At 45.2% G+C, this 70,011-nt stretch overlaps 5 protein-coding genes, 1 long non-coding RNA gene and 1 pseudogene across 6 annotated transcripts; all 7 read left to right on the top strand.

Moving 5' to 3' along the window:
* Window positions 1-1,095: 1,095 nt before the first annotated feature.
* LOC139831156 (disease resistance protein Pik-2-like) lies at window positions 1,096-3,051 on the top strand (annotated as a pseudogene).
* A 529-nt stretch (window positions 3,052-3,580) lies between these two features.
* LOC139835971 (uncharacterized) lies at window positions 3,581-11,520 on the top strand. Its single transcript, XR_011751436.1, has 3 exons — window positions 3,581-4,297; window positions 4,407-4,566; window positions 11,299-11,520. It is a non-coding gene; the product is annotated as an uncharacterized lncRNA (long non-coding RNA).
* Window positions 11,521-14,912: 3,392 nt separating this feature from the next.
* On the top strand, window positions 14,913-22,342 carry LOC127341836 (disease resistance protein Pik-2-like). Its single transcript, XM_051367775.2, has 6 exons — window positions 14,913-15,081; window positions 15,189-15,274; window positions 15,351-16,448; window positions 19,187-19,804; window positions 20,148-22,129; window positions 22,215-22,342. Exons 3-5 carry the CDS (start codon window positions 15,378-15,380, stop codon window positions 22,089-22,091), a joined length of 3,633 nt encoding a protein of 1,210 aa, XP_051223735.1. The 5' UTR covers window positions 14,913-15,081; window positions 15,189-15,274; window positions 15,351-15,377; the 3' UTR covers window positions 22,092-22,129; window positions 22,215-22,342.
* Window positions 22,343-28,376: 6,034 nt separating this feature from the next.
* LOC127341870 (uncharacterized) lies at window positions 28,377-31,963 on the top strand. The gene is made up of 4 exons (XM_051367815.2): window positions 28,377-30,475; window positions 30,568-30,885; window positions 30,956-31,055; window positions 31,140-31,963. Exons 1-4 carry the CDS (start codon window positions 28,437-28,439, stop codon window positions 31,959-31,961), a joined length of 3,279 nt encoding a protein of 1,092 aa, XP_051223775.2. The 5' UTR covers window positions 28,377-28,436; the 3' UTR covers window positions 31,962-31,963.
* A 34-nt stretch (window positions 31,964-31,997) lies between these two features.
* Window positions 31,998-34,057, top strand: LOC127341886 (autonomous transposable element EN-1 mosaic protein). Its single transcript, XM_051367832.2, has 7 exons — window positions 31,998-32,374; window positions 32,454-32,643; window positions 32,755-33,123; window positions 33,245-33,358; window positions 33,442-33,726; window positions 33,798-33,860; window positions 33,941-34,057. Exons 2-7 carry the CDS (start codon window positions 32,521-32,523, stop codon window positions 34,016-34,018), a joined length of 1,032 nt encoding a protein of 343 aa, XP_051223792.1. The 5' UTR covers window positions 31,998-32,374; window positions 32,454-32,520; the 3' UTR covers window positions 34,019-34,057.
* A 4,007-nt stretch (window positions 34,058-38,064) lies between these two features.
* LOC127341841 (disease resistance protein Pik-2-like) lies at window positions 38,065-46,502 on the top strand. The gene is made up of 5 exons (XM_071825917.1): window positions 38,065-39,167; window positions 39,275-39,360; window positions 39,437-40,534; window positions 43,279-43,896; window positions 44,240-46,502. The coding sequence occupies exons 3-5, from the start codon at window positions 39,464-39,466 to the stop codon at window positions 46,181-46,183; spliced, it is 3,633 nt and encodes a 1,210-aa protein (XP_071682018.1). The 5' UTR covers window positions 38,065-39,167; window positions 39,275-39,360; window positions 39,437-39,463; the 3' UTR covers window positions 46,184-46,502.
* Window positions 46,503-48,087: 1,585 nt separating this feature from the next.
* On the top strand, window positions 48,088-53,429 carry LOC127341851 (disease resistance protein PIK6-NP). Its single transcript, XM_051367798.2, has 4 exons — window positions 48,088-49,770; window positions 50,060-50,677; window positions 51,064-53,060; window positions 53,146-53,429. The coding sequence occupies exons 1-3, from the start codon at window positions 48,718-48,720 to the stop codon at window positions 53,020-53,022; spliced, it is 3,630 nt and encodes a 1,209-aa protein (XP_051223758.1). The 5' UTR covers window positions 48,088-48,717; the 3' UTR covers window positions 53,023-53,060; window positions 53,146-53,429.
* The last annotated feature ends 16,582 nt before the right edge of the window (window positions 53,430-70,011 follow it).

Here is a 70,011-nt window from a genome sequence, read left to right as displayed (position 1 = left end):
TGAATATTGTGTCATTTGCTAACTGTCCAAACTGAATTTCTAACACTTAGTACCCTGGCTAGCACTTGTAATTTGTTTTGCAGGTTTTGAAGTTGAATATGACCAGAAGATGTTCTTCAAACATTTAGTTTAGGTTTTAGTTTTAGGAGTAAATTGTAATCTTTATTTTCATTTCTGTTTATTATTATTTATCAATTCTTGTATCAAGAATATTGTAAAGACTTTGTAATCTGTGTTATTATCAATAAAGCCCAAGTTTTTGTTTATGAGCTTTTGATTATGTGATATTTATATTCTGGAATAAATATTGTATTTGTGATTCACTTTGAAATTCAAAGTTGTTTGAATTCATAAGTTGTTTGGAATTATGAATTCCATTTATGTTGTTCAATGTTTATTGCTTAATGTATTGACACTTGTCAAATGAAATCAATTCCCCAAATCAAGCCAGATACAAAAGAGATCATGTCGAAATTTCCCCAACTCACATTGCCTATCCCTAAGTGCAAAATGAGAGAGAACCTCGATCCCTCTTAGGTTTAGTTGCAATAAGGCGCGAAAATTTCCCCCGTTTTGCGATGAAATGCACATCCCATTTCTAAATCTACCCTTCGTTGTTCCTATGTTCTGGGTTATTACAGTGTGTTATCCCGTATTCTATTGGTTTGAGGAAAGAGTGGATATTTTTAGATTCTAACAACATACACATCTGACATAGTATATCTTTTTTTACTAAGTAATGTCATGTGGGCTACCTCTAGTTTTTCTGGTTGGTTGTGATTGCTTATTGAGCCTGTTTTTATTTTAAATGGCCATGTACATATCTATCTCAGTTCAACTATAGAGATCTGTTCGAGCAACCCAGAAAGTTAATTGAATAGGATTATTTACATCTTAATGCAGAAAATTGCATTTCATCATATTCTCACAAGTATCAAGACTAACGTGTACTCCCTCCGTTCCTTTTTAATTGACTCGGATTTAGTACAACTTTGTACTAAATCCGAGTCAATTAAAAGAGAACGGAGGGAGTACCATTTTCATTTTCGAAGTACTAAATGAGGTGTGCTTTCGTACTAACAACCTGAACGTGTATTACTTTCAGATATTTGGCAAGGCTGCCAATATGGAAGAGGAGTATCCTGAGTTGGTTGAAGATGCAAATCTGATCCTAAAGAAATGCAATGGACTCCCACTTGCAATAGTCACCATTGGGGGCTTTTTGGCAAACCAACCGAAAACCGTTATGCAATGGAGGAAATTGAATGACCATATCCGTGCCGAATTGCTTATGAATCCAAAAATTGAGACCATAAGAACCATTCTTATGAGAAGCTACGATGGTTTACCCTATTACCTCAAGACTTGTTTCCTGTATATTCCCATCTTTCCCGAGGACTACGTGGTTGGACGGAAACGCTTGGTGCGTCGCTGGTCTGCAGAGGGCTATTCAAGAGAGGTGCATGGTAAGTCTGCGGAGGAAATCTTGGATAGCTACTTCATGGAACTTATAAGCAGGAGCATGCTTTTACCATATCAACAATCAATGCATGGTAGAGAAGGAATTGGTTCATGTCAAGTCCATGATCTCATCCGTGAAATCGGCATCTCAAAGTCGATGGAAGAAAATCTTGTTTTTACACTGGAGGAAGGTTGCAGTTCAAACAGCAAAGGCACCATGCGCCACCTTGCTATAAATGGCAATTGGAAAGGAGATCAGAGTGAATTCGAGAGCATAGTAGACATGACCCGTGTAAGATCAGTAACAGTGTTTGGCGAGTGGAAGTCATTTTTCATTTCTGACAAGATGAGTCTACTGCGGGTGCTGGACTTAGAAGACACAACAGGTCTACGTGATCATCACGTCAAGCATATTGGGAAGCTCCTTCACTTAAGGTACCTTTCTCTAAGAGGATGTGATGCTATTTATCACCTACCAGATTCATTGGGTAACTTGAGAGAACTCGTGACGCTAGATGTCCGAGGTACGAGAATAATCAAGCTTCCGAGGAGTATCGTCAATCTCCAGAAGCTAAGCTATCTTCGTTCTGGTAGCAAACCGTATGATGAGGAAGGCTCATATGAAGACAGATTTCGTGGCTTTCCAAAGTTTCTTGGCAACCGACCATGCATTATATTTCTCATGACGAGGATTGTTTGTTGTTGGAGGAGCGATGCAGCTGAAATTCTTGATGAAGACAATGAAGACAATGACCTTAATTGCCATGATGCATGCACTGCTCTTTGCTGCCATTTGGTCCCTTTTATTGCGATGCGCCTGGACTTGCATGGTGTTCTAGTGCAGAGTGGGATGAGGAAGCTGAAAGGCTTACACACATTGGGTGTTGTGAACATCGCAATGTGGGGTAAAGATGTTCTAAAGGACATAGAAGGGCTCATTCAGTTGCGCAAGTTAGGAGTGACTGGCATCAATAAGGAAAACGGCCAAGAGCTATGTTCAGCGATTGTTGGTCTCATCCGTCTAGAGTCATTGTCAATCCGGTCAGAGGGTGAGCCTGGTTTATCTGGCTGCTTGGATGGAACGTTCTCGTTTCCGGAAAAGCTGCAGAGCCTCAAGCTGTATGGTAACCTGGTCAAACTACCGAAATGGATAAAGAGGCTGAGGAATCTGGTGAAGCTGAAGCTACGGAGTTCAAGGATACCAGAGCATGATGAAGCATACAGGTCCTTGGGGATCTACCAAACCTGGCATCCCTGCATCTGCTGAAGAAGTCGTTCGAGCAGAGTAATGCTTGTCTCACATTCCGTCCACACATGTTCCTGAACCTGGTGATGCTGGAACTTGATCACCTCTTGATCGAGGACAGAAATAAGCAGCTATTTTTGAAGTTTGAACAAGGAGCAACCCCTAAGCTAGAGCTTCTCAAGTTCGTCTGGGAACCAATCAATAGTCGGACACTCTCGGGGCTACCATCTCTGGCAAGCCTGAAGGAGGTTCTGCTCAAAGGTGACTATGTTAAACATGAATTAACATACTTGAGGGCTGAGCTCGCAGAAAATCCAAATCGACCGGTCATAAAGAGGGTCTGATCGAGATCATGGAGGTCCACTTCACCCAACAATCCAAGGTAAGCTAGGAGTACATCATACTCTTGTGTTTCCATTTGCATGCGGTTATTTGTCACCATTTAAGCGTTGATCTTTAAATTCGTGCAGCTGGTGGATCACTTATCCTGACGCCGCATGTTACACCTGATTATGTATAGTAGTTCGATCGGTGTCCTGATAATTAGCAGGACACACCATGTCCTTGACCAATGTAACATACTTATTTACTCAGTTGCTGTCTCTTTTTGTGCACGTCCTCCATCTGAATCGCTAATTAGTATTCCCGTCATGATGAAAAGTTGAAAACACATCGAGTATGTATCGGTGCATTTGTTGTATGTTCTCTCAAACTGATAATAATCTAGACTCATTGAGTACCGTTCTGCAACTGTTGGTCTCAGCTGTCTAGATTGTGCCCCGCAAAAAAAAAAAGGAATATCTAGATTTGTGGCTATAAAGAAAAAAAATAATGTTGGTCTCAGCTTCATCCTTTTCCCATCCCGCTGCAACACCTCTCCGCTCGTCCCGTCCCGTCCCGATCGCCAGCGCCAGGATGCGGCGGACGCGCCCCCCCGCCATCGACGCCGCCCGGCCCCATCCTAGCGGGACGGTGGAATCGGCCGGATTCTTCCGCAGACCCGGTGGATCACCTCTTCACCCCATTCCCAGCGCACGGCGAACACCACATGACGTATTGACATGGAGGCTGGAGTTGCTGTGAAGCAGCATGCCGTCGTGGGAAACCGAATGGCGCCGAGCTCACGGTTTGCGCAGATGGTGTTCATCCGAGCCAAGCCCAATTAATTTTGTCCGGACAGCTTGACCTGTCGCCTTCACAAGTTCAGATGGATCACACACTCACAGTATTAAGCCTGCAGTGGCTTGCATCGAAGATTCAGATGTCCTTTCCTGGAGTTCATTCAGCAAATGACTTCAGCAGGCCAAGACGCTGTAGTTTGTACTCAAGATAGATGCCTCGTGCTCGGTGCTTCAGGCTCTTGAACCTGTCCGCGTTGGGCTTGAAACTGGGTGCTCACAGGTTCCGTGTCCTAAAACATGGTACTGTGAAAACAGCCCGGCTTATTTTGTCTACGTTCCTTCCTCAGCTTGATCACATAACCTTGGAATCTCATGCCCTGTCTTGGAAGGCACGCTTTGTGCAGAGCGAGTGCCTTGCCTTGGTGACAGAAGCGTCTCCATCCTGCGACGAGATTTCCGCACCCAAATCGTAAGTTTGTACTACAATCCCCTGTACATCTACTTCATACTACTAATCTATTTTGATATATACTGGTTGCTTCATGTTATACACTTCATGCTTTATTCTTTTGCTGTAGATTTGGATTGCACCTGATGGTCCACAACAGCCCACTCCTATATTCGGCGACCTGAGATATGTCCATCTTCACAATATATTTGCTGACTGCGATCTGAGTTAGACATGTTTCTAGACAATATATTTGTCCTTGGAGCTGCACCTTCCCACAGAATTTTTGTGTAAGTCTGTTACTTTGGATCTCTTAATCCTCATCTTGTTATGCATATAAATTTTGTTAGATCACAGGCCTGACTACACACAACACGATCACGGTGGAAGATTTGGTGGATGAATTCGCGACGCCGTCAGAGCACCAACCTGACGAAACTGAAAGACAGAACGCAGAGACAGTTTTTTTGGCGACGCGCTCAACTTGCGTCTTTTCTGGTTTACTTCCTTTTATTCCCTTTGATCCTACAATGTCGGCCTCGATCCGGTAATTCTGTGCCATCCCACAGACGGAATCGTGGCCAACGTTTACACACACGATCGTTAAGAAAGAGTAAACGCTAATCCTATCTTGCCGCAGCACGAACACAGCGAGCCTCTGGCAATTACATTATTATTGGAAATGCTAAAGTAAACGTGACCAGGCACATCAAGGTTAGCACAACACTTCACCCCCTTAAGCTTGATGTCCTGAGCTTACCACACACATGCCGATTTTCTTCTTTAGCTCCTGGAAGCGAAACCTCGCCAGCGGCTTGGTGAGAATATCTGCATGTTGTTCATCAGTTCTAACATGCTCCACCTCCAGCTTGCCTTCCTCTACACAGCTTCTAACAAAGTGGTAACGCACATCAATGTGTTTGGTCCTATCATGGAACACTGGATTCTTACACAGGGAGATGGTTGACAGGTTGTCGATATTGATTGAGAATCTGAAACCTCCATTCCCTAGCAGTTCCCCCAGAAGTCGGGACAGCCACACTCCCTGACATGCTGCGCAAGCTGCAGCCACATATTCAGCTTCACACGATGATTGCGCTACGATCTTCTGTTTCCGAGAAACCCACGTTATGGGGCAATGTCCAAAGTAGTACAACACCCCTGTTGTGCTCTTCCGATCATCGACATCGCCCGCATGATCACTGTCAGAGTAGCCCACCAGGTTTGGCTTGCTTGTGAGTTTCTTGTAGCTGCATCCTACATTGACAGTTCCCTTCACATACCTCAGGATGTGTTTGACTGCCATCATATGGTCTTTGGTAGGCTTTTCCATGAACCTACTGACGTATCCCACTGAAAAACTCAGATCCGGCCTGGTATGCAGCAGGTATCTCAAGCTTCCTACCACACTTCTGTACTCAGTTTGATCAACCGCGTCTGATTGACTCTCCTTGCTGAGTTTTAGCTTCGGCTCCATGGGGATCTGGGCTGGATTGCAGTTTGACATGCCCATCTTCTCCAGAATTCTTGTAGCATAACCTGACTGACAGAGAGTAATTCCTCCCTCTGTCTGCTTCACTTCTATGCCCAAGTAAAAACTCAACAGGCCAAGATCAGTCATGCTGAATTTGGACTTCATTTGTCTCTTGAAGTTTTCAATTTCTTTGTTGTCACCTCCGGTGATAACTAGATCGTCCACATATACACCAATGATGAGGACAGATTCATTCACCTTCTTACGGTACAGGCCGGACTCAGATGGACATCTGTCAAAGCCAAGTGCAGATAGTGTCTTGTCCAGCTTGTAGTTCCATGCTCTTGGAGCCTGACGGAGGCCATACAATGCCTTTTTCAGCCTGTAGACTTTACTACTTTTCCCTTCGACCTCAAATCCTGGTGGCTGGCTGACATACACTTCTTCGGCCAGGTCACCATTTAAAAACGCTGATTTCACATCCATCTGGTGGATCTTCCAAGTAAATTGTGCAGCCAATGCAATCAGCAAACGCACAGATTCGAGGCGAGCAACTGGGGCGAATACTTCCTCGAAGTCAATGCCGCGTCGTTGCACATATCCTTTTGCAACTAATCTCGCCTTGTGCTTGACTATTTGTCCACTAGGATTTCTTTTCAGCTTGTATACCCATTTTAATCCAATGGGCCGATGACCCTTGGGCAGCTCAACCAAGTCCCAGGTTTTGTTTTCTTCAATGGCTGTCAATTCTTCCTGCATCGCATGCTTCCAACAGGATTCCCTCAGTGCCTCGACATGATTTGAGGGCTCTTCGAGGCCGAACAAGCACAGCCCACTATACTCCATATTGACAGGCTCAGTTTCTGCATAAACCTCCGCGAGTGATCGTTTGCCTTGTGGCCCCTGAGATGGCTCGGACCACGGAGTGTTGTGTGTAACTGAGTTGATAGGAGTTGAAGGAGGGGAAACTCCATAGTCGTGCAGCTGCGAAGTCAGATCAGTATCCACTGCTTTCTCTGCCGCGACTGGGGTTCTTGCTGATTCGTCTGCGACGGCAGGATTTTCTGCCGTGACTACTCCCACACCTTCCCTTGTCTGATCTGGGTAATTAACGATGAGTGGTGTATGGTCGCCTTCCTGCATTGATCTGGGAGAGCTCCAATCCCAGGGTCTGTCCTCCTCGAAGACGGCATCACGGGAGACAACCAATTTCCTGCTCTCGGGGTCAAACAATCGGTATGCCTTGGAACCAGTCTCGTAACCAAGGAAAACCATTTGCCTGCTCCTATCTGCCAGCTTGGTCTGTCCTGGCCCCGTACTCTTCACATGTACCGTGCATCCAAAGGTTCTCAAGTGCTCTACCAAGGGCTTTCTTCCATGCCAAGCTTCATAGGGCGTCACACCTTTCACACTCTTGGTTGGTGCACGGTTCAGTAGGTACACAGCTGTGGTTACTGCCTCGCCCCAAAACCTCGCTGGCATACCCATGCTTTTCAAGAGGCTCCTAGCCATTCCAACCACAGTCTGGTTCCTTCGCTCAACCACCCCATTCTGCTGGGGCGAATACGGAGCGGTGCGGAAGTGTTTGATCCCATTACGCTCACAGAATGCAATGAATTCATCTGAATTGAACTCACCTCCTCGATCAGTTCGCAAGGCTTTCAACTTCAGATTCATTTCCAGTTCAGCTGCAGCTCTTATCCGCTTGATGGCTTCAAGGGCTTGATCCTTGCTCTGTAGTAGAGCTATCCACATGTACCTTGAGAAGTCATCCACTAGTAGCAGAAAATATCTCTTGCCACCGGGTGTTTCCGGTGAGATAGGCCCGCACAGATCTCCATGCCACAGCTCCAGTTGTTGTTGTGCGCGGTAAGCAGCCTGAGCAGGGAACGGTAGACGTCGCTGCTTGCCGACCATGCACCCATCACATATCTGGTTCACTTGCTCCAGTCGTGGCATTCCCTCAACCATATTCTCAGTTGACAACGAATTCAGTGACCTGAAATTGATGTGTCCGTACCGCATATGCCAGAGCCAGGCAGCCTCAGCTGCGTGTGTTAGAAGACACACTGGTTCAGCTGGCTGGATCTTCAGAATGTACATGCGGTTCCGCGTCCTGGGCACCCGAGCGAGCACCTTTCTCTGCCTGTCCCAGATTGTCATTACACCGTCAACTCCAGTGTATTTGCAGCCGTTTTCTTCTAGCTGTCCCAGACTTATAATGTTGTTCTTCAATCTTGGGATGAAGTACACATCAGACAGGACTCGGTGCTCCCCTGTCAAACATTGCATCAGCACAGCTCCACGTCCACAGATTTCAACTGCTGATCCATCACCAAACCTCACTTTTCCATGGATGGAGCGATCCAGTTCTGCAAACTTCTCTGGACTCCCAGTCATGTGGTTACTGGCACCGGAATCAAGGTACCAAGAGGTTTCTTGACAGCCGAAAAGTTTGGGTATGACCTTTTCTTCATTCAGAAACACTTGCTCGGAGAGGCTGTCGCTCTGTTCAGTCAGCACACATGCTTCTAACATCAACAGTGCCGGATCATCATCCTCCCTCTCTGCCAAATTCACGTTTTCTTTCTTTGGCTCTGGACAGTCTGACTGAAAGTGCCCCTTTTCATTGCAGTTGAAGCACCTGACTTTGGCAATGTCAAAATTGCCCTTCTTCTTCTGCTTGCCTCGGTCACCATCCGAGTTCTTGACAGTTTTGGTACGATCAGTTTTTCCCCCGGGTTTCCGGCCACTAGAGCCTGAACTGCCCGTGCCTCCACTGTCCTTCTTGCCTTGGATTAACTGCTCCAGTGCCCGTGTGACGAGCAACAACTGCTCGTCTTTCCCGCCGCCGCTCCGACGACGACCACGTTGACCGCTCTCGAACGCAGCCAGCCTAGCAATGGCTTCTGACACCGGCATCGTGGTGAGATCACCCCATTGCTCAATCGTATTGACAACATCTGAAAACCTTTCTGGCACCGCACTAAACAACACCTCTATGATTTTTTCATCATCAATTTTCTCACCTAGGGTTCGGATCTCGGCGGCGAGTGTAGTCAGCCTCTCCCCGAATGTTGTGACGGACTCGCCGTCGTTCATCTGCATCCGGTCAAGGTCACGCTTCAGCTGCTTCACTCGTGCCTTCTTGACGCGGTCGTCGCCGACCCGCATCTGCTTGATCGCCTCCCACGCTTCCGCTGCGGTGTCGAACTCCGCGATAGCCATGACCATCGCATCTGGGAGTGACTGCGAGAGTGCGGCGAAAGCGTCCTCATCCTTGCTCTGGTCATGCGCGCCCTTGCCGTCGATTGCCGACCAGCACCCGAGGGTGCGCATGATGATCTTCATCTTCACGGCCCACACGCCGTAATTTGTGCCGGTGAGCTGTGGGTAGTGCACAGGCACTCCACCTCGCGGCGCAGCTCGAACGACGACCGCACCGGCGTCGGCATCCTGCCTCCTGGCGGGCGTCTGGTACCTCCCACCACCGCTGCCACCAGTGCCGCCGCCAAGTGGTGTCTTGTCCCCCATCTCTGGTCACCGTCTCCTCTCGCCACCGATCCACAACTCCGCCACCACGAACGCCTCCACAGACCTAAGGCTCTGATGCCAAGTGTTAGATCACAGGCCTGACTACACACAACACGATCACGGTGGAAGATTTGGTGCACTAGTAGAAATATGGCCTTTTGCACCGGTTGGTAATGGCCATATGCACCGGATGGCCAACCGGTGCAAACCATCCGGTGCAAAAGGCCCCCCCCTTTTGCACCGGTTCGCTTACGAACCGGTGCTAAAGGGGTCTCCACGTGGCCGGCTGTGGGGCGCCGGGGCGGGGAGTTTGCACCGGTTCGTAATACGAACCGGTGCTAAAGGGTCTGCCGCGGCAGAAAAATGTCCCAAAACGCTGCCGCGGCAGAAAAACACATTTTTTTGAATTATTTTCTACTCCCTTTTTTTTTTCTTTTTTCGGAATTTCTAATATTTTAGTTATTTCACAAGGTTAGTCTCTAACTACCCTTATCTCTAATCCAATTACTTACTCATGCTCAAACTTCCCGCTCGGTCACCCATCCTCCCACTACTCTAGCACTAGCACGCTTAACTTCCAAGTTCCTTTCCATCCCGCATCCAAGTGCTTCGCGCGCATGTATGTGATAGTAGTATCATATCAATCCTATTAACATGTCGATCGATGTCATATTTCTTTATTGTTCGAATTTCAAATAATTATTTTAATAAACCAAAGTAATGTTGTAATAATAATCTTGAATAAATAAATAAACATTAACTTTATAATTTGTATTATTTTTAATTATTTTCAATTTTTTAATTTTTTTTTGCCAAACCTAAAACCTAAAAATTTGAAAATCTTATAATTTGCTAAAAGTAATAGCAATCTTTATGCAGGATGCAATTATTAATTTTAATTTTAAAAAATAAAAAAATATGAAATCCTAAATTTCTGGAAAAAAACTAAAATCTTCCTGCTTTCATATTTTCATTTGGAATTTTTTCCCACGATGATTTTGATATATTATACGTTTTTTTTCGACGTCGTATGCAAAAGTTAATGCGGTTTTACCATTTTTCAAACATTTTTTGCAATAAATGTGAAAATTCAAATTTGTTAATTTTCCCTAATAGTAGTTTGCATAACATACATGAATCTCAAAAGATTTTATTTTTTGAATAATCTATCATTTTCTTTTCTATTTTACAGTGTTAAAAAAGGCGATCCACGGGGGGGGGGGGGGGGGGGGGGGTGCGTGGGGAGCAGAAAAACCTTTTGCACCGGTTCGTAACACGAACCGGTGCAAAAGAGTTTGTGGCTGACGCCAACCCTTTTGCACCGGTTCGTGTTACGAACCGGTGCAAAAGATCCCGCACGAACCGGTGCTAATGCCCCCTGGACGTGCAGACCGCACGAACCGGTGCTAATGACCCCTTTAGCACCGGTTCGTGCCAAATCCGGTGCAAAAGCACTTTCGAGGACAGGATAAAAGCCCTTGTTTCTACTAGTGGTGGATGAATTCGCGACGCCATCAGAGCACCAACCTGACGAAACTGAAAGACAGAACGCAGAGACAGTTTTTTTGGCGACGCGCTCAACTTGCGTCTTTTCTGGTTTACTTCCTTTTATTCCCTTTGATCCTACAATGTCGGCCTCGATCCGGTAATTCTGTGCCATCCCACAGACGGAATCGTGGCCAACGTTTACACACACGATCGTTAAGAAAGAGTAAACGCTAATCCTATCTTGCCGCAGCACGAACACAGCGAGCCTCTGGCAATTACATTATTATTGGAAATGCTAAAGTAAACGTGACCAGGCACATCAAGGTTAGCACAACAAATTTCTGTATGACACGTTTCTAGTATTCACCGTTAGCAAATAATCAGCATGCTCGTATTACATTATACCACTCAATACTCAATGTTGCCAAAAATAGTAAAAGCAGTACACTTATATATTTATGTATTACAGTGTATACTGCTTGCTTTATGATACATTCTTGCCGCTTCATTCTTCTTTCTGGTGCAGATTTGGACTGAATCTGAAGGTCCACAACAGCTCGCTCCTCAATTTAGCAAACTGAGAGATGTGCATCTTTGCAATATATTTGCTGACTGCAATCTGATTTGGACGCTGTTTATTCTGACGCTGCACCTTCCCTGCAGAATTTTTATATAAGTTTGTTACTTTGCCTTTTTTAATCCACCTCTTGGTCTGGATATAAATTTCTGTACGAATTTTTTTATAGATCCCCAGTCTTAATAAATAACTAGCATATCTGTAATAATATTAAACCAATGAGTTACTCGATGCTTTCAAAAATGGTAATAGCAGTACATTTAGTCTCTTTCTGTATGAAACATGTTGTTATTCTACTGGATTGCAAAACCGAGGAATTGTTCTTAAAAGCTATTTGGGTTCACCTTGTAAACTGCAGTATTCATGAAAATCGCAAAGGAAAATTTCCCATTATAGGTCTTTTACTGATTTTTTCCTCTAAATACATATGGATTGCACCGAGTCTGTTAGTCTTAATATATATATGTACAACATGTTTCTGTATTTTCAGTGTTAACACTTAAACAATCATTTTTGTATAATATTGAACCGAGAGTGGATTTGGTGATCAGGGGGTACGTGAGCACCCCCTAGACACCGTTAGATTAGCTTTTAGATTGGATCTCCACGAGTAGATACTCACGACCATCAAACGACCATGAAATTCCCCATGGAACCCCAAACACCAAATCTCATCTCCTACCTCAGCCTCCCACCGCCAGAGGCGCGCCGCATGTCGTCCCTGGGCGCTAAATGTCGTCGCCCCGCCCGGACCTCTGCTGCAGTTGGTCAACATCCTGGGCACCGGTGGAGAGCTTGGCGTCAAGGAAGGGGTCGCCCGTGGAGCCGACGCGGCTGGGGTCGCGGTCGTCGCCGCCGGCGGCGGCGTCGGTGCTGTAGGTGCGCCACTCGGAGCCCTCGTCGATGAAGTGCGCGTCGAGGACGAGCGCGCGCTCGGTGCAGATGGTGTCGCCGGTGGCGTGGTCGAGCACCACCTCCGTCGCGCGGTGGCAGTCCGGGCAGAACACCCGCTCGTCCATGGCCAAGCTCTTCATGGTTGCTACTGCTGCCGCGTGCGCGAGCTCGTCTCGATTTGGGCCACGGAATCATGTCAACGAAGCGCTCGACCCCATCCCGCCTCCATGGGCCACGCCCACGCCTCCATTGACCCCCTCCCAAGCTAATCGAGCAGCTCCAACAGCACAGCGATGTCCCACGACCTGGAATCGAGCAGCTCCAACAGCACAGCGAATTTGATGGGGTCCGGATGCGGATGTGCTGCTTGCTGCTGATTTAGACTCCTCCCACATCCGATTTGGAGAAACAAGAAGCAGAGGAAGATGTGGTCCCCCTCGAGCTCGTCCGCCATGGCCTCCCCCTCGAGCTCCCGCAGATTCGATTTGGGCCGCCATGGTCTGGTTCTTGGAGCCTGTAGACTTGATTTGGAACTCCGCTTCTCCTGTAGCCAGGACTTGGGAGATTGGGGATTTCTTTCTCTCCAATTTTGTTCTCACGGACAGTAAACGGTGTTAGACACGTGGCAACCAGTTAGAGGGTGCTCACGTACCCCCTGATCACCGAGCTTCATCCGATATTGAACCACTCGATAACTCTATTCTGTAACAAGGAGAACTCGTGAATTGTATAGGAACATGGTGGAATCTTACTGGAATGCAAAACAGAAGAATTGTTTTGTGTTCCTCTGAATTCGGCCAGGACTCTGTACTGAAGATAGATGCCCCATGCTTGGAGCTCCAGGCGCTTGAACCTGTCTGCTTTGAGTGCTTGCACTAATCTGTATCCCAAAAACTGGGTTAAATTATATTGGATACTTGGAAACTAACAAGAAAAACGAAAAAGCTCCCTCCCGGGTCGCTCGCGCGGGCGACTCCGGAGGGCACCCTAACCCAAAAAAGCGCCCAGATCCCGAGCTCCACCGGCCGCTGCCGGCGCCGGCGCCGGCGCCGGTGGCGGCGCCCCGACGCCGAAGGCTCTGGGCTTGGTAGGCGGGCTCCTTTTCGTCTCCTTTTCGCGCAGAGGCGGCGGCACTCTGAGTCACGCGGAGAGGCGGCGGTGGGCGCGGCGGTGCAGAGGCACGGCCGGGCGCGGTGAGGCGGGCCGGTGGTGCTATGCGCGGTGTGGGTCGGGCAGCGCGGCCTGCCGGCGGCGTGGTCCGTGCTCGCCGAGCCAAATACCGCGTGGCCGTCGCGCGATCCGGGCCTCGCCGGCTTTGGAGGTCGCAGCCTTTCGAGCGGCGTCCGTGTGGCTCGTGCTTCGCATGGAGCCCGTGCGGCTCGGTGGTGGCCTGGCCTTGGCGTGGCTGCCTCCGTCGCCGGTCGCCCTCATGGCCGTGGCTAGAGGTCGCTGCAGGGCTCCGCGCCGCTTGCCTACCGGTGAGGGGATGTAGAAAAGGCCGGCGACAATCTAGGGCTTGCCGGGGTGAAGCCGAGGCGGTTGTCGACCTCGCCGGCGTTAAGTGCGGCTTCTCGTGGGTGGCGCGTCCGGCCGTTGTTTTCCCGGTACCATTTTGGCGGACCGTGGAGCCGATGGAAGGGCCGGGAGAAATCCCTATGTCGTTGCAGGACGACGACGGCGCTCGCGAGCGTCGTCACCTTCTTGAAGGCGTCGTCTTGCCCGTTCATCTTACTTCCTCCCCGAGCAACGGGGAAACCCTAGATCCGGCTGCTTCCGGCGAGAGTGGTGCTACGGCGTCGTCCCCTCCGTGGAGGTGCTGTTCGGGTTGCTCGTGGAGTCCCATGTCAGTACTCGAAAACAAGGTTGGCCGCCACTCGGAGCGTGGGTGTTGAGGGCGCAATGTACACTGGTGCCAACATCTCTTTGGCGATGCTTCCTCAGGTCCGGTCAGGTCCTGCCATCCACCCGCCGACTCTTCTAGGCTTTTTGGGTGGGTTGTACGTCGATGTGTGCCTTCCTTGGGTTTTGGTCTCCTTCGAGATGTTCTGCTTTGGTTGTGACGCGGTCTCGTCGCTCTGTGTCCTGATCATGGGCATTCTTGGCCGGTGGTTGGGCTAGGCGTGTGTGCCTGTCGCATTTTAGGTGTGGGTTGTTCGTCGGAAGGCTTCATGTGTAAGGGTTTTGGGTCCGGTTTACCTTATAAACTGGATCGGGTTTTTCTCTTTTAAGCTTAATACAATGACGCGCAGCTCTCCTGCGGGTTCTCAAAAAAATATTGGATACTTGGTACTGTGAAAATCCCCAGTATATATTGGCCATGTCCCTGAGCTTGATCGCTTATGCTTGGCTTCTCATGACTTGTCTTCACAGGTGCAGTTTGCTTTGACCAATGCTTTCTTGAATTTCAGTGCCCCAAAGAGTAATGTTGTATTTTTTCCTGACAAAGAGTAATGTTGCATAGGAACAAGTGAAGAATCATACATGATACAACAAACCAATTCTAAGAAACAGAATTAACGTGTGGGAGAAACAGAATGCAATAGGAAGAATCGAATACTTGTTTCCCAAAAGAAAGTAAAGTAAAGCAAAGAAAAGTGTAAAGGCACCAGGCATACATATGCCACAGCAACAAGCAACAAGCTCCTTCTCCTGTTCTTCCAAATGATCTAATCCTTCTTTCCCAAAAGAAGGCAAAGTAAAATAAAGTTTTGAGGATGGAACTGGAATAATAGCAACAACCGGAAGCAAAGAATCTCAGTACCGTTTTCTCTTCTTCAATGAGCCTTTGGTAGGTCAGAGTGCGATGCACCAACAGATATCGCTTGCCCTTCGTTGCTGGTAATTCTTGTTTTTCTTTTCTGCTCTAGCCAGCGAATTGTCAATCTTAATCGGGGCATTCCTTTGCTAATTAGGAACTTCTTATTTTTGTGTGTTTTGCACTGCAGATTGCATATGCTTTGTTGCTTCCGTAAGCAGTAATCTTGAGGTTGAGGGTATTTTGATAACTGTCTAGGTTGTTGCCGCCGCCAAGGTTTGCTTCCCTCCCCTCTTGTTTGTTGTTTGTTCCTTGTCCCTAAGATCTGCTCTAGCTCTAACACTATCAGCAGCATTAACAGTGCAGCCTCTGTCTGCCCATGCTAATGGAGGCCACGGCGCTAAGCATTGGGAAGTCCGTACTGAATGGGGCCCTTAGCTATGCCAAATCCGCCTTGGCAGAGGAGGTGGCTTTGCAGCTCGGAGTCCGGCGTGACCAGCTCTTCATCACCAATGAGCTTGAGATGATGCAGGCTTTTCTCATGGTCGCCCATGATGAGGGTGTTGATAGCATGGTGGTCAAGGTCTGGGTGAAGCAAGTCCGTGACGTGGCCTATGACGTCGAGGACTCCCTCCAGGAGTTCGCTGTACGCCTACAGAAGCAGTCTTGGTGGCGTATCCATCAAACGCTACTGGATAGGCGCCGTGTGGCCAAGCAGATGAAGGAGCTTAGAGCCAATGTGGAGGATGTCAGCCAGAGGAACATGCGTTACCATCTCATCAAGGGATCTAGCTCCAAGCCTGCAACCATTGGCGGACAGTCTGCAGTTGCTGAGGGTACAACTATGTCTGGCACAGCCGAAGTAATGCGTTTGCGGGAGAAAGCAAAAGTGGATCTCGTTCGATTGATCAATAGGAAGGACAACGACCTTATAGTGATCGCGGTGTCAGGAACAAGTGCTGGTCACCTCGGGAAGATGTCCATCATAAAAGATGCCTATGAAGATCCAATGATTCAGAAGAAGTTTGAGTGCCGAGCCTGGATTGGCAAGCTGATGTGCCCTTTCAATTTAACTGAATTCTTGCAAAGCATCATCGAACAGTTCCATGTTAATTTTCTTCAAGAGTCTGGAGAAAAAGAAAAAGAAAAAGAAAAAGCTTTGGATTTGCAAGTTCTAAGGAAGATGCGGAGGATGAAGGAAAATAGGTTGGTTCGTGAATTCAAGAGATACGTGAATGAGAAGAGTTACCTGATCATACTTAATGAAATACACACCATTGAAGAGTGGGGTCAAATTAAACCATGCTTCCTGATTAATAAACATGGAAGCCGAATTGTGGTGTGTGCAGAGCAAGTTGGAGTTGCAAGCTTGTGTGTAGGTCCCGAGGATACAGCACCAGAGTATAAGCAATTGTTAGCTTATCACAATCTGTATGCTTTCTACGAGAAGGTAATATTCAAAATCCTGAATAGGGTTCACTAATGCTCACGCATGTTGTTCTTGTGGATCATCTTCACTTCTAATTAAATTATCTAGTTATTATCTAGTTATAATTGTACAAGACAAGGAATGTATCTACCAATGATCAGAAACATCATGTTGTATCTACATTCAACTTACCGAAATGGCCATTAAAAATCTGGGTTCCATTTAAGTTAGATAAAAACTGATAAAATGTTACATTTCTTATTTTTATAATAATATTTATTTTTAACATTTTTGTTTATAATTTTGCAATAACAATGAAATCAAAGCTTTTTTTCCCAAGCAAGTTTACGTAGGCTAGATATGAAACCCAACCGATCATAAGGAAACCAAAAGAACAAGAGAGAGAAAAATCCAAGTAAAGTAACATTTCGGCACATTGATCACTAATTTCCATGCAGTCCTATCAAAAACCAAAATTTTAGGGACATTCCAATCCTCAAGTCTCTTTTTACTGTTACCGTCTATGCCAATTTTGTTCGTCCTCTACCCCTTGTTGTATTGGATATGACCAAACCACCTTAGAGAAACTCTAGCAGATCCTGCAAAAAGGTCAAATCTGTAAAATTGGTGACTTTTACAGTTTTGGTTCAAAAACGTGCGTAGACCAGATCCAGTAAACTATACCGGCACGTCAATATTTTTACAGGGGATCACAAGCCTGTGAACCATGTATATACAGTTTTGGAGGCAAACCCGACTTGAATTTGATGGGCCACCGTAAACTGGTCAAACCTCGTTGGAGTGGATGCGCCACCGCACTTCCGCCACAAGACTTGCCCGAATTTGCTCGAAACTCACCAGAATCCGCCGCTACACACCGGAATCGGCCACCAAGGCCAACCATGAGCAGGGCATGGTCGGAGAAGGGTGGGGCGGTGGTGCTAGGGAGCTTACGCGGCAGCGCCAACGACGGGCGGGCAGGCGTGCCTGAGCGAGCGGTGCGGCTGCCACGCGCGGCCAGTGCGCCATGCACAGTCAGGCGCGGCCATGGCAGGAGGCTGCTGCAGGGCAACCAGGGTGGGAGGCTAGCGCGGGGTGGTGTGGTGGGCGGCTGGGGCGCAGGGAGGTGGGTGGGCCGCCGACGGTTTGTTGGGCTAGGATGAAGTAGGTGTGGGGAAAAAAGCAGAAGGAAAGGAAAAAAAACTATGACTGGAGGTCCTCTTGTTGGCATATTCCTTAATATGCCGTTTTACAGTTCCCATTTACGGGATCTGATCTTCGCTTCCTTGATTTGAGACTGTATTCGTGTTTTCAGTGCCTTGTACTATCAATTTTACGGTTTACGATTTACGGTGCTAGAGTTACTCTTAGTCGGTGTTGGACTAGCTTCTCATCGACCGGTGACACCACCTAACCCGTATAACCTCGTTCCTAATTCGGTCATTTCTTGTATGGCCATGCATTTACCGTAGCATTTGCATCTCTACAACACTCATCTGTTGGATGTGTTGTCTTTTAGGGGCCAACATTCTGCTCCGTATAGCATCATAAGTCTGGTCACCGTCCTATAGAACTTACCGTTTAGTTTTAGTGAGACCTTCTTGTCACATAGAATGCCAGATGTTTGTCATCAATTTTAAATAGAAATATTTTTATATAATCTAATCATAATTCACACCTTTTAAAAGGAACAATGGAAAGAATCATTACATCAACATATACAAAATTACAAATAATTTATTTGAAAATTATGTTGTTGATTTTGAAGTGATGCCTACAACAAGTCTACCGGGTTTTTTTTCGAAAATGGGAAGCTCAACCTCTGTATCAATTGATGCATACAACTTTTATTGCATTATTCGAAAAGGGCAAGTCTACAAGTATCTAAGATTTTGGTCTGTTGCATATCCCACCTCAAAATTATATACTATTAACATTTTGATTAGGTAAGTTATGGGATGAAGTAGGAAGTCTTTTCTTTCACCAATAAAAAATCTCTCATGTTACTAGTTAGTCAATGAATTCATGTTATTCTGATTAAATCATGAAGGCTATGTTATCAAATGAGTACATACAGACGAAATGAAGTCTTTTTTCTTTCACCAATAAGAATTATGTTATCTTACTAGTTAGTCTATAAAGTTTCTATGAAAGCATGTCATATTACAAAGGAATTAACATTAAAATGTAAGCCACGAAAGATGGAAGGTCGGGATAATACCGATCTAGCATTCAAAATATTACTATATACATGTGTCGTATAAGTTAATTATTTTGAGAGGTATTAGTTAATATTTTTTTCTTATCATATTTATCTTTGTTGTAGTGTAAAGCTAAACACAATACCTTCATTAATAAATAATGTTCCACTTGGTCGTTCGCCATATATGAGTGCTATTGTAGGATTGCCTTTGATGACAAAGATGAATTTCCCGATCATATGTGGGGGCCATATCTTGCCAATCATCACCTAGTACGATTCATTTTCCACCATGGTGATTGGAACTATCGTAGGTAGCACCGTAGCAGTGATCATTTCCATTTTTCTTGACTTTCATGATTTGGTATACATCTACAGTGAACCAATATGTCCCGTTTAGTTATATGTTCTTTGAGCTGCAAGTTAGATTAGGTATAAAGTTTGCCAGATATTCTCTATTGACCTTGAAGAAATAAAAATATTGTAAGATTTAGAACTAGATTGCACATTGTTTTAGGCAAAACAAATCAACACCTGATAGTTCCTGACTTCTGCCTAGGGTTCTCGAGATGGAACAAATTTAACGGAGGCCGGGCCTAGCTCAAATGTGGGAACTGCAGTTAGTGACAACTCTGCCAACAGGAAGATGCTCAATCGCACAGGGACGATTCTAGAAGTTTTAAAGGAATCTCAACTCATTGGCCGAGAGACAGAAAAGGAAGAAATTATCAAACAAGTTACAACTGAAGATAGCCAACTTCAAGTGATCTCCGTGTGGGGAATGGGTGGTCTTGGAAAAACCACACTAGTCAGAGATGTCTACCAAGATGAAAAGCTCAGTGGCAAGTTTCCGAAGCGTGCTTGTGCCACAATTATGCGCCCTTTCAATGTTAACGAGCTCCTCCAGAACTTAGCTTCGCAGTTTGGCTATAATAATGTCCCAGAAATGGACAAAGAATTACTAGGAAAGAAATATTTGATTGTTCTTGATGATTTATCATCCAATGCAGAATGGGACACTATAATACCACACTTCCCTCTAACACAGACATCAAGCAGAATCATAGTCACCACAAGGGTAAAAGATATTGCCACACATTGTTCAAAGAATCATGAAAAAATTTACACGCTCCGAAGTCTGGAAGACGACAAGGCACTTGACCTATTCACCAAAAAGGTACATATAGGGTATTATCTTGTATTCTATTTCTTTTGTAGATTCAAACAGCATACACATATGACCTATTAGTTCGCAAAATAATTACACCTCTTATATATTTTTTACTATGTAATGCCATGTGGCCTACCTCTACTTTTTCTCACTGCCATGTACGTAGTTAGAGTTAGCTATCCCAGTTCGACTATAGAATATGTTCGACCAACCCAGCAATAATTTAATAAGATTATGTACATCTTAAAGCAGAAAATTGTATTTCATCACATTCTCACAAGTAGCAAGACTTAATTTGTACCATTTTCATTTTCAAAGTGCTAACGACCTGAACTTGTATTACTTTCAGATATTTGGCAAGGCTACCAATATGGATGAGGAGTATCCTGAGTTGGTTGAACATGCAAATCTGATCCTAAAGAAATGCAATGGACTCCCACTTGCAATAGTCACCATTGGGGGCTTTTTGGCAAACCAACCAAAAACCGTTATGGAATGGAGGAAACTGAATGAGCATATCAGTGCCGAGTTGGTGATGAATCCAGAGATTGGGATCATAAGAACCATCCTTATGAGAAGCTACGATGGTTTACCGTACTACCTCAAATCTTGTTTCCTGTATATGCCTATCTTTCCTGAGGATTACATGGTTGGACGGAAACGCTTGGTACGTCGCTGGTCTGCAGAGGGATATTCAAGGGAGGTGCATGGTAAGTCTGCGGAGGAAATCCTGGATGGCTACTTCATGGAACTTATAAGCAGGAGCATGCTTTTACCATCTCAACAGTCAATTCATGGTATAGAAGGAATTGGTTCCTGCCAAATCCATGATCTCATCCGTGAAATCGGCATCTCAAAGTCGATGGAAGAAAATCTTGTTCTTACAGTGGAGGAAGGTTGCAGTTCAAATAGCCAAGGCACTATGCGCCACCTTGCTATAAATGGCAATTGGAAAGGAGATCGGAGTGATTTCGAGAGCATAGTGGACATGTCCCGTGTACGATCAGTAACAGTTTTTGGTGAGTGGAAGTCATTTTTTATTTCTGACAAGATGAGTCTACTACGAGTGCTGGACTTGGAAGACACAACAGGTCTACGTGATCATCACCTGAAGCATATTGGGAAGTTTCTTCACCTAAGATATCTTTCTCTAAGAGGATGTGATGCTATTTATCACCTGCCAGATTCATTGGGTAACTTGAGAGAACTCGTGGCGCTAGATGTCCGAGGTACGAGAATAATCAAGCTTCCGAGGAGTATCGTCAATCTCCAGAAGCTAAGCTATCTTTGTTCTGGTAGGAAACCGGATGATGAGGATGGCTCATATGAAGACAATTTTGATGGCATTCCAAAGTTTCTTGACAACCGACCATGTATTATGTTTCTCGTGACAGGGATTGCTTGTTGTTGGAGGAGAGCTGCAGCTGAGATTCTTTATGATGGCATTGACCTTAATTGCCATGATGCATGCACTGCTCTTTCCTGCTATTATGGCCCTTTTATTGCGATGCGCCTGGACTTGCATGGTGTTCTAGTGCAAAGTGGCATGAGGAAGCTGAAAGCCTTACACACATTGAGTGTTGTGAACATCGCACGGGGGGGTAAGGATGTTCTAAAGGACATAAAAGGGCTCACTCAGTTACGTAAGTTGGGAGTGACTGGTGTGAATAAGGAGAACGGGCAAGGGCTCTGTTCAGCGATTGAAGGTCTGAGCCGGCTGGAGTCATTGTCAATCCGGTCAGAGGGGGAGCCTGGTTTATCTGGCTGCTTGGATGGAACGTTCTCGTTTCCAGAAAAGCTGCAGAGCCTCAAGCTGTATGGTAACCTGGTCAAACTACCGGAATGGATCCAGGGGCTAAGGAATCTGGTAAAGCTTAAGCTGCGGAGCTCAAAGATATCAGAGCATGATGATGCCATACAGGTCCTTGGGGATCTACCGAACCTGGCATCACTGCATCTGTTGACTAAGTCGTTCGAGCAGACTAATGCTTGTCTAACATTCCGTCCACACATGTTCCTGAACCTGGTGGTGCTGGAACTTCATTCGCTCTTGATCCACAGTGAGTATTTAAATAAGGCGCTATTTGTGAAGTTTGAACAAGGAGCAACCCCTAAGCTAGAGCTGCTCGAGTTTCGTTCGGCATGGATCAATAGTCGGACAGTCTCGGGGCTACCATCTCTGGCAAGCCTGAAGGAGGTTCTGCTTGAAGGTGGCTATTATGATGACGATTTGGCATACCTGAGGGCCGAGCTCGCAAAAAATCCAAATCTACCTGTCATAAAGATGGTCTGAACGAGATCATGGAGGTCTACTGCGCCCAACAATCCAAGGTAAGCTAGGAGTACATACTGTTGTGTTTCCATTTGCATGCGGTTATTTGTCACCATTTAAGCGTTGATCTTTTCATTCGTGCAGCCGGTGGATCACTTGTCCTGAAGCCGCATGGTGCACCTGATTATGTATAGTAGTTCGATGTGTGTACTGATAATTAGCAGGACACCATGTCCTTGACCAATGTAACATACTTATTAACTCAGTTGCTGTCTCTTTTTGTGTGCGTGCTCCATCTGAATCGCTAATTAGTATTCCCGTCATGATGAAAATTTGAAAATACATCGAGTATTCGAGTATGTCTCGGTGCAATTGTTGTCTATTCTCTCAAACTGTTAACAATCTGGACTCATTGAGTAGCGTTCTGCAACTGGACGCACCAGAACGGCGGAATCAGTGGATTCTTTAGAGGGTTAATTGGATCTATGCCATTGCAATTTTCACCAGTTGGAAAAATGCCATTACAAAAGCTAGACTTGGAGATATGCCACTCTAACTTCTTCATACCTCTACGTATGCCATTTTCTCCATTTAAGATAATAAGGATTCAAAAAATACATGTATTTCAGTGTGTGCTACAGTATTTACCATAATACTAATGTTGCCAACTTTCATCAGCACTTTTTAGTCTCCTGAGCGCCAGAAATTTCAAAGCATACAAATCTTAGCAAAAATTTGAACTTGTAAGAAAAATCTGTTACCGTTACAGAAAATGGAAAACACTGATACGATTCTACTGTTCAAATATGGGCCAATTCTGGGCAGATAAACTGACATTGTTCTGTGCCGAAGCTTCAAATATCTGTCCATTGCTTTTTATAGTCGTTGCTCTGTGTACGCAATAACGCAAAATTCAGAGGAAGAAGCAACAGATCGATACATATCATCTCGGGAAGAAGCCAACCACCGATTGAATCTTCACTTAGCTACGCATCGCACAAGTGCCTCCATTAAAAACTCGAACCAAACATGAGAAGAAGGTTGGTACAAACGGGAGATCTGGTGGATGGCGCTGGTGGCCGGACAGTTACGACTTGGCTTCCGGTAACGAGGACGAGCAGCTGAGGCGAGCTCAGGCACAGCTGCAGCCACGGCGCCGTCCTCCAGCCGCCCATGCGTCCAGCCCCGGGGCGAGCTCTTCCAGCAGCGGCCGGATCCAACCCAGACTACCTCCAGTCGCGCCCTCCTCCAGCAAAACTGCGTTGCGCGATTGGGTCCTCCAGCCATGGCATCGCGCGAGCGCCTTTAGCGCCGGCCGGCTCCGACCGCTGCCGCCGCCAGGGTGCGTGCGAGTTCGAGTTGGGAATTTTGATGCGGTTCGAGTTTTCCTTTTTTTTCTACGTGTGCATACGGGGTATATGGATACATACGGGAGTATAAGGTCTGTATATGATTTGGTATTGAAGAGAATGGCATAGATAGAAGTATAAAAAAGTTCGGGTGGCATATTTCCAACTTCAGTTTTTGTAATGGCATTTCTCCAACCAGTGAAAGTTGCAATGGCATATATCCAATTAACCCTTCTTTAGAAAACCACCTGCAAAATCAGCCGTCGACGCCACCTCCTCGCCGTTACACCCCACCTGCAAAATCAGCCGCCTTCATCCTTTTCCCATCCCGCTGTGGCGCGCGCTGCCACATCTCCGCCCTCGCCCGCCGCTCGGCTCGCGTGGCCGCCTGGAGCCAGCCAGCAAATCTCGTCTCGTCTCGATCGCCGGAGGAGCACCAGGATGCCTTGGACGCGCCTTCCGCCATCGACGCCGCCCCCATCCTAGCAGGACGGTGGAATCGGCGGATTCTTCCACATCCCCGGTGGATCACCTCTTCGCCCCGGCGGACATGGAGGTTGGAGTTGCCGTCAGGCAGCATGCCGTCGGGAAACCGAATGGCTCCGAGCTCACGATTTGCGCATGTGGTGTTCATCCGAGCCAAGCCCAATTAGTCCTGTCCGGACAGCTTGACCTCTCGCCTTCACAAGTTCAGATGGCTCACACACTCACAGTATTATATTAACCCTGCAGTGGCTTGCATCGAAGATTCAGATGTCCTTTCCTGGAGTTCATTCAGCAGATGTGTTTAGCAGTCCAGGACTCTGCAGTTTGTACTCTTTGGCTCTTGAACCTGTCCGCTTTGGGCACTTACAGTTGTCGAGCTAATCTGTGTCCCAGAACTTGGGCAGCTGTTCTCACAATTGTAATAAACTTCAGCAGCTCCTTTCCTTGCGTCCATGTGAATTGGGATGGACTCTGTACATCCGGTGCTCAGAACTCCTGATGCTTGAAACTGGGTGCTCACAGGTTCCGTGTCCTAAAACTTGGTACAGCGAAAACAGCCCAGCATATTTTGTCTATGTTCCTCAGCTTCATCACATAAGCTTCGAATCTCATGCCCTGTCTTGGAAGGCACGGTTTGCGCAGAGCGAGTGCCTGCCTTGGTGACACAAGCGTCTCCATCCTGCGAAAAGATTTCCGCACCCAAATGGTAAGTTTGTACTACAATCCCCTGTACATCTGCATATTACAAATCTATTTCGATATATACTGGTTGCTTCATGCTATACACTTCATGCTTTCACATGTTTCTAGACAATATATTTGTCCTTGAAGCTGCACCATCCCTGTAGAATTTTTGTGTAAGTCTGTTACTTTGGATCTTTTAATCCTCATCTTGTCAAACCCTAACTCACCCCGCCGCCGCCCCCCTCCGCCCTCCCTCCCCCCTCGCTGCCCCGGAGGTGCTGCTGGTCGATGACCACGACGCCTGTGAAGGGGACGGCGGGGATCTTTGATCTCGGCCCTCGGCTCCTCTGCGCGTCCACAGGGAGGGAGGTCGCCGCGCATGGCTCGTCGGTGCTGCTATCGCCGCCCGCGGCCGCCCCGGTCCAGGTACGTCTCTCCAGGCTGGCGGCTCCTCTGGATCTGCCGTGGTTGGGGTAGGTGATGGTGCGGGTGTGGCTGTTGGGGGAGACTCGGTGGGGGCTTTTGGGCGCCGGAACGGCAGCTCCGGGCGTTGGTCTTCGGCGCTGCCTCGCGCGGTGGCCGTGTTTGGCTTGCATCTCCGGCCGTGAGGGCGGCGGGGCAGCGTGGCCTTGGATGCCGGGCGGCGGCCCTGGGCAATTTGGTGGGCTCGGCTCCAGGGGTGGGCTCGGGCGGCGGCGCTGCTCCAGGGGTGGACAGCGTTGCCTGGTGCTAGACTGCTACCGGCCGTGGTCACTCGGGTGATGCGGAGGTGGTGGTGTGTAGCACCTGTCTCTCGCTGTCGTCTCGCAATTATCTTGACGAGGTGATGTGCCATTTCCGCGAAAAATGAAACTTTTTTCCCCAGATCCGAGGTTTGTCGGGTCAATCTGTGAGAAGGTGTTGTCGGCGGTGTCTGGTTTCTGGTTCCTTTCTACGGTCTCATGGCGTTGGCCGGCTACTGGTACGGGACGGGAAACCGGCAAAAGCTGTGCAAGGCTACGGCCGGTGCGGGTGACGATGACATCTTTGACGCCATTTACCTTCTTGGAGGCGCCACCAAATGTCCCTCCTTTCGTGTGGCTGGATCACGCCTCCTTGCAAAACTTGCGTGCTTCTTCGGTCGGGGCGAAGTCTTTCTTCATCGACTCTAGGCTTACCCTCTCACCCTCCTTGCGCTTCTCACCGCCACTGTCTCCTGGTTGCATTTACACGGTGGTTATCCCGGTTCGGTCAGCTACCTAGAAACCCAGGGGTGGTTGTCTAGCTTTGCGTCTTGCCACGGGTGACGCCGATGATATCTTCTTCAAGCCATGGACTCAGTGTGTCGTTGGACAAGCGTCAAGGTTGCGTCTTTGGGGTGGTGTTTGGGCTAGGGCGAAAGCTCGGCAAGGTCTTGGCCAATGCAAGCGACGTCGACACTACTAGAAATCCCCTTATATCCGACGGTGCATTGTATTAACCGACGGGCCGTCGGCTATTACTCTAATAAATGACGGTGCTAGTTATGACCGATGGTTATTGGAAACCCGTCGGATATGATCAGTAATAACCGACCGTAGAGTTCATTGGCCGAAGGGCACATCAAACCCGTCGGATATGATCAGTAATAACCGACCGTACATTTGTTTGGCCGAAGGGGACGGTCCAACCCTCGGTTATTCAACCTAATGCCCGAGGGTGTGAACAAATACCCGAAAGTTCAGTTTTCACGGTCGGTTATTAAATTTCTTGGCCGACGGTTGAAGTGTGACCATCGGTTATATGTACAAATAGATGACGGGGATCTGCAATATCCGACGGTTTGATCACCGTCGGTAATTTGTTCCAAAAGTATGAGGATCAGATATAACAAAGCTAGTTCAGCTAAAATAAACAAGGCTAATAATTTGGACAGAAAATTATGAAAAAAATCTAACTATTAAATCGCTAACTAAAATTTAGGGAACATAGTAAATCATACGTGGTAGCCGAGGAAAGATATATGCTCTTCCAAACTGACTAAGCTAGGTAGCTATGATAGTCACGTTTTTGTTTAGAAAAACAAGGCAGCGTGTTGTGTACAGCACACTATCCTTTTTGTCTGGCTGGGTCGCTGCAGCTCTCTACAAGGGTCGCTGGACTGCTGCCAGTACTAGTGCAGAATACGTATATGTATACTTGAACTGTGTCAAGAATCAAGGTCGGGCGGCTTCCCACCTCGCCCTACCGGGAGCTCCGCCACTGATTTACTTCCACACGCAAAACATCAGTGGCCAGATTCGGCCGTCTCCTCTCACCTCACCTGACTCCGCCCTCTCTCCTCCTCAAATGAATCGACCTCAAGGACAAACTTTGTCCCAAAGGAAATCCCAAGTGCCATGTATATCAGCAGCACCAATCGCGCGCGCGGCGATGGGGGGAAGCTGGGCGGTGGAGTGAGGGAGCCCGGGCGTCGGTGCCATCAGCCGCACCGGAAGCTGGCCGGGTCGTGGCCTGGTGGGAGGAACCCGCACGCGGCGGCGGCGTCAGCTGTGCTGGCTGAGGGACCATGAAGACATGCCGGCAAGGAGATACGTCGTGCAGCTCAGCGGCGTCTGCAGTACTACTTACTCGACACTGTCCGGACGAGCCACGAGACCAGTTCAATCATCAGGTTTGTAGCCAAATCTTCTGCTCCCCCTGTCTACCATTAATATTTGTTTTGATTTCTTTTTCTTTTGGAGTAGTTGGGGAATATTTGATGAATTATTTGTTGGGCATACTAGATCAATTCACACAATTTCGTGGATTCGTGGCTGAGTCGGGCGGCTTATTTTCAGGGATTTGGGTCTAATTTCGTTGCGCGCCAACAATAATAATCCCGCGCACCGAAGCACCACGCACCCAACTAAGTCCTAAACTGCCGCCGGCTCCTGATCTCCTTCCAAAACAAACTCTCCCTCGTTGTCCCTCTCCACCTGCCGCAGTCTCCTAACCCCTTCCAAAACAAACCCTTCCTCGTCGCCGCTCTCCACAACCGATCTAGGGCTTTGCTCGGCTGCTTGTGGAACGACGGGTGCCCAGGAGTTCCTCTGCGATGGCCGACCGATCGGCACGCAGCGATCACAGTGGGGAGCAAGGGTATCCCTCTCTTCCCCTACCTCTAGTCCTCTGTCACTGGGCGACTTATGGCTATGTGCTTCTGCGTGTCTTGGTTCAAAATGATTCTTGATTGCAATTTATTTTGTGCAGCAATAGTTAGCGATCTTGTTTTTTACTTTCTCAACCAAGTTTGGTGCTAATTAATTTGTGATACACAGGGACAGGGATACGAAAGAATTAAGTTTATCATATAACATGTCACTCTTTTATTCACGTTGTAATTAGGTAGATGACAAAGTAAAATTTTCTGCAAAGTGTATGCTCAAGATTGAGATTATAATCTGAAGAATTCCCTTAGTTTCAGGTTAAAAAGTTGTGAAAGATAGTAAAAAAACCCTCTGTTTGAGCTAGTAAGAAACTGATACGTATGTGCCTCCTTTCTCCGACGGAGTGAACAAAAACAAATAGCATCCATGAATAGCAAGCACTCATACAGAAGCTGTGGATTTACATTTTACAACCACGATGTGTTTATGCTATACCTCCTGATTTTGTATAAGTTATTTATAAAACCGAATCTGTTCTTTATTTATGTAGCAATGTAGACGACGATGACCGTAGTTGGATGTACAAAGAGAGAAAAGGGAAGTTGTTTTCTCCAGCTTGGAAACACGGAGTAGATAATTTTCTGGAGCATGCGTTCGCATTGCCTGATGCTGCTGTAGATGGGGAATCTCATTGTCCCTGTACCAAGTGTTTTTGTCGTCATAAACGCAAAAGGGATGCCATGACCAGGCATTTGTGCAACAATGGTTTCATGTTAGGATATGAGAGATGGACTAGTCACGGGGAGTCTGATACACCTGGAATTTTAGAACAAGATAACGATGGGGATGTAGATCGTATGGATGACATGCTAATTGATGCAATCGCTGCAGAAGGAGTTTCTGTAGGCGATGAGCCAACAGAGGCTGCAAAGAAATTCTATGAAATGCTAGTGGAAGCTGACAAAGCACTACATGAGAAGACCACACAATCACGTCTATCCATTGTAGGAAGGCTAATGACAATTAAAACACAACACAACCTACCAGAAGCTTGTTACAATGAGATAATGAGCCTTATACATGACATTGTTGGGGACGATGCTGCAAAAGACCTCCCCACGAACTTCCATAGGTCCAAGAAGCTTGTGCATAGTCTAGCAATGCCATACGTCAAAATTCATGCATGCCCCAATAATTGTATGATTTATTATAAGGAGACTGAAAATAAGGACAAATGCACTATATGCAAAGAACCTCGATATGAGGAAACAACCGCAAGAAATAACTCTAGGAAGATACCGAGAAAAGTTTTGCGCTATCTCCCTATTACTCCTAGGCTACAACGGTTGTACATGTCACAAAGCACTGCTGAGCACATGGATTATCATGCAAGGCCTCGTGACAGTGAGAAAATAATGGTTCACCCCTCTGATGGAGAAGCTTGGAAGGCATTTGATAAAGAATACAAGAATTTTTCTCAGGAAGTTAGAAATGTGAGGCTATGTTTAGCGACCGATGGCTTCACACCTTTTGGTATGACAGCAGCCTCCTATTCTTGTTGGCCAGTATTTGTCGTACCTTACAACCTCCCACCAGAAATGTGCATGAAGCAAAGTAACTTGATACTTGCACTAGTCATTCCTGGTCCAGATTATCCAGGAAAGACATTAAATGTTTTTATGCAGCCTCTTATTGATGAACTTGATGATTTATGGAAAAATGGAGTAAATACTTATGATAGTCATCGAAAGAAAAACTTCATTATGAAAGCAGCTTTATTGTGGACTATTCATGACTTTCCAGCGTATGGATTAGTTGCATGTTGGAGCACACATGGAAAGCTTGCATGTCCTATATGCGGATCTGACATAGATACATTTTCATTAAAGAATGGGAGAAAGCCATGTTGGTTTGATTGCCATAGGAGATTCCTTCCAATGAACCATGCATTTCGTAGGAGTGTAAAATGTTTTCGTAAGAAAAAAAAAGTTTTAAATCCTCCACCAACACCCATGTCTGGAGATGATGTGTATGAAGAACTCCAAAGTCTTGTTCCCGATGAAACTGGTAAAAGTACATTTGTAGGATTCGGGAAGGAGCACAATTGGATTGGTGTAAGTGGTTTTTGGCAGCTAGAGTATTTTAGGAAGTTGAAGCTTCGCCATAACATCGATGTAATGCACAATGAGAAAAATGTTTCTGAGGCATTATTAAACACGTGCCTTGATATTCCTGATAAAACTAAGGATAATATCAAAGCACGTCTTGATATTGCAAGATATTGTGATCGGTCAAAGCTACATGTGACCAAGAATTCAAGGGGTGTGTGGAAAAAACCCAAAGCAAATTATTGTGTTCAGAAAGATGATTTAATTACCGTCCTTAAGTGGTTTAAAGAAATAAAGTTTTCTGATGGGTATGCTGCGAATTTGAGTAAAGCTGTCAACTTGGCCCAGAAAAGATTTATTGGGTTGAAAAGCCATGACCACCACATCATCATTGAGCGCCTTATAGCGGTTGCATTGCGAGGCTTCATCCCTGAAAAGGAATGGAAGGACATAGCTGAGTTAAGTCATTTTTACCGACAGTTATGTGCCAAAGAAATTGAGCCAAATCGTATGCGTGAACTTGAAAAGGAGATTCCTGTTTTGTTATGCAAGCTTGAGAAAATGTTCCCACCAGGCTTTTTCAATGTAATGCAACACTTGATGGTGCATCTCCCATATGAGGCAAGGGTTGGGGGCCCTGTGGCATATCGTTGGATGTATGTTTTTGAGAGGTATGCGAAACTTTCTAACAATAAGTTGTAGATCGAACTACATTATTTTGGTTATGTCATGTATCACTCAAAATTATCATAATTTGGTATAGGGCAATGCACCATCTGCGTTTAAAAGTGCGTAACAAGGCAAGAGTGGAGGGTTCAATTGTCGAAGCTTGCATTGTACAAGAGATCACAAATTGTGTTTCTCTTTACTTTAGTGAACATGTTCGCACTATATGGAAGAAGAATCCTCGATACAATATTGGAGGAACAAGGGTGCATAATGACGAGTGTACTTTAGATGTCTTTCAGTATGAAGGAAATCTTCGTGGAAGGGGTACTGCTGTTGAACTCACCCAACAACAGTTGAATGCAGCAAGGCTGTATATTTTGACCAACTGCTCTTCTGTTGATAGATTTCGAGAGTAAGTGGGAACTAATTTGTCCTTCATGTACTATTCTATGAAAAAAAATCTAATCATATGCCATATACAGAGCATTTACTGAAGAAAAATACAAGGAGAACCCTAATTTGACAGCGGTGGGCCTTGACAAATTGATCACAGAAGAATTTGTGGAGTGGTTCAAAATTGCTGTAAGAATATTTTAACTAGCACTATGTCTTTTACATTCAATTACTACTGTGCTTAGTAACCAGATTTTTTTTGCCTTTGTTTAGTGTAAAAGCGATCCAAAATCTGATGAAGACTTGTGGAATTTAGCTAATGGATGCAGCTCCAGAGTCTACTCCTATAATTCCTATGATGTGAATGGCTTCCGCTTTAGATCAGAGCTGTATGAGAAAAACTGTAGAAGGTTGAAAACAGTGAACACAGGGGTTTGTTTGTCTTCCTTCACCTCAGATGGCGAACAACTGGACTACTACGGTGTCATTGAGGACATTATCAAATTATCCTTCACAGCTGGTAAAAAAATTGAGATGGTACTCTTCAGATGTCGTTGGTTTGACCCCACCAAGGGCATGAGGTCAGATGCAAAATTGGGTTTGGTGGAAATAAACTCATGTTCAAGGCTTAAAAATTTTGAGCCGTTTGCCATGGCTCACCAAGCTACACAGGCTTATTACTTGAAGTATGCATCCCCCAAGCGAGATCTTCGTGATTGGCGGGTTGTGTACAAGATTCAGCCCAAAAATAGCTTGCGTAATCTTGATGAGAATGTCACATCCAATGCAGATGATTTTTTTCAAGAAGATGGTCAGCAGGGTAGCTTTTCCGTAGATATTGACAACTTTGTTGATGAGTTCACTGTGTCTAGAAATCAGTCAGATGATGTGCTTGACCCAGCTGAAATTGAAATGATAGAAAATCAAAACAATGATGAAAACGATGAAGAATTACCAGAAGAGGAACTAGAAGATAGTAGTGATGAGGAGGAAGAAGAAATAGAAGAAGAGGAAGGACAAGAACAGAGAGATGGAGCTGAAGATGACGATGACAGAATAGAGCATGACTCTGAATACGATGACGATGATTACTGAAAATTATAACTTCTGCGTCTTACTGTCCTTTTGTTTTGTTTATTAGTAGTAAATATTTTACATAAAGTTATGCTACTATTGAATATTATATTTTATCTATTGGCAATTATTAATTTAGTTGTTACTGAATGTTTAGTTTCATTTGCACTAATATGCCTTTGATAATTGTGTGCTTGTCATTTTATATATAACTAATAGCATGCATTTTCACATAGTAGCAGGACTATCCGCCTGAGCCATAGGCCCCCCTCAGTGACTAGATCAAACAGATCATCTTCTAATGCCTCTGTGGAAAACAACATATCATCTCACTCTACTGAGAAGGCAAAAAAGGCTAGAACCCCTAGAAGACAGACACAAGCTGGTGACAGACTGGAGGAAATTGATCGACCCCTTATAGTTCCTCGTGGCATGTTAGTATTAATGTTTCAAATGGTTTAGTTCTTAGTGGATAATATTCATATGCTAATTTTTCATCTGTATTCATAACAGTCTATGGGAAAAGCATCCATACACTGCTCGTGAACCATCAACAGTGCAAGGTGCATTAGTACGCCAGATGTATCCGGAGCCAATTGGTCCAGCTGGTGACCGGAAACCAGTGTTATGCTGGGAGGACTACAAGTGGTCCCCTGGTGCAGGAGTTATAACAGCCGCTTCTAAAATTGTGGAAGAATTTTGGGTAAGTATATTCACCTATAATTATGTTTTTGCTAGACGCTGTAGTGGATTTCTTAACATTATTCAACACAAACCTTAGCCGCATGATTTATTTATGGTATTTATCTGGCAGTGGCGTTTCAAGTGTGACCCATTAAATCAAGAGAAAGCAGATGCTGCCCTGGAGGAGAACTTGACTAATAAAGTCAGGCAGATGCTACACGAGGAAAAGGCGGCAGCCATCAAAAGATTAAAGAAGAAGGGACAGATGCCTACAGAAGTGGATGAAGAGGGTAACACATGGCCAACAAAGGAAGCTTTAATTTCTGCTAAGCCACCTGGCTTTGGTACTATTGTTGGTTGGCGTTTACTTTGCGAGCATTGGTGTAGTGCTGCATTTAGAAAGAAATCTTTCACCAACAGTAAGAACAGACTAGCTCATGGGGAAACCGTCTTCCATTGTAGTGGTGCGAGAAGTGCTGTCTCTACACGCCAACATCTGGTAATATATTTTTTCATGAAACATATTTTTCCTCACATCTTTCGTGAAACATCTTTGTTAGTACTACTGGGGAAGATTGTTACATTTATATTGGATGATGTTTATCATTCTTAAACTGCAGAAACTCAAAACTGGTAAAGACCCTGGAATTACCGGTACATGGCTTCACACGCACAACTTGCATCGTGGGACTGATAGAGAGCAGATATGCAGCCAACGAATTTCTAAACGTTGGGTTAGTAATCTTTGTAGATTACTTAATTTTAGTCATAATGAGAACAATGTCTATAGCTAAACCATTACTGTTATTTGGAAAAGGAAAATTTTGATGATGCAATGACACATGCCCATGGAGAAAACTGGGAAGAGGAGCACCCAGAATTAGATGCACAAATCATCTATGAAGCAGCGGGTAAAATGCCACATGGCAGACTTGGAATTGCCAATGAGTTATTTACCAAAACGGAGAAGATCAAGATTAAGTCTAGAAGGGTGTTCGCCTCACAGCCCGTGCGATCAGCTAGAGAGGACCGTCTAGAAAGAGAAAACAACCGTTTGCAGCGAGATAACAAGCGTCTTCGAGGCATGGAGCTGGTTGTGCGGGTAATGTTTAATTTTCTTGTAAATTGTAGTCTATGAGTGGATGGGTTGTGCTGACTGGTTGTTGTTCATAGTCATTGGCTGAAAAAGGAGGAGTGGACTATGATGTAATAATGCAATCAGTTGCACCTGAGTTGGTAAGTATAACATCCCAGTGCTAGGCTTGCATCAATAAAACTCGAGTAACATATCTGTATATTTTATGTTTTATGTATAGGCCACATCGGATTCTGAAGTCGGATTTGAAAGAGGAAAAAATGTGGATCGTCAACATGAATCTGAAAAGGTTAGTTAAATGCCGATTGTTTGAGAAGTAACAAATATGTTACTTGCAAATATGTAACCTAGTAGAAATGCAGCGAATGATCTTCTGGTGCATAGTCTTGTTAACACATATATGTGCTCATAGAGATAGTTCAGAACTTGCAAGCCTCTTCACTAGTTGCCCTTTATTTGCCCAGTTCATGTCGTGATGATGTGCACACAGTATCAACGGGCATGAACTGCTTCCACTGTTCAGAGCACCGTTTAACTTAGCATTGAGAATTTTTTTTTTACAACATATTTACATGGTCTTCTAAGCAGTCTTAAGAGTAGAAATGAAAGTGTGCGTGCACTAGCATAAATTTTATATTACACACTAGCATTTGACATGACATCCAGTGTTGTGTGTTCCTAAAACAATATACCCAGTCGAGTGAATTTGTGGATAGCAGCAGCTGCATTTCATAATCTCTCTCAAGATATTATGAAAGAGTTCCACGCTGCACGCCGGCGGTGAGGAGCAGCTAGCTACAGATGCAGTTTTGGTTTGTCTCAGTGGTGCACTGTATACTCGTTCATTCCTATTTCCTCACCTTCTCAATCTGCAATTTGTACTGTATATTGCACTTCTTAGTGTGATTACTTTTTGATCTATTGCTTTGGCTGCACTTAGAAAATAGAATTTTTGTAGCTGTTTGTTCTTGTCAGCGTAGCTCCCTAATATTATTGCATTTCTAATATGCAATATCATGCATGTAAGACCTGCTAAATTCACTCTGATAATTTTGTATATAGTCATTCATGATTGTGCACTACTGTACGTTAATATTTTTACTTGAACAGTAGGGCAAGTTTCCTGCAATGCATTTGTTATCATTTTTCTTACAATCGGTCTTGTGATTGTTAGGGAATGGGAAATAAAACCAAAGGTAGTCCTAGTCGTGAGGAAAGTCATGGTACTGATGATGATGACATCTATGACAATGAGGATGACTATGGTTATGGCGAGGGTGATGATGATGGCTACGGAGATGGATACGGTGATGGCTACGGTGATGGTTACGATGATGATAACTATGACGAAGATTGATGATTAGTCTATTGATCTGAGTCATGCAAGAAAGCAAATTTCTCTAGTATCTCTACAGAATGTTTAGACCATTATGATTTACTTATTACTACTTCCTTTCGCATTGTACCTTTTCTACATGGATCATATACTTTGTGAGGTTATTCCAAACAGAATTCATGTTATTTGACCGTACTTGTCTGGTGGTTAATCATGATATCTTTTTAGTTGCTAGTATACTGAAATATTCTCGACCTGAATCACATTTTTGTGCTATGCAACATCTCCTTGCGACCAATGCCCGATGACGTAGCCTGATGTGGGGATCTTGACAACCATCGGTAAACTTACAAAACGACGGTGTGGGTAGCCTCTCAAATACCATGTCCCCGACGGGTTGCATACACCATCGGTAATTGTGCTAATTGACGACATGGTTCGCCTCTTGGTTATAACCATGCCCGACTGTTAAATGTACTGTCGAACATAAGGACAACCGACCGATAAACCTACTGTCGAATATAAGGACAGCCGACGGTATGTGGTACCCGTCGGAAACTAAACATCCGACGGGGTACGGTCAGCTATAATCATGGCCGAGGGGTTATCGGGCGGCCACTGAACATAGCATAACTGACGGCTTACCGTCGGATGTTTGCCGTGGGAAAAGCTAATATCCGAGAGTACCGTCGGTTAATGGAGCAATGGCCGACCGAGCAACGCCGACGGGACATAGCCGACGGTAGACCGTCGGAGTCAAGGTTACCCGACGGTGGACTAAAGTAGCCGACGGTAGTGTGGCCCTCGGTTAAAAGGGGATATCTAGTAGTGCGACGCCCTTGGGCGCCGTCTTCCTCCTTGGAGGCGTCACATTCAAGCCCTCCTCCTTCAGAATCTCGAATCATGAAGTCAACCAAGCTCCTTCGGTCATGGGCGTGCTCTGTTTTTGCTTGGGAGGTCTGTTAGTTTGGACAGTGTCGGTGTCGCACCCTGTCAGCAGGATTCTTCGCTTCTTTGTTGGCTCAAGATCTCTACCTAGTTCCTAGTTAGCGTTGCTTGTTCCCTCCTTTTTGTGTCTCCTGCTGTCCTCCTATGCTATATTGTTGAGTTGGTAACCCCAGCATGTCCTTGTAAGCGTCGATGTACTGGTTTACGTCCTGTCGGGCGTTATTAATTTAACGCAGGGCTTAGGCCTTCTCTTTAATGTATTCACCGTTAACAAATAATCAGCATGCTCGTATTACATTATACCACTCAATACTCAATGGTGTCAAAAATTGTAAAAGCAGTACACTTATATATCTATGTATTTCAACGTATACTGCTTGCTTCATGACACACTCTTGCCGCTTCATTCTTCTTTGTGGTGCAGATTTGCACTGAATCTGAAGGTCCACAACAGCTCGCTCCTCAATTTAGCAAACTGAGAGATGTGCATCTTTGCAATATATTTGTTGACTGCAATCTGATTTGGACGCTGTTAATTCCGACGCTGCACCTTCCCTGCAGAATTTTTATATAAGTTTGTTACTTTGCCTTTTTTAATCCACCTCTTGGTCTGGATATAAATTTCTGTACGATTTTTTTTATAGATCTTCAGTCTTAATAAATAACTAGCATATCTGTATAATATTAAACCACTGAGTTACTCCATGCTTTGAAAAATGGTAACATCAGTACATTTAGTCTCTTTCTGTATGAAACATGTTGTTATTCTACTGGATTGCAAAACCGAGGAATTGTTCTTAAAAGCTATTTGGGTTCACCTTGTAAACTGCAGTATTCATGAAAATCGCAAAGGAAAATTTCCCATTAGGTCTTTTACTGATTTTTTCCCCTAAATACATATGGATTGCACCGAGTCTGTTAGTCTTAATATATATATGTACAACATGTTTCTGTATTTTCAGTGTTAACACTTAAACAATCATTTTTGTATAATATTGAACCACTCGATAACTCTATTCTGTAACAAGGAGAACTCGTGAATTGCATAGGAACATGGTGGAATCTTACTGGAATGCAAAACAGAAGAATTGTTTTGTGTTCCTCTGAATTCGGCCAGGACTCTGTACTGAAGATAGATGCCCCATGCTTGGAGCTCCAGGCGCTTGAACCTGTCTGCTTTGAGTGCTTGCACTAATCTGTATCCCAAAACTGGGTTAAATTATATTGGATACTTGGAAACTAACAAGAAAAACGAAAAAGCTCCCTCCCGGGTCGCTCGCGCTGGCGACTCCGGAGGGCACCCTAACCCAAAAAAGCGCCCAGATCCCGAGCTCCACCGGCCGCTGCCGGCGCCGGCGCCAGCGCCGGTGGCGGCGCCCCGACGCCGAAGGCTCTGGGCTTGGTAGGCGGGCTCCTTTTCGTCTCCTTTTCGCGCAGAGAGGCGGCGGCACTCGGAGTCACGCGGAGAGGCAGCGGTGGGCGCGGCGGTGCAGGAGGCACGGCTGGCGCGGTGAGGCGGGCTGGTGGTGCTATGCAGCGGTGTGGCTGGGCAGTGCGGCCTGCCGGCGGCGTGGTCTGTGCTCGCTCGAGCCAAATCTGGCGTGGCCGTCGCGCGATCTGGGCCTGCCCGGGCTTTGGAGGGCCGCAGCTTTCGAGCGGCGTCCGTGTGGCTCGTGCTTCGCATGGAGCCCGTGCGGCTCGGTGGTGGCCTGGCCTTGGCGTGGCTGCCTCCGTCGCTGGTCGCCCTCATGGCCGTGGCTAGAGGTCGCCCGAGGGCCCGCGCTGCTTGCCTACCAGTGAGGGGATGTAGAAGAAGGCCGGCAGCAATCTAGGGCTTGCCGGGGTGAAGCTGGAGGCGGTCGTCGACCTCGCCGGCGTTAAGTGCTGGCTTCTCGTGGGTGGCGCGTCCGGTTGTTGTTTTCCTGGTACCATTTTGGCGGACTGTGGAGCCGATGGAAGGGCCGGGAGAAATCCCTATGCTGTTGCAGGACGACGACGGCGCCAGCGGGCGTCGTCACCTTCTTGAAGGCGTCGTCTTGCCCGTTCATCTTACTTCCTCCTGAGCAACGGGGGAAACCCTAGATCCAGTTCGCTGTTTCCGGCAGTAGCGGTGCTACGGCGTCGTCCCCTCCGTGGAGGTGCTGTTCGGGTTGCTCGTGGAGTCCCATGTCAGTACTCGAAAACAAGGTTGGCCGCCACTCGGAGCGTGGGTGTTGAGGGCGCAATGTACACTGGTGCCAACATCTCTTTGGCGATGCTTCCTCAGGTCCGGTCAGGTCCTGCCGTCCACCCGCCGACACTTCTAGGCTTTTTGGGTGGGTTGTACGTCGACATGTGCCTTCCTTGGGTTTTGGTCTCCTTCGAGATGTTCTGCTTTGGTTGTGACGCGGTCTCGTCGCTCTGTGTCCTGATCATGGGCATTCTTGGCCGGTGGTTGGGCTAGGCGTGTGTGCTTGTCGCATTTTAGGTGTGGGTTGTTCGTCGGAAGGCTTCATGTGTAAGGGTTTTGGGTCCGGTTTACCTTATAAACTGGATCGGGTTTTTCTCTTTTAAGCTTAATACAATGACGCGCAGCTCTCCTGCGGGTTCTCAAAAAAATATTGGATACTTGGTACTGTGAAAATCCCCAGTATATATTGGCCATGTCCCTGAGCTTGATCGCTTATGCTTGGCTTCTCATGACTTGTCTTCACAGGTGCAGTTTGCTTTGACCAATGCTTTCTTGAATTTCAGTGCCCCAAAGAGTAATGTTGTATTTTTTCCCGACAAAGAGTAATGTTGCATAGGAACAAGTGAAGAATCATACATGATACAACAAACCAATTCTAAGAAACAGAATTAACGTGTGGGAGAAACAGAATGCAATAGGAAGAATCGAATACTTGTTTCCCAAAAGAAAGTAAAGTAAAGCAAAGAAAAGTGTAAAGGCACCAGGCATACATATGCCACAGCAACAAGCAACAAGCTCCTTCTCCTGTTCTTCCAAATGATCTAATCCTTCTTTCCCAAAAGAAGGCAAAGTAAAATAAAGCTTTGAGGATGGAAGTGGAATAATAGCAACAACCGGAAGCAAAGAATCTCAGTACCGTTTTCTCTTCTTCAATGAGCCTTTGGTAGGTCAGAGTGCGATGCACCAACAGATATCGCTTGCCCTTCGTTGCTGGTAATTCTTGTTTTTCTTTTCTGCTCTAGCCACCGAATTGTCAATCTTAATCGGGGCATTCCTTTGCTAATTAGGAACTTCTTATTTTTGTGTGTTTTGCACTGCAGATTGCATATGCTTTGTTGCTTCCGTAAGCAGTAATCTTGAGGTTGAGGGTATTTTGATAACTGTCTAGGTTGTTGCCGCCGCCAAGGTTTGCTTCCCTCCCCTCTTGTTTGTTGTTTGTTCCTTGTCCCTAAGATCTGCTCTAGCTCTAACACTATCAGCAGCATTAACAGTGCAGCCTCTGTCTGCCCATGCTAATGGAGGCCACGGCGCTAAGCATTGGGAAGTCCGTACTGAATGGGGCCCTTAGCTATGCCAAATCCGCCTTGGCAGAGGAGGTGGCTTTGCAGCTCGGAGTCCGGCGTGACCAGCTCTTCATCACCAATGAGCTTGAGATGATGCAGGCTTTTCTCATGGTCGCCCATGATGAGGGTGTTGATAGCATGGTGGTCAAGGTCTGGGTGAAGCAAGTCCGTGACGTGGCCTATGACGTCGAGGACTCCCTCCAGGAGTTCGCTGTACGCCTACAGAAGCAGTCTTGGTGGCGTATCCATCAAACGCTACTGGATAGGCGCCGTGTGGCCAAGCAGATGAAGGAGCTTAGAGCCAATGTGGAGGATGTCAGCCAGAGGAACATGCGTTACCATCTCATCAAGGGATCTAGCTCCAAGCCTGCAACCATTGGAGGACAGTCTGCAGTTGCTGAGGGTACAACTATGTCTGGCACAGCCGAAGTAATGCGTTTGCGGGAGAAAGCAAAAGTGGATCTCGTTCGATTGATCAATAGGAAGGACAACGACCTTATAGTGATCGCGGTGTCAGGAACAAGTGCTGGTCACCTCGGGAAGATGTCCATCATAAAAGATGCCTATGAAGATCCAATGATTCAGAAGAAGTTTGAGTGCCGAGCCTGGATTGGCAAGCTGATGTGCCCTTTCAATTTAACTGAATTCTTGCAAAGCATCATCGAACAGTTCCATGTTAATTTTCTTCAAGAGTCTGGAGAAAAAGAAAAAGAAAAAGAAAAAGCTTTGGATTTGCAAGTTCTAAGGAAGATGCGGAGGATGAAGGAAAATAGTTTGGTTCGTGAATTCAAGAGATACGTGAATGAGAAGAGTTACCTGATCATACTTAATGAAATACACACCATTGAAGAGTGGGGTCAAATTAAACCATGCTTCCTGATTAATAAACATGGAAGCCGAATTGTGGTGTGTGCAGAGCAAGTTGGAGTTGCAAGCTTGTGTGTAGGTCCCGAGGATACAGCACCAGAGTATAAGCAATTGTTAGCTTATCACAATCTGTATGCTTTCTACGAGAAGGTAATATTCAAAATCCTGAATAGTGTTCACTAATGCTCACGCATGTTGTTCTTGTGGATCATCTTCACTTCTAATTAAATTATCTAGTTATTATCTAGTTATAATTGTACAAGACAAGGAATGTATCTACCAATGATCAGAAACATCATGTTGTATCTACATTCAACTTACCGAAACGGCCATTAACAATCTGGGTTCCATTTAAGTTAGATAAAAACTGATAAAATGTTACATTTCTTATTTTTATAATAATATTTTTTTTTAACATTTTTGTTTATAATTTTGCAATAACAATGAAATCAAAGCTTTTTTCCCAAGCAAGTTTACTTAGGCTAGATATGAAACCCAACCGATCATAAGGAAACCAAAAGAACAAGAGAGAGAAAAATCCAAGTAAAGTAACATTTCGGCACATTGATCACTAATTTCCATGCAGTCCTATCAAAAACCAAAATTTTAGGGACATTCCAATCCTCAAGTCTCTTTTTACTGTTACCGTCTATGCCAATTTTGTTCGTCCTCTACCCCTTGTTGTATTGGATATGACCAAACCACCTTAGAGAAACTCTAGCAGATCCTGCAAAAAGGTCAAATCTGTAAAATTGGTGATTTTTACAGTTTTGGTTCAAAAACGTGCGTAGACCCGATCCAGTAAACTATACCGGCACGTCAATATTTTTACAGGGGATCACAAGCCTGTGAACCATGTATATACAGTTTTGGAGGCAAACCCGACTTGAATTTGATGGGCCACCGTAAACTGGTCAAACCTCGTTGGAGTGGATGCGCCACCGCACTTCCGCCACAAGACTTGCCCGAATTTGCTCGAAACTCACCAGAATCCGTCGCTACACACCGGAATCGGCCACCAAGGCCAACCATGAGCAGGGCATGGTCGGAGAAGGGTGGGGCGGTGGTGCCAGGGAGCTTACGCGGCAGCGCCAACGACGGGCGGGCAGGCGTGCCCGCGCGAGCGGTGCGGCTGCCACGCGCGGCCAGTGCGCCATGCACAGTCAGGCGCGGCCATGGCAGGAGGCTGCTGCAGGGCAACCAGGGTGGGAGGCTAGCGCGGGGTGGTGTGGTGGGCGGCTGGGGCGCAGGGAGGTGGGTGGGCCGCCGACGGTTTGTTGGGCTAGGATGAAGTAGGTGTGGGGAAAAAAGCAGAAGGAAAGGAAAAAAAAAACTATGACCGGAGGTCCTCTTGTTGGCATATTCCTTAATATGCCGTTTTACAGTTCCCATTTACGGGATCTGATCTTCGCTTCGTTGATTTGAGACTGTATTCGTTTTCAGTGCCTTGTACTATCAATTTTACGGTTTACGATTTATGGTGCTAGAGTTACTCTTAGTCGGTGTTGGACTAGCTTCTCATCGACCGGTGACACCACCTAACCCGTATAACCTCGTTCCTAATTCGGGCATTTCTTGTATGGCCATGCATTTACCGTAGCATTTGCATCTCTACAACACTCATCTGTTGGATGTGTTGTATTTTAGGGGCCAACATTCTGCTCGGTATAGCATCATAAGTTTGGTCACCGTCCTATAGAACTTACCGTTTAGTTTTAGTGAGACCTTCTTGTCACATAGAATGCCAGATGTTTGTCATCAATTTTAAATAGAAATATTTTTATACAATCTAATCATAATTCACACCTTTTAAAAGGAACAATGGAAAGAATCATTACATCAACATATACAAAATTACAAATAATTTATTTGAAAATTATGTTGTTGATTTTGAAGTGATGCCTACAACAAGTCTACCGGGTTTTTTTTCGAAAATGGGAAGCTCAACCTCTGTATCAATTGATGCATACAACTTTTATTGCATTATTCGAAAAGGGCAAGTCTACAAGTATCTAAGATTTTGGTCTGTTGCATATCCCACCTCAAAATTATATACTATTAACATTTTGATTAGGTAAGTTATGGGATGAAGTAGGAAGTCTTTTCTTTCACCAATAAAAAATCTCTCATGTTACTAGTTAGTCAATGAATTCATGTTATTCTGATTAAATCATGAAGGCTATGTTATCAAATGAGTACATACAGACGAAATGAAGTCTTTTTTCTTTCACCAATAAGAATTATGTTATCTTACTAGTTAGTCTATAAAGTTTCTATGAAAGCATGTCATATTACAAAGGAATTAACATTAAAATGTAAGCCACGAAAGATGGAAGGTCGGGATAATACCGATCTAGCATTCAAAATATTACTATATACATGTGTCGTATAAGTTAATTATTTTGAGAGGTATTAGTTAATATTTTTTCTTATCATATTTATCTTTGTTGTAGTGTAAAGCTAAACACAATACCTTCATTAATAAATAATGTTCCACTTGGTCGTTCGCCATATATGAGTGCTATTGTAGGATTGCCTTTGATGACAGAGATGAATTTCCCGATCATATGTGGGGGGCATATCTTGACAATCATCACCTAGTACGATTCATTTTCCACCATGGTGATTGGAACTATCGAACTATCGTAGGTAGCACCGTAGCAGTGATCATTTCCATTTTTCTTGACTTTCATGATTTGATATACATCTACAGTGAACCAATATGTCCCGTTTAGTTATATGTTCTTTGAGCTGCAAGTTAGATTAGGTATAAAGTTTGCCAGATATTCTCTATTGACCTTGAAGAAATAAAAATATTGTAAGATTTAGAACTAGATTGCACATTGTTTTAGGCAAAACAAATCAACACCTGATAGTTCCTGACTTCTGCCTAGGGTTCTCGAGATGGAACAAATTTAACGGAGGCCGGGCCTAGCTCAAATGTGGGAACTACAGTTAGTGACAACTCTGCCAACAGGAAGATGCTCAATCGCACAGGGACGATTCTAGAAGTTTTAAAGGAATCTCAACTCATTGGCCGAGAGACAGAAAAGGAAGAAATTATCAAACAAGTTACAACTGAAGATAGCCAACTTCAAGTGATCTCCGTGTGGGGAATGGGTGGTCTTGGAAAAACCACACTAGTCAGAGATGTCTACCAAGATGAAAAGCTCAGTGGCAAGTTTCCGAAGCGTGCTTGTGCCACAATTATGCGCCCTTTCAATGTTAACGAGCTCCTCCAGAACTTAGCTTCGCAGTTTGGCTATAATAATGTCCCAGAAATGGACAAAGAATTACTAGGAAAGAAATATTTGATTGTTCTTGATGATTTATCATCCAATGCAGAATGGGACACTATAATACCACACTTCCCTCTAACACATACATCAAGCAGAATTATAGTCACCACAAGGGTAAAAGATATTGCCACACATTGTTCAAAGAATCATGAAAAAATTTACACGCTCCGAAGTCTGGAAGACGACAAGGCACTTGACCTATTCACCAAAAAGGTACAGATAGGGTATTATCTTGTATTCTATTTCTTTTGTAGATTCAAACAGCATACACATATGACCTATTAGTTCGCAAAATAATTACACCTCTTATATATTTTTTACTATGTAATGCCATGTGGCCTACCTCTACTTTTTCTCACTGCCATGTACGTAGTTAGAGTTAGCTATCCCAGTTCGACTATAGAATATGTTCGACCAACCCAGCAATAATTTAATAAGATTATGTACATCTTAAAGCAGAAAATTGTATTTCATCACATTCTCACAAGTAGCAAGACTTAATTTGTACCATTTTCATTTTCAAAGTGCTAACGACCTGAACTTGTATTACTTTCAGATATTTGGCAAGGCTACCAATATGGATGAGGAGTATCCTGAGTTGGTTGAACATGCAAATCTGATCCTAAAGAAATGCAATGGACTCCCACTTGCAATAGTCACCATTGGGGGCTTTTTGGCAAACCAACCAAAAACCGTTGTGGAATGGAGGAAACTGAATGAGCATATCAGTGCCGAGTTGGTGATGAATCCAGAGATTGGGATCATAAGAACCATCCTTATGAGAAGCTACGATGGTTTACCGTACTACCTCAAATCTTGTTTCCTGTATATGCCTATCTTTCCTGAGGATTACATGGTTGGACGGAAACGCTTGGTACGTCGCTGGTCTGCAGAGGGATATTCAAGGGAGGTGCATGGTAAGTCTGCGGAGGAAATCCTGGATGGCTACTTCATGGAACTTATAAGCAGGAGCATGCTTTTACCATCTCAACAATCAATTCATGGTGTAGAAGGAATTGGTTCCTGCCAAGTCCATGATCTCATCCGTGAAATCGGCATCTCAAAGTCAATGGAAGAAAATCTTGTTCTTACAGTGGAGGAAGATTGTAGTTCAAACAGCCAACGCACTATGCGCCACCTTGCTATAAATGGCAATTGGAAAGGAGATCAGAGTGAATTTGAGAGCATAGTGGACATGACCCGTGTAAGATCGGTAACAGTTTTTGGCAAGTGGAAGTCATTTTTCATTTCTGAGAAGATGAGGCTGCTACGAGTGCTGGACTTGGAAGACACAACAGGCCTACATGATCATCACCTTACGGATATTGGAAAGCTTCTTCATCTAAGATACGTTTCTCTTAGAGGATGTGATGATATTTTTCACCTGCCAGATTCATTGGGTAACTTGACAGAACTCGTGACACTAGATGTCCGAGGTACTAGAATAATCAAGCTGCCGAGGAGTATCGTCAATCTCCATAAGCTAAGCTATCTTCGTTCTAGTAGGAAACCGGAGGTTGAGGATCGCTCATATGATGACATTTTTGAAGACTTTCCAAAGTTTCTTGACAACCGACCATGCATTATGTTTCTCCTGACAGGGATTGCTTGTTGTTGCAGGATTAATGCATCTGAGATTTTTGATGATGACATTGACCTTAATTACCGTGATGCATGCACTAGTCTTTGCTGCCATTCGCTACCTTTTATTGCGATGCGCCTAGACTTGTATGGTGTTCTAGTGCAAAGTGGGATGAGGAAGCTAAAAGCCCTACACACATTGGGTGTTGTGAACATCGCACGGCGGGGTAAGGATGTTCTAAAGGACATAGAAGGGCTCATTCAGTTGCGCAAGTTAGGAGTGACTGGCGTCAATAAGGAAAACGGACAAGAGTTGTGTTTGGCAATTGTTGGTCTGAGCCGGCTGGAGTCATTGTCAATCCGGTCAGAGGGGGAGCCTGGTTTATCTGGCTGCTTGGATGGAGAGTTCTCATTTCCGGAAAAGCTGCAGAGCCTAAAGCTGTATGGTAACCTGGTCAAACTACCGGATTGGATCCAGGGGCTGAGGAATCTGGTGAAGCTCAAGCTACGGAGCTCTATGATATCAGAGCATGGTGATGCCATACAGGTCCTTGGGTATCTACCGAACCTGGCATCCCTGCATCTGCTGGCGAAGTCGTTTAAGCGGAGTAATGCTTGTCTCACATTCCGTCCACACATGTTCCCGAACCTGGTGGTGCTGGAACTTGATTCGCTCTTGATCGACATGGAGCATATAAATAAGGTGCTATTTTTGAAGTTTGAACAAGGAGCAACCCCTAAGCTAGAGCTGCTCAAGTTCTGTCGGGCAGACATCAATAGTCGGACACTCTCGGGGCTACCATCTCTGGCAAGCTTGAAGGAGGTTCTGCTCGAAGGTTCATACACTGACAAAGAATTGGCATACCTGAGGGCCGAGCTCGCAGAAAATCCAAGTCGACCGGTCATAAAGAGGGTCTAATCGAGATCATGGAGGTCCACTTCGCCCAACAATCCAAGGTATGCTAGGAGTACATACTGTTGTGTTTCCATTTGCATGCGGCTATTTGTCACCATTTAATTGTTGATCTTTCCATTCGTGCAGCTGGTGGATCACTTGTCCTGACGCCGGATGGTACACCTGATTATGTATATATAGTAGTTTGATAGGTGTCCTGATAATTAGCAGGACACACCATGTCCTTGACCAATGTAACATACTCAGTTGCTGTCTCGTTTTGTGTACGTGCTCCATCTGAATGGCTAATTAATATTCCCGTCATGATGAAAATTTGAAAACACATCGAGTATTCGAGTATGTCTCGGTGCATTTGTTGTCTATTCTCTCAAACTGTTAACAATCTGGACTCATTGAGTAGCGTTCTGCAAAATCAGCCGTCGACGTTACGCCACCTCCTTTTCCCATCCCGCTGCGGCGCGCGCTGCCACACCTCCGCCCTAGCCCACCTCTCTGCTCGCGCGGCCGCCTGGAGCCAGCCAGCAAATCTCGTCTCGTCTCGATCGCCGGAGGAGCACCAGGATGCCTTGGACGCGCCTTCCGCCATCGACGCCGCCCCCATCCTAGCAGGACGGTGGAATCGGCGGATTCTTCCACATCCCCGGTGGATCACCTCTTCGCCCCGTTCCCAGCGCACGGCGGACATGGAGGTTGGAGTTGCCGTCAGGCAGCATGCCGTCGGGAAACCGAATGGCTCCGAGCTCACGATTTGCGCATGTGGTGTTCATCCGAGCCAAGCCCAATTAGTCCTGTCCGGACAGCTTGACCTCTCGCCTTCACAAGTTCAGATGGCTCACACACTCACAGTATTATATTAACCCTGCAGTGGCTTGCATCGAAGATTCAGATGTCCTTTCCTGGAGTTCATTCAGCAGATGTGTTTAGCAGTCCAGGACTCTGCAGTTTGTACTCTTTGGCTCTTGAACCTGTCCGCTTTGGGCACTTACAGTTGTCGAGCTAATCTGTGTCCCAGAACTTGGGCAGCTGTTCTCACAATTGTAATAAACTTCAGCAGCTCCTTTCCTTGCGTCCATGTGAATTGGGATGGACTATGTACATCCGGTGCTCAGAACTCCTGACGCTTGATACTGGGTGCTCACAGGTTCCGTGTCCTAAAACATGGTACTGCGAAAACAGCCCGGCATATTTTGTCTATGTTCCTCAGCTTCATCACATAAGCTTGGAATCTCATGCCCTGTCTTGGAAGGCACGGTTTGCGCAGAGCGAGTGCTTGCCTTGGTGACACAAGCGTCTCCATCCTGCGAATTGATTCCCTCACCCAAAAAGTAAGTTTGTACTACAATCCCTTGTACATCTACATCTACATATTACTAATCTATTTCGATATATACTGGTTGCTTCGTGTCATACACTTCATGCTTTATTCTTTTGCTGTAGATTTGGTTCGGACCTGAAGGTCCACAACAGCCCACTCCTATATTCGGTGACCTGAGATATGTCCATCTTCACGATATATTTGCTGACTGCGATCTGATTTAGACATGTTTCTATACAACATATTTGTCCTTGATGCTGCACCTTCCCAGCAGAATTTTTGTGCAAGTCTGTTACTTTGGATCTTTTAATCATCACCTTGTTATGAATATAAATTTCTGTATGACACGTTTCTAGGTATTCACTGTTAACAAATAATCAGCATGCTCGTATTACATTATACCACTCAATGATACAACAAACCAATTCTAAGAAACAGACTTAACATGTGGGAGAAACAGAATGCGATAGGAAGAATCGAATCCTTCTTTCCCAAAAGAAAGTAAAGTAAATTAAAGTAAAGTGTAAAGGCACCACACATACATATGCTGCAGCAACAAGCAACAAGCTCCTTCTCCTGTTCTTCCAAAATGATCTAATCTTTCTTTCCCAAAAGAAGGTAAAGTAAAATAAAGCTTTGAGGATGGAAGTGGTACTCTAATAGCAACAACCGGAAGCAAAGAATCTCAGTCCAGTTTTCTCTTCTTCAATGAGCTTCACATAAGCTTGGAATCTCATGCCCTGTCTTGGAAGTGGAATAATAGCAACAACTGGCTGCTTCGTGTTATACACTTCGTGCCCAAATCGAGCCGCCGCAATCGCACCCCGCCTCCCTCCGGCCACCCCGCCGCCATCTCCCACCTTCGGCCGCCCCGCCTCCATCTCCCACCTCCGGCCGCCCCGCAGAACGCCGCCGCCCCCACCTCCCGCCGTCCCGCACGTCCGCGTCGCCCGGCGTCGTTCCCGGCCGCCTTCCCCAACCTCCCGCCGTCCCGCACGTCCCCGTCGCCCGGCGTCGTTCTCCACGCGCCGCCCGGCCTCCCTCCATGCCCCGCAACCGGGAATCCAGCAAAGTCAACTTGCACACGCGTTCTTCCAGCTAAGCGAGCTCATCCTTCTAATCCATCATCCTTAGTTTCTGTATCTTCTTGCGCCTAGCATTTGCACTACTGCCTCCCACCATCACAGCCGATACACACCAAGCAACCACACCGAGCTCGCCAATGGAGGCGACTGCGCTGAGCGTCGGCAAGTCCGTGCTGAATGGAGCGCTTAGCTACGCCAATTCCGCTCTGGCTGAGGAGGTGGCTTTGCAGCTCGGTGTCCGCCGTGACCACTTGTTCATCACCAACGAGCTTGAGATGATGCAGGCTTTCTTAGAGTCTGCTCATGACGAGGGAGACGACATCAACAGGGTGGTGAAGGTATGGGTGAAGCAAGTTCGAGATGTGGCGTACGATGTGGAGGACACCCTCCAGGAATTTTCCGTTCGTTTGGAGAAGAAGTCCTGGTGGCGTATCCGTCGCACGCTGCTTGATCGGCGCCGTGTGGCCAAGCAGATGAAGGAGCTTAGAGCCAATGTTGAGGATGTCAGCCAGAGGAACATGCGCTACAACCTCATCAAGGGTTCTGACTCAAAGCCTGCAACCACCGGTGGGCAATCTGCCATCGCCGGTGCCACCATGATGTCTGGCAACGATGAAGCAAGGCGGCAGCTGGAAAAAGCAAAAGATGATCTCTTTCACCTGATTAGGAAGAGGGACGACGATCTTAGAGTGATCGCGGTTTGGGGAACAAGTAGTAACCTAAGGCGGACATCCATCATAGAAAGAGTCTTTGCAGATCTGAAGAAACACAGTGTTTTTGATTGCCATGCCTGGATTACGTTGACACATCCTTTCAATTCAACGGAGTTCCTAAGAAGCATTATCAGGCAGTTCTATGTTAATTTTCTTCAAGAGTCCGACAAAAAGGAAAAGATATTTGGGGGTCCTCAAGATCTGAGAAGGATGGGGATGAAGAAGGGAAATGATTTGGTTGACGAGTTCAAGAGATATGTGAACGAGAAGAGTTTCCTGATTGTGCTTGATGACGTATCCACCATTGAAGAGTGGGATTGCATTAAAACATGTTTTCCGAATAACAAGAAAGGAAGCCGAATAATAGTTTCCACAGAGCTGGTTGAAGTTGCAAGCTTATGCGTTGGACCAGAAAACATCACACCAGAGCACAAGCAGTTGTCTGTTGATTTAACTTTGTACGCTTTCTACGAGAAGGTAATGTTTGAAGCCCTAACAGAGAGTCATCATGTTGATTTTTGTACGCAGCAACCCTGTTGATTTTTTTTATCACTGAAGATTATTAGTTTTATAATTTTGAACATGTAAATTCGGTGAAATTTCAGAACAGAGTAAAGGAAAGTTTTGAAATTAGTCATAAAAGAGGTATTTCCATTAATATGGACAACTAGTATCTGTTCCATAAGTGTCTGTAAAACTTAAAACATGAGTAAATGTCCCCTATGGAAAAGAAGGCAAAACCTAATCAATTCCTGCTTGTGTACAGGGTTCTCTAGATGGCACAGAATCAACAGAGGCTGGGTCTAGCTCAAATGTGGGAACTCATGTGAGTGACAGCTCTGACAATAGGAAGATGCTCAATCGTAGAGAGACAATGCTAGCAGCTTTAAAGGAATCTCGGCTCATTGGGCGAGAGACAGAAAAGGCAGAAATTGTTAAACTAATTACAACTGAAGATAGCCAACTTGATGTGATCTCCGTGTGGGGAATGGGTGGTCTTGGAAAAACCACACTAGTGAGAGATGTCTACCAAGATGAAATACTCAGTGGGAAGTTTGAGAAGCGTGCTTGTGCCACAATTATGCGCCCTTTCAATGTTAACGAGCTCCTCCAGAACTTAGCTTTGCAGTTTGGCTATAAGGATGTCCCAGAAATGAACAAAGAATTACCAGGAAAGAAATATTTGATTGTTCTTGATGATATATCATCCAATGCAGAATGGGATGCTATAATACAACACTTTCATGCAACAGAGACATCATGCCGGATAATAGTCACCACAAGGGTAAAAGATATTGCCACACATTGTTCGAAGAAGCATGAAAAAATTTACAGACTCCAAAGTCTGGAAGACACCAACGCACTTGACCTATTCGCCAAAAAGGTACAGATAGTGTGGCTATCTCGTATTCTATTGGTTTGAATAAAGACTGTATATTTGTAGATTCTAACAACATACAGATGTGAGCTATTATATCTTTTTTACTAAGTAATGCCATGTGGCCGCCGATCACTTGTTTTTCTCGTTGGTTGTGATTGCTTATCGAGCATATTTTTATTTTAAATGGACATGTATGTTATTGGCGTTAAACAATCTATCTTAGTTCGATATAGTGATCTGTTTCAACCAACCCAGAAAACTAATATAATAGAATTATGTACATTTTAAAGCAGAAAAATTTGTTTCATCACATTCACACAAGTAGCAAGACTAACTTCTACCAATTTCATTTTCGAAGTACTGACGGCATGAACTTGTATTAATTTCAGATATTTGGCAAGGCTACCAATATGGATGAGGAGTATCCTGAGTTGGTTGAACATGCAAATCTGATCCTAAAGAAATGCAATGGACTCCCACTTGCAATAGTCACCATTGGGGGCTTTTTGGCAAACCAACCAAAAACCGTTATGGAATGGAGGAAATTGAATGAGCATATCCGGGCCGAGTTGGTGATGAATCCAGAGATTGGTACAATAAGAACCATTCTTATGAGAAGCTACGATGGTTTACCCTATTACCTCAAGTCTTGTTTCCTGTATATGCCCATCTTTCCCGAGGACTACTTGGTTGGACGGAAACGCTTGGTGCGTCGCTGGTCTGCAGAGGGCTATTCAAGGGAGGTTCAAGGCAAATCCATGGAGGAAATAGCAGATGGTTACTTCATGGAACTTATAAGCAGGAGCATGATTTTACCATCTGAAAGCTCAATCCACAGTACAAAAGGGATCAATTCCTGCCAAGTGCATGATCTCATGCGTGATATCGGTATCTCAAAATCAATGGAAGAAAATCTTGTTTTTGCACTGGAGGAAGGCTGCAGCTCAAACATCCAAGGCACCATGCGCCACCTTGCTATAAATGGCAATTGGAAAGGAGATCAGAGTGAATTCGAGGGCATAGTGGACATGGCCCGTGTAAGATCAGTAACAGTTTTTGGCGAGTGGAAGTCATTTTTCATTTCTGACAAGATGAGTCTACTGCGGGTGCTAGACCTAGAAGACACAACTGGTCTACGTGATCATCACCTAAAGCATATTGGGAAGTTTCTTCACCTAAGATATCTTTCTCTAAGAGGATGTCATGCTATTTATCACCTGCCAGATTCATTGGGTAACTTGAGAGAACTCGTGACGCTAGATGTCCGAGGTACGAGAATAATCGAGCTGCCGAGGAGTATTGTCAATCTCCAGAAGCTAAGCTATCTTCGTTCTGGTAGGAAACCAACTAAAAAGTATGGCTCATATGAAGGCACTTTTGAAGACTCTCCAAAGTTTCGTGACAACCAACCATGCATTATGTTTGTTCCGACGGGAGTTCCTTGTTGTTGGAGGAGTCTTGCAGCTGAGATGCTTTATGATGACAATGACCTTGATGACAATGACCTTAATTTCCATGATGCATGCACTGCTTTTTGCTGCCATTTGGTCCCTTTTATTGCGATGCGCCTGGATTTGCATGGTGTTCTTGTGCAAAGTGGGATGAGGAAGCTGAAAGCCCTACACACATTGGGTGTTGTGAACATCGCAATGCGGGGTAAGGATGTTCTAAAGGACATAAAAGGGCTCATTCATTTGCGCAAGTTAGGAGTGACTGGCGTCAAAAAGGAAAACGGACAAGAGTTGTGTTTGGCAATTGTTGGTCTGAGCCGGCTGGAGTCATTGTCAATACGGTCAGAGGGGGAGCCTGGTTTATCTAGCTGCTTGGATGGAGAGTTCTCATTTCCGAAAAACCTGCAGAGCCTCAAGCTGTATGGTAAGCTGGTCAAACTACCGGAATGGATCAAGGGGCTAAGGAATCTGGTAAAGCTGAAGCTGCGGAGCTGTAGAATATCAGAGCATGATGAAGCCATAGAGGTCCTTGGGGATCTACCAAACCTGGCATGCCTGCATCTGTTGAAGAAGTCGTTCGAGCAGAGTAATGCTTGTCTCACATTCCGTCCACACATGTTCCGGAACCTGGTGGTGCTGGAACTTGATTCGCTCTTGATCGACCAGGAGGCTGGAAATAAGTTTCTTTTTTTGAAGTTTGAACGAGGAGCAACCCCTAAGCTAGAGCTGCTCAAGTTCCGTCGGGCACACATCAATAGTCTGACACTCTCGGGGCTACCATCTCTGGCAAGCCTGAAGGAGGTTCTGCTCCAAGGTGGCTACACTAACAACGAATTGGTGTACCTGAGGGCCAAGCTTGAAGAAAATCCAAATCGACCAGTCATAAAGAGGGTGTGATCGAGATCATGGAGGTTCACTGCGCCCAACAATCCAAGGTAAGCTAGGAGTACATACTGCTGTGTTTCCATTTGCATGCGGTTATTTGTCACCATTTAATTGTTGATCTTTAAATTCGTGCAGCTGGTGGATCACTTGTCATGAAGCCGCATGGTACACCTGATTGTGTATAGTAGTTCGATCGGTGTCCTGATAATTAGCAGGACACACCATGTCCTTGACCAATGTAACATACTTAATTCTTTCTTGGTTCATCCGGGTGGGGATCTCAACTCAGTTGGTGTCTCGTTTTGTGTACGTGCTCCATCTGAATCGCTAATTAGTATTGCTGTCATGATGAAAAGTTGAAAACACATCGAGTATGTCTCGGTGCACTTGTTGTCTGTTCTCTCAAACTGTTAACAATCTGGACTCGTTGAGTAGCGGTCTGCAACTCACTACCTCATGTGCTTACATTGCCGGCAATACTATCTTCTGGTTTAGCTGCAGTATATGATGATTAGAGCCACTAATGCTTCAGTAATTTCAGAAGAATTGAAAAATTGCCGCAAATGTTTCAGCAATCAACGCCATCTACCTCACCTCACCTCACCTTACTGCACCGCCGAGCACTGCCTCGTCTCCGCCTAGCCGGTGTCGGGCTCCTTCCGGCCAATTCACACTGGCGCGGCAGCGCCGCCGCGCGGTTATTCCGCCCCCGTGGTGACCCTGGTGTTACTCATATGTGTCTCCCTCGCGGACTCATCGTCTTCGGCCTCCTCCCGGCCTCTCGCACCGCCTAGATGCCCCTGCCTCAACTCGCCCCAAGCTCGGCGGCCCATGGACCCTGCGCATGTGCGCTCGGTTGCCGGTTGCAGATGGGAAGCCGATGCACGCGACGGACAGTGAAGCGGTGGGGTGCCGGGATCACGGAGTTGGAGGCAAAGCGGCTGGTGGCGGACGGCCGCGACAGCAACATCACCTTCGACGAGTTCCATCACTTCCATTGATACATCAGGTTCGTTGCCCGCTTGCTTGCTTGCCACGGGTCCAACAGAGGCTCTTATTGGCTCGAACTGGCATCTGGAAGTTACTCTGCAGTCTGAACTCTGTTCTGTGCTAGTTTTTTCGATGTGTGTTCCGTGCTAGTCGATGCTTAATGCTTTAGAGCTTCATCAACAGCGTCTAACTGTCAATGTTCTACAAAGAGGCAAATCGATTGGTTAAATCACACAAAACACTACATGTTTAATGTTAATTTAAGCATAAAACTACTACTTGTAGTATTATGTAACTCTACTCTGTCAAGTTCAGTTCAATTGCGATACTACTGACAGAGATAGATGGAGACTGACGAGATCAAGTTCAATTGTTCATGCTGCAGCGACCAGACTAATGAAGTCCTTATAGGCGTGGCTTTCATCCACCTGAAGTAGGCCGATCTGTCCAAGCATATCAAAAACCTTTCCGCCGTGCCATACTGCTCTCCGGCCCCATTAGTTCGCCCTTTCACCTCTTGGTTTCTGCTCCGTTGCGTGGGACATCCTGGTTTACCATTGGTTGATTTTGCAAAGTCTTACCTGCAGTCACTCGTGAGGGCTCTGTCGCTACTCCTCGACGTCACCAACTTCCCGCGTTGGGTCAGCTGCAAACACTCCGTATCTATTTATCTTTGATTCTTCATTTGTCATGCTGCGATTCTGAACACTTTTTTTGTTGCTGAATGTTGTTTGCAGATCCAGAGAAAGACTGAAGGTCCAGCAAATCCTTAGTGAGTTAACAATATGATTAGGGAATCTTGAGATTATAAAATTGTTATTATTTAGACAACTAGCAAACTAGATGAATTGTACTGCAATCTGATATTGCAGGATCGGCAACAAGATGGAGCTTGAGGCTGTAGTGGAGGCAACCGTCCAGTTGCTGATCAAGGTGGTGATCATATAACTGCTGCTATATTTTTCATGAGTTTTGTACTCTATGTTCTTTTCAGCTGGTAGCATACAAAACAACTTTATCCATGCATCATAGGAACTGTCATATTTCAAGGTAAGCATCTCACATGAAAACTTTCTTGCCAATAAATAATTTAAGTAAGATGTATGTAACTTGAACCATGTGCACTTGCATATTGTTGTTGCTACATATTTTAACACCAATGAGTTATGGCATGAATTTATTATCACGTCTTGTGCTTTGTAAGACCGCAGGATTTAAACTGCGCCTAATATCACTATGGGAATATGAAAAACACACGCCACTTCTTGTAGTCTATATTTTGAAATTGGAATATACTTTATTTCCATGCAACCTCAAACAATAGCCACTGGACGCATAATAGTAGACATTTACATTCAGACTGGATAGCCACTGGACGCCTTGTAATAGTAGACATTTACATTCTGGCTAAATTGAAACAATATGCTAAGAGGCTGCCTCCATGATTCAAATGAAACTTATCCAATTTGAGAAGGTAATTATTTCAAATTTTGTACAAAAAATCGTCACAAGTGTTTGTTATCAGCATAATTACTCTTCTGTACTCTTAAGCATGTAATGCATGTCTTCCACTTACATAATACAAATCTTGCAAGTGATGATTTCTTTTTATCTGGCAACATGTAGCTTTGTTATTCTACTTCCAAATGGCACACTGGAGCGGCACTTTGGCATCCAGCAAATAGATCCACAATGATGAAATATTTGCTTCAGTACATCACAAAGTAAGATCAAATAGATATCATGTCTTGATCTGCTTGAGAACCCACTTCCTTTTCATTCTTTGAGGCAATGCCATCAAGGTCTTGAACTTGTAATCAACTGCAACAAGAGCGCTTCAATGTTACAGCTATTGACACAAGTTACAGTGCTCTGCATCCAGCAAATTTTATTCAGAGAGCGCTTCAATGTTACAGCTATATACACAACATAACTAGTGAACTAACTAGCTGGATAATCTCACCAAACCTAGTGAATTAATTGGTCAATTAATCTTACCATGTAATTCCAGTTCGAGAGATTGTTCTATAGGTTTCAGAGTAGAGAAAATGAATACAACTTATCAGTACTTTATAATGTGAAATTTAAGTTATAATATTGCTTAACACTGTTCCACATTATACATAGATTTTTGGATTTGCTGCCATTTTTAGTTGATTATTTCTCTGTATCCAGAATTATTTTGGTCGAGATATGCGTGCAAAACGAGCGATGGTTATGTTATAGATGAACATGCTTGTGTTTATCATAGTCAGTGACCAATGAGAGTGCATCGCTACATACAGTTTGTTAGCCAACGATTCACTTATTTGTACACCGCTGTTTGCTGTATATGATTTGGATGGACATTTGGATGCTCTCAAATGATAATAACCAAGAGTTTTCTCTTTCAAATGATCAGGTGGTGAAGTTCACTTATCTATCTTGTTGTTTATCTAGTGCGTACTGTGTAGAAGCCCTTTTAAATCTATCTAGGTAACATGAACACATAAATGAGATCCCTGCTGAAGATGGTGCATCAACTCTTACTGCCATGGTACTGTCACATCATCTCTAATTTGATTTCCATTGTCATCTCCTTCCTCCCAGGCCGGCCACCGTCTCCAGTTTTCAAATCCTTCAAGGTATGCTATCCTACTGTCCTACACCTCTGTTTCCCCCTATCTCACTGCCTGTTCTGGTAGGGACGATTAGCAAAGGAAAAAAGAACCGTACATGTATGTATATATCTTGATGGTCTGCTTCTCGATTCTGAATGTTGCTTGTGACCTGAGCTGATTTATCCTGGTATATTTTTAGCACCTTCCACCTTGATGACAGTTCAGTTCAGCTGCTCTAATCTAACAAAGCAATGTTTCTATTGCTGCTTGAGTGGCGTAGATAGTAGTTTGTACAACAATTTGTACATGAGTTGAAAGTTTTATCTGTCACTGAAAATTTCTCTACTTGTGTTCAAATTAAAATTTGTAATTGATAGGTAGCTAGTAGTTCAGATTGGTAGTGATAGCAATTAGAAAGCATGAACTGCATGGTTCTATTTTTGAGTTAGCATACTTGCTGCTATGTATGTTGCCCATGTGTAGCCTGAAGCAAAGATTTTGTCAGAATGGATTTTGAGTGGTTACCATAGCCCCATCCTTGAATAGCCTGAACTGAAGATTTTGTCTGCCCATCCTTCAATAACCTGGGTGTTTAACTGTGTGCCCATGCGTGTAGTGCAATCTGAATTCTCTTTGCTCCTACTAGAAAAAACAATATGTGAGTGTTTAACTGTGTGCCAGTGTGTATGTGTGCGCACGTGATACTTTCTCTTCTTGGAAACCTGATGCTTCAAGTGCTCTTCCTTTTCATACCTTCACATGTGTGAGTGCAATTGTAGATAAACTGCAACTTTTGAGCCCTCATGTCCTTATTTGAGACTAATTTCTTAGCTTAGCTCGCTGGCTATGTAGTTCTTTAATGAAGAATGTATCCACCTTACTGTTGTCGTTATTAATTTCTAGCTTCCTTACTTCTACTGAAAGGAAACAAAATTTGTGTACACTTGTATAGACTCAGATGATGTAGTGTACTTCAAGTAATTATTGGGTCAGCGTCTAGATCTCACTAGGAAATCTGAAAACTGGTAGACCTCACTTGGAAATCTCAAAACTGGTAGTGATTACTGCAAGTGATGCATGAGATTACTTTTAGCCTAGTTCATTGATTTAATATTTGTTAGCTGCTATTAAAATGGTTACTAATGGATGTGTTTATTTCTGACTGTGTGTTGTCGAAACTGATTGTTCCAGCATCTGAATGCATATGTTCTGTACGATGACCAGTTAGCAATCCATGATTCTCTTGTTGCAGTTGATTACAAGTTCAAGTCCTTGTTTTGGACTGGGAGCACACCTACATCTTCTCTGTGAGGAGCATTATCTTCTTCGTGAGGATCATTGTCTTTTTCGGTAGCAGTACAGTTCAGGTCATTCCATGCACTAGGTATCCTGTAATTAGATTCTGTAATTTAGATACTACCTGCAAATGTTGGTTCCAGACTATGTTGACACCATGTTATTAGCAAATGTTGGTTCCAGTCTTCCAGACCATGTATTTAGTTTGGTTGCAATTTTAATGCATGATCATGCTTTCGTGTTCAAGAAGACCGTCAACGATGTCGACGTGGGGTCGTCTTCCGGGCACCGCCGATGCCACCAGGAGTCTCCGCCTCGCCGGAACCCTGCGCATGCCCGGAATCTTCTGCCGCCTCCACAAGCGGTGGATTTCGCCGGTCTAGTCACAGCGACGGGGCCGGAACTCGAACATCCTCCACGCTAACCGGGTCGCAACAGGCCCATACGTGCCGTTGCATGAGGCCTCGTGACGGTGGGCGCAAGCCGTCCCCTGCCCCCACCGAGATTTCTCCCTGCCGCACTAGGGGCATCTCAACAAGGGCATGATCTCGGTGCCGCCAGCGCTGATGCACGGGCCGGCGCTCAACGAAGAGATGCGCCACCGTATCCAGATCCTACCACAGGCGCCGCGGTACGATCGCGTGTACCTGCGAGAGGACTTCTGGCGCGCCTTCCCGAAGTGGGATGCCACGGGTGAGCCGTGTTCCACGGGATTTCTAGCCGGGCGAGAACTACGATAGCCTCACCGCCGCCAGCTAGGATGACGAGGAGGAGATGGAGGACGTGGCGCCTCCCGCCACTGTTAAGGTGGAGGCGCTCGTCCCGACGGCTACGACGAGGAGGCGGCCACGTCCGGTACCTTGGAGCAGTTGTGGGCCGACGAGGAGGCCAAGTGGTGGCCTGGATGAGGGTGTGTAGCTCATGCCCCATGGTGGCTGTCAACACCCGGATTTTTAAGTCCAGATGCCTATTATGCCGTACATCGCAATCCCAGGAATATTGTTTTTGCGAGACATAATAGATTGATATCACAGAACATCATTCATTACATAACATAATCATCTTACAACAAAGGATCACATGATCCTGTCTTAATTACAACATAGTGGATCTAGAGATCCTATTACAAAACACATAGCGGAAGCGGAGTAGCGGTTGCGGTCCATTTGTTCCACAGGCAACTGTTGACGTCAGGAGTAGTCCTAGTTATCGTAGACGTCCTGCTGTCCATCTTCATGGTACTGGGGCTCCTCTTCATAGTCTGGCCATTTGAATAGCCAGGGACAAAGCCATGAGTACTTTAAAGTACTCGCAAACTAATACTAATGTAAGTACTATCAACTATGGTAAGGGGGTGCTAAGCTCTAAGTTCATTTGCATAAAGCCAGTTTTATTTCATAAACACTTTAGTAATAAAAGAATCTTCATTTGTCTAACTAACTCAAGTGGGAACATTATTGTCATTCCCACAACTCTGTTGTGATTCAAAGTCAAAGTCACATTTTAAATTCAAGTCACCAGTCACCATTCACATTTTTTAAAAGTTCTGATGACGGAACAGTATGGCCTTTTCAACTGTCCATGACCGCGGACACGGCTATTCGAATAGTTTAACACTCTGCAGAGGTTGTACACTTGTGCCACAATAATTGCAATAGTCCGTCAGGGGTAACTGGCCCTGATTTATCGCACTCAGTGCGCGAACTACCAGTCATAACCTTTCATTTACATACCCTAGTATAGGCACCTCTCCCCATGAGCTTGGCCTCCCAGTGAAGATAAACCGTCAGCCTGGGAACTGCACAGGGCTTGGGTAGGGCATTCACCTCATTTCACGTCATTTCACTTTCAATGGAGGCAGCCTCGGCATAACCCCTATGACGCTTGTTCAGAGGGAACCCATACTAAAATACATACGTTTCCAGTTAAGCCTTACCCAGATTCAGGTATTGTGGGGGTACTTGAAATTGGAATGGTATCGCATCCGAACCCAACCATCAGTTTTGTAAAATTCACCATGTCATTCATAAGTCATATTCACCTTCAAAATCTTTCCTTAGAATGACTCATCATTCCAAGGTTTTCAAAGTCATTTGATTCATATGTTTCCCATCTAGAGTAGTCAATTTTTGTTTAGCACTAGCAACTAGTCATGAGGGGTGCTAACTAGCTTGTAGCTTTCTAGGCTAACTTTGATGTTCTTGTACTACTCCTTATCTAGACTCAAGTTAACTATAAAAGTAAACCTTGATAATCAAAGTAAAAGCCTTGTAAGATAAAAACTGGGACTTGGAAAGTAAAACACAAAGTAGTATGGTAGTGGTGCCTTGCTCAAGTAGAGCTTGCACTTGGGTAACTTGCAAGAGTATAGCTTGCCTTGGTTGGTGTACTGGTCAAAGTTCTCTTCTTCTTCTTCTTGGTAGAAGACGTCCTCCTCCTGATAGTCTCCGGTACTAGCGTCTATAAATGAATACGAGGATACAATCACCAAACAATACTTAAGTAGACTAATTAGCCTTAATGGCTCACACAAGATGATCTAGCATCATCCCAATCCTTACTCAACATTAGACTAGGGTTTCTTCTTAGGGTTTGGAAAACAACTCCTCTTATTGAAATAGGGATTAGGGTTTCTATTTAGTTCTTTGGAGAAATAATTTTCTCTCATTGAATCTTCTTAAGATTTAATCTCCTCAATTAATAAGTGTGAGATCATGTTGACCAAGGTCAATACTTCACACTTATCATTTGAGAAAAATGATTTAAATGAGGGATTACACCTCATGCAATTTAGATCCTACTTTGATTTAAGATCCTCAAGTGAGCAAGTATGAGACCATGCAACAAGGGTCATCACATTACTTCACATTACTTGGGAAATGATTTAAATGAGGTGCTACACCTCATAGATTTAAAATCCTAAATTTGAAAATAATTTAAATGGGCTAGTATTGACTACATAGACAATTTTTTATTCTAGCCCATGATCATACAAAAAACTATGCTATGTTTTTACATAAACAATTAGGGTACTTGAAATGTGAATTATAGCAATTGGATTCACCTCAAAATTCATTATGGTTGATTTTATAAATTTATTTGAATTCTGAAAACTCTCTATCTTGTTCTTTTTACTATTCAAATTCTACACTAGATCTTGATGCGAATCCAGTGGGGTTGGATAGATATTTTAACAAGCTTTCCAACAACATCAAATTCACTAAATTTGGCCAAGTGGATTTGATTCTATTTGATTTTGAATAAAGCATCTGCAAGTAAATTTGAATCAAAAGAAATAAATCAGATTTGAATTTAACGGGCCACGCGGGAAAATATAACGGGCCGGCCCAGCTATGTGCTCGTTGCACGCGGGCCGCCTGACATGGGGTCCCGCATGTCAGCGTCGTTTAAACAGTGAACCGGTATGGCGAATGAGGGGCGTAGGATTAGAGATGGATCGGACGGTGCGGGTGCATCGTCGTCTCCGGCGAGAATCTGGTTTACTGGCGGCGAGGGTTTGGTCCCGGCGAGCTCACCGGCGGTCGGCGGGGCTGGGCGTTGACGCAGGGCGGCGTTGTTGATGACGGCGAGACGAATGGTGGTCGAGGGAGGTGCTGAGGTGGTCGATTTCGACGGCGCCTTCTCCTACTGGCTCTGGCGGTCTCCGACGAAATTGGCTTGATTCCGGCGACAATGTGGGCTAGCTAGTGTTCGAGGAGAGCAAGTTTGTGTGAGGAATTCGTCTCGGGGTGGTCTCCTTTTATAGATGGCGAGGAGTGCCGAGGGGGTGCGGCGAGGTCGAGGAAGGAGATGACGCTACAGGCGCGGAAGGAGCAGGGCGACGTCATAGGACTGTTGGCGACGTCGAGGCAGTCCTTGGGAGCGTCCCGGCGCAACAAGGGGTAGTCTAAATCAGCGGCGACATAAGTGTGTACCGAGGTACAGTGGCGGCGGTCGAGGACGAAGTCGTCGTCTACAGCTTGTCCGCGGCCAATTGAGGGTGTCTGGGAGGTTGCTGAGGTCACTGCGAGTCGGTGGGAGAAAGGAGAGGTCGTGGGGCGGTCAGGGTCAGCGGGGCGCGTGCGTGCACTGTCACGTCCAGGGCGTGCCCGTGCGTGTCCTGGCATGACCTGGGCGCGGTGACCACGTCGTGTCCAGGGTACTGGCTTGCTCTCCTTGGCCAGAGACCATGTCTAGCATGCTCAGCATGATGTGGTGAGGCTAAGGGACATGGTCAGAGGGAGAGGATTGGTCCAGGGGTAGGGGTGACATGATGGTGAGCATGAGGCTGACATGGGGTGGCATTGGAGTGTGCAGGGTTCTCCTTGGGTCAACTCTAGCTTGGTGATGATCAGTGTGGTGAGTCAAGTCCTATTGACAAGGTGAGAGGGACTAGAGAGGGCAGGGGAGTAGGGTTGGCATGGTGGTGAGCATGATGGTTGACATGGCATGGCATTGGTCATGGGTGGCCTTGGAACAGTGGTGCAAGGGCATGGTGAGGTAGAGGCGAGGTGCAGGGGTACTGTGGATGATCAGAGCATCCAAGCTAGGCCAAATTTCATTGTTTAAACTAGGTATGGGCTCTTATGTGGTTCCTGCCTGCAAGGTGTTCGACACAATGGCCGCAAGAAGAAATTTTTTGAATTTTGCAAATCTTTTTGGTGGAGTTTATTCATATAATATTTGGCACACAATGGTGGTGGTGGGGTGCAAATTTGAGTTGGTTTGTGAAATTTCAAAATGGGCACCATCTTGAATCTGATTGGATGTCCCTACTTTGCTTGAGTATATTAAGGAATTGAGGAAGAATTTGCATGGGTGGTTTTGACCAAAGTTGTTCACCTTGATGAGGTCTTGGATGAGGTGCAAAGAGTTGAGAGGGTTTGGTTTAGAAATCTCTTAATACAGGGGCTCAAAGTGGGCATCAGGCTAAAAATGGCACATGTGACCATTATCACATGCAATTTGGAATTTGCATTTCTTTGATTTTTGATTTGAGTTTTCTTGATCCAAAAGATGTTGTTGAGTGTTGAAATGGTATAGGATAGTATTCCAAGCATTCACACCAAGTCTTGAGGTCATTTGCTCAAATTTGTACTTTTGCCATTTCCTCTCATATGCCTCTATGTATAGTTTTATTTTCTTTTTATTTTCTTTTATTTCACCTTGGATTTGATTTGTTAAGTACTAGATAGGGTTTCTTAATGTTTTCAAATCATTGGCACATTGTAGAAGGGTCTAGGTTAAAGTTTTACAAAAATAGCCATAGGCACATATGTAAGGGTATTTGCATTTTCTCTTTTTCTTATTTATTCCTCTTTGACTTAAATGGGCATGGTTTTAGGGTTTAAGATCATGTTCAAAACAATAATTAAACAATCATGGCAAAGATCAACTCATACCTGCATGAGCACTATGCATCTTGACTTATAAAAATAAGGTTTTTGTTGGTTCCAAATTTTGGAATAAGTGAAATTCATTTTCTTCTTTGTTTTAAAATTTGGGGTGTTACAAACCCTTCCCCCTTAAACAAATCTCGTCCCGAGATTTTAAGAAAAGTTAGGTTCCTAAGAGAGATGGGGCGATTGGATTAACAGGAAAACATACTTTGCATGGCCTGAGGTGCTTCTTGTGCTTCTATTGCATTCATGTGGTAGAGACGACCGTTGCGGTTGTTCGGGTTCCTTTTAGCTGCGAAGCGGCGCTGTTGCTGGGCAGGTGCAGCAGTATTGGGGGCAGTCTTTGCTAACCTTTTGGGGCACTCATTGGAGTAGTGACCCACAATTCCACATTCATAACAAGTTATGGTTGACTTGTCTTTTGGGGTGACGGGGACAGCGTTGCTTCCAGTCCTCGGGCCAGTGTTGGTGTTGTTGTTGTTACCATTGTTGTTGTTGCTGTTGTGGTTGTTGGTGTTGTTGTGATTGTTGTTGTTGTTGCCTCTGGGCTTCGGGGGTCCTCCATTATTGGGGGTGTAGTTTGGGCGGTATGTCTGAGCAGTTGGCTTGTTGTGTCTTGGGGTAAATCCTCCAGAGGAGTTGTTGCGGTACTTCTGTGCATTGTTGGGCCCATTTTGGTGCATCATTCTTCGCTTGCGGTTCTCGTTGGCTTGGTGCAGCTTCCCTTCCATCTAGATGGCGGAGTCCACCAGGGCTTCTAGGTCAGCAAACGGAATGTTCACTAACACAGTTTGCATCTCATCGTGCAGTCCGTTCAGAAATCTCTCCTTCCTCTTCTCGTTGGTGTCGGTCTCATCCGGGGCGTACCTTGACAGAGTAAGAAACCTGTCGCGGTATTCCACCACGGACATCCTTCCTTGCTTGAGTTCCCGGAACTCGTCTCTCATCTTCTTGATCAGTCCTTGGGGCACATGGTATTTGCTAAACTTGAGCTTGAAGTCCTCCCAGGTCATCATTTGTCCCGCATTCAATGCGCGGGCACTTGTCCACCAGGCTCTTGCAGGTCCTGACAGGTAGTGGGTGGCGAACAGTACTTTTTCTGCGGCTTCTACTCCCGCAACTTCCAGGTTGTTCTCCATTGTCTGAAGCCAGTCGTCGGCATCTAACGGCTCTTCAGTCTTGCTAAACATGGGGGGATTTGTATTCTGGAAATTCTTCAACTTAGATCCAGGATGTTCATGATGTCCATGTCCTTGGTTGTTCTGAGCCAGTTGTTGCAGTGCAGCAAGGTTGGCTTGTCTTTCAGCTCTTTCGACTTCTCGGTCTGCCATCACCATCTGCAGCATCTGCAGCATTGCATCTTGGTTGGTGCTGCGGGTGGGTGGGGCCATCTGAACATTGAGGTAGATGATAAGATAAGAGGGAAATTTCTATGGTTTGTTTGGTTTAAAGTTCAAAAAGTTCAAAACTTGAAAACTTGAGTAGTGTTGAGGGGGTAAAAACCAACAACACTTTTTCATTCATACCAAACATCACACATTACAAAGCTAACACACCGTTGGTTTGAAGAACCATTCATTCGTTCTACGGTACAAGGGATCCTGATACAAACTCACACCTACTCAAGTGCTTTAGTGATACTACTCTTCAGGGTGGATTCTTCGTCTTCACGGGTAAGGTGCTTGGCGAAAGGTGAGGGCGTTGTCCAACTCCTTGCGGGTCTTGTACATCATGAAATCCAGATATGCGACATAGTAGTTCATCTCCGGGTGCGGTGGCATGGTTATTGGTCTTCCCATGGGGTCATGTCTTGGGTAGTAGAAAAAGCGAGTGTTCTTGATCTTGTTCTCATTTTGTCCACACAGACGGGCAATTGCTTCCTGCATGGCTTTGGCTATTCCATCCTTCCAGGTGTTTCCCGTTACAGAAAACCAGATGGTTTCCCATATTGGGGCTCCAAGCTTGCCTCTCAGATCTACAGTAACTTCCCACCGAGGTTGTCTTCCCGACTGATTATTGAGTGGTATCCCGAAGAACTCGGGATACGGGCGTCCTAAGTATTCCACTAGTTGCTTCAAATCTTTCTCGAACATTAGGTTTCCTCCGTGGCCAAGATGATAGGACTTGCAGTTGTACTCCATCTGTGAAGAATTAGGATGAGTAAGTTAGAGAAGTGGTCAAGTGTGCAAAGTTTTATGTATGATTACAAGGAAAAGTAGAGCATGGATTTCTCATTTTGAAAAGATCTCAAGGATAAGAGGGAGAATAAGTTTTCATAGATATTCACTTCATTTGTTTTGAAACTAGGTTTTTCAAACGTCCATTCTAACTAGGGTCTCCTAAGGTCAAACAATGGCTCTGATACCAACTTGTCAACACCCGGATTTTTAAGTCCAGATGCCTATTATGCCGTACATCACAATCCCAGGAATATTGTTTTTGCGAGACATAATACATTGATATCACAGAACATCATTCATTACATAACATAATCATCTTACAACAAAGGATCACATGATCCTGTCTTAATTACAACATAGTGGATCTAGAGATCCTATTACAAAACACATAGCGGAAGCGGAGTAGCGGTTGCGGTCCATTTGTTCCACAGGCAACTGTTGACGTCAGGAGTAGTCCTAGTTATCGTAGACGTCCTGCTGTCCTTCATCCTGGTACTGGGGCTCCTCTTCATAGTCTGGCCATTTGAATAGCCAGGGACAAAGCCATGAGTACTTTAAAGTACTCGCAAACTAATACTAATGTAAGTACTATCAACTATGGTAAGGGGATGCTAAGCTCTAGGTTTATTTGCATAAAGCCAGTTTTATTTCATAAGCACTTAGTAGTAAAAGACTCTTTATTTGCCTAACTAACTCAAGTGGGAACATTAGTGTCATTCCCACAACTCTGTTGTGATCAACTCAAATTCACCTTTCAAGTTCAAGTCACCAGTCATAAGTCACATTTTGAAAATGGTTTGATGACGGAACAGTATGGCCTTTCCAATCGTCCATAACCGTGGACACGGCTATTCGAATAGTTTTACACTCTGCAGAGGTCGCACACTTTTGCCACAACATTTGCAATAATCCGTCAGGGTTAACTGGCCCTGATTTATCACACTCCGTGTGCGGACTACCAATCATAACCTTTCACTTACATACCCTAGTATAGGCACCTCTCCCCATGAGCTTGCCTCCCAGTGAAGACAAACCGTCAGCCTGGGAACTGCACAGGGCTTGGATAGGACATTCACCTCATTTCACGTCATCTCACTTTCAATGGAGGCAGCCTCGGCATAACCCCTATGACGTTGGTTCAGAGGGAACCCATACTAAAATACATAAGTTTCCAGTTAAGCCTTACCCAGATTCAGGTATTGTGGGAGTACTTGAAATTGGAATGGTATCGCATCCGAACCCAACCATCAGTTTTGTAAAATTCACCATGTCATTCACAAGTCATATTCACCTTCAAAATCTCTCAAATAGAATGACTCATCATTCCAAGGTTTTCAAAGTCATTTGATTCACATGCTTCCCATCTAGAGTAGTCAATTTTAGTTCTAGCACTAGCAACTAATCAGGAGGGGTGCTAACTACTTGTAGCTCTCTAGGCTAATTTTGATGCTCTTGCAATACTCTATACTTAGACCAAAGTTAACTATAAAAGTAAACCTTAATAATCAAAGTAAAAGCTTTGTAAGATAAAAACTGGGACTGGGAAAGTAAAACACAAAGTAGTGTAGTATTGGCGCCTTGCTCAAGTAGAGCTGGCATGTGGGTAACTTGCAAGAGTATAGCTTGCCTTGGTTGGTACAGTGGTCAAAGCTTTCTTCTTCTTCTTCAAAGTAGACCTCCTCCTCCTGGTACTCCTCGGTACTAGCATCTATAAACGAATACGAGGTATACAATCACCAAACCAATCTTAAGGCCAGACTAAGCACACAAATGTTTCACACAAGCTATTCTAGGATCACAACATTATTCACATGTTGGTTGACTTTGTTTTCTTTTTAAGAAAAGCAATTTCCTCTCATTGAAATAATTATTATGGTTGCTATTTAGGTTCTTTGAGAAAGAATTTCCTCTCATTGAATCTTGTTAAGATTTCATCTCCTCAAATAATAAGGTATGAACACATGTTGACCAAGGTCAACACTTCATAATTACCATTTGGGAAAGTGATTTAAATGAGGTACTAAACCTCATGCATTTAAAATACTACTATTGCAACAATTTAATGTCTCTAAGTAATTCACTATGAGATGCTATAGACCAAGGTCAACACTTCATATTGAGTTGCTTAGGACCATGATTTAAATGAGAGAGAACCTCTCATACTATTTACGAAATATTTTTGGATAATTTTAAATGGACTAGAAATAGCCATATAGCCATTATTTTGCTCTAGCCCATGATCATGTGAAACAACTAGGTTATATTTTTGCATAATCAATTAGAGGGTTTGAAATGTGAATTATGAGAGTTGGAAACAACTCAAAATCACTTATGGTTGATTTTTAATAATTGTTTGAAATCTGAAAAGTCCCTGTCTTGTTATTTTTGCTACTTTAATTCTACAACAGAACTAGTGTTGAATCCAGTGGGGTTGTAAAGAGAACTTCTCCAGCTTTCCAAAGATATAAAGTTCACCAAAATTGGCTCACTAGATTTGAAGTTATTAAATTTTGAAATTGTCACCAGTATGCAAATTGACTGAAACGAATTAAATCGAATTCAAAATTTTGGGCCTAGGCGGGAAAAGAAATGGGCCAGAACGAGGGAAAGGGAGTTGGGCCAACCCAGTTACGCGTCTGGCGCGAGCGGGCCGCCTGACAGGTGGGGCGAGGCTGTCAGCGGGTCAAACTTACCGAATCGGTACGCAGCGCGAGGGACGTTGGATTAGATGATGATCAGACGGTCGAGCGTCGTCGTCGTCGTCGACGAGAAACGAGCACTGGCACGGCGGAGGGAGGGGGTCGGAGGCGAGCCTGGACTCCGGCGATCGACGGCGTTGATGCAGGACGACGTTGCGGACGACGGCGAGGCAGCTGGTACCGACGGTGACTCCAAAGGTGGTGGAAATCGACGGTGACCTTCTCAGCACCGCCGCGGACTCCGGCTATCGATTGGCGAGCTACGGCGGAAATTGGAGAGGGGAAAGAGGTCGAGGAAGCTCAGGGAGAGGAGAGGAGTCGAGTGGTGGGAGCAATTCATCACGGGGTGGCCTCCTTTTATAGCATCCAGGGGTGTCCGAGGCGCGGGAGTGATGTCGTCGGCGTCGACGGCGATACAGTGGTCGAGGGGGTTGGGCGCTGATGCAGGCGAGTAGGCGACATCGTGGTGAGTGCGGGGGACTTGACGGCGTAGAGAAAGGTGGTCTGTAGCAGTCGTCATTGTCCTCGCGTCCTTGTGCCCGTGGCGGATGGCGTCGACGACGTCGTCGTCTATAGAGCGCCAGTGGGCAAGTGGGTATGTCTAGGAGCGTCCTGGTGGTGTGTTGAGTGAGCACGCGAGAGGAGAGGGTGAGGGGAGGACGACAGCGACGAGGCGACGCAGTGTACTGGCGCGCCCAGTACCGTGCCCGTGCGCGCTCTGGCATGGCCTGGACGTGGTGATCACGTCGGGTTCAGGGCCTTGGCTTCCTCTTCTTGGCCAGGGACCTTGTCTAGCATGCTCAGCATGATGTGGTGAGGCTAAGGGACATGGTCAGAGGGAGAGGATAGGTCCAGGGGTAGGGGTGACATGGTGGTGCTCAAGGGAGTTGGCATGGGGTGGCATGGGGTGTGCAGGGCTTCTCCTGAGGTCAACTGAGGCATGGTGGTGTTCAGTGTGGTGAGTCAAGTCCTATTGACAAGGTGAGAGGGACTAGAGAGGGCAGGGGAGTAGGGTTGGCATGGTGGTGAGCATGATGGTTGACATGGCATGCAATTGGTCATGGGTGGCCTTGGAACAGTGATGCAAGGACATGGTGAGGTAGAGGAGAGATGCAGGGGTACTGTGGATGATCAGAGCATCCAAGCTAGGCCAAATTCCATTGTTTAAACTAGGTATGGGCTCTTATTTGTTTCCTGCCTGCAAGGTGTTCGACACAATGGCCGCAAGAAGAAATTTTTTGAATTTTGCAAATCTTTTTGGTGGAGTTGATTCATATAATATTTGGCTCACAATGGTGGTGGTGGGGTGCAAATTTGAGTTGGTTTGTGAAATTTCAAAATGGGCACCATCTTGAATCTGATTTGATGTCCCTACTTTGCTTGAGTATATTAAGGAATTGAGGGAGAATTTGCATGGGTGGTTTTGACCAAAGTTGTTCACCTTGATGAGGTCTTGGATGAGGTGCAAAGAGTTGAGAGGGTTTGGTTTAGAAATCTCTTAATACAGGGGCTCAAAGTGGGCATCAGGCTAAAAATGTCACATGTGACCATTATCACATGTAACTTGGTTTTGATTTTTCTTTTGATTTGATTTGTGTTTCTTTGATTCAAAAAGGGTTCTTAGGTGTTTAGTAACATTACCCAACCATTGGCACAAGTCAAATTGGCCTAGGTTAAAGATTTCCAAAAATGGCCATAAGCCATATGTGAGGGTTTTTGCAATTTTCTATTTTTCTTCTTTGCTTCCCTTTGATCTCAAAGAGCATGGTTTTGGGTTGCTTGAGGGTGAGGTTGAGTTGTTCAAGGGTTTCAACAATGTTGGTAAGGTAAATAGGGC

Source organism: Lolium perenne, chromosome 1 (genome assembly GCF_019359855.2).
Source record: "Lolium perenne isolate Kyuss_39 chromosome 1, Kyuss_2.0, whole genome shotgun sequence".
NCBI lineage: Eukaryota > Viridiplantae > Streptophyta > Magnoliopsida > Poales > Poaceae > Lolium > Lolium perenne.
This window is presented reverse-complemented; position numbering and strand designations above follow the sequence as displayed.

Excerpts from the sequence above, each read along its gene's own strand:
- LOC127341870 (XM_051367815.2), top strand. The coding sequence starts at position 28,437 with ATGACCAGGCATTTGTGCAACAATGGTTTCATGTTAGGATATGAGAGA. Across the intron at positions 30,476-30,567 it reads TGGATGTATGTTTTTGAGAG|GGCAATGCACCATCTGCGTT; the intron begins GTATGCGAAACT and ends AATTTGGTATAG. Across the intron at positions 30,886-30,955 it reads TCTGTTGATAGATTTCGAGA|AGCATTTACTGAAGAAAAAT; the intron begins GTAAGTGGGAAC and ends TGCCATATACAG.
- LOC127341841 (XM_071825917.1), top strand. The coding sequence starts at position 39,464 with ATGCTAATGGAGGCCACGGCGCTAAGCATTGGGAAGTCCGTACTGAAT. Across the intron at positions 40,535-43,278 it reads TGTATGCTTTCTACGAGAAG|GGTTCTCGAGATGGAACAAA; the intron begins GTAATATTCAAA and ends ACTTCTGCCTAG. Across the intron at positions 43,897-44,239 it reads TTGACCTATTCACCAAAAAG|ATATTTGGCAAGGCTACCAA; the intron begins GTACAGATAGGG and ends TATTACTTTCAG.
- LOC127341851 (XM_051367798.2), top strand. The coding sequence starts at position 48,718 with ATGGAGGCGACTGCGCTGAGCGTCGGCAAGTCCGTGCTGAATGGAGCG. Across the intron at positions 49,771-50,059 it reads TGTACGCTTTCTACGAGAAG|GGTTCTCTAGATGGCACAGA; the intron begins GTAATGTTTGAA and ends GCTTGTGTACAG. Across the intron at positions 50,678-51,063 it reads TTGACCTATTCGCCAAAAAG|ATATTTGGCAAGGCTACCAA; the intron begins GTACAGATAGTG and ends TATTAATTTCAG.
- LOC127341886 (XM_051367832.2), top strand. The coding sequence starts at position 32,521 with ATGTATCCGGAGCCAATTGGTCCAGCTGGTGACCGGAAACCAGTGTTA. Across the intron at positions 33,727-33,797 it reads GCATGGAGCTGGTTGTGCGG|TCATTGGCTGAAAAAGGAGG; the intron begins GTAATGTTTAAT and ends TGTTGTTCATAG. Across the intron at positions 33,861-33,940 it reads AATCAGTTGCACCTGAGTTG|GCCACATCGGATTCTGAAGT; the intron begins GTAAGTATAACA and ends TTTTATGTATAG.
- LOC127341836 (XM_051367775.2), top strand. The coding sequence starts at position 15,378 with ATGCTAATGGAGGCCACGGCGCTAAGCATTGGGAAGTCCGTACTGAAT. Across the intron at positions 16,449-19,186 it reads TGTATGCTTTCTACGAGAAG|GGTTCTCGAGATGGAACAAA; the intron begins GTAATATTCAAA and ends ACTTCTGCCTAG. Across the intron at positions 19,805-20,147 it reads TTGACCTATTCACCAAAAAG|ATATTTGGCAAGGCTACCAA; the intron begins GTACATATAGGG and ends TATTACTTTCAG.